Source organism: Liolophura sinensis, chromosome 2 (genome assembly GCF_032854445.1).
Source record: "Liolophura sinensis isolate JHLJ2023 chromosome 2, CUHK_Ljap_v2, whole genome shotgun sequence".
NCBI classification, from domain to species: Eukaryota; Metazoa; Mollusca; class Polyplacophora; order Chitonida; family Chitonidae; genus Liolophura; species Liolophura sinensis.
Window position 1 is genome coordinate 10,162,682 of NC_088296.1, and position 72,089 is coordinate 10,234,770.

At 40.1% G+C, this 72,089-nt stretch overlaps 1 protein-coding gene and 1 long non-coding RNA gene across 2 annotated transcripts; both read right to left on the bottom strand.

Annotated features, from left to right (window-relative positions):
* Positions 1-5,466: 5,466 nt before the first annotated feature.
* LOC135462650 (uncharacterized) lies at positions 5,467-18,586 on the bottom strand. The gene is made up of 6 exons (XR_010443459.1): positions 18,467-18,586; positions 16,431-16,565; positions 14,833-14,982; positions 7,798-7,926; positions 7,203-7,322; positions 5,467-5,673 (listed from the first exon to the last, which is right to left on the bottom strand). It is a non-coding gene; the product is annotated as an uncharacterized LOC135462650 (long non-coding RNA).
* Positions 18,587-28,232: 9,646 nt separating this feature from the next.
* LOC135462649 (uncharacterized) lies at positions 28,233-40,025 on the bottom strand. The gene is made up of 4 exons (XM_064739876.1): positions 39,564-40,025; positions 37,532-37,666; positions 35,934-36,083; positions 28,233-28,524 (listed from the first exon to the last, which is right to left on the bottom strand). The coding sequence occupies exons 1-4, from the start codon at positions 39,640-39,642 to the stop codon at positions 28,388-28,390; spliced, it is 501 nt and encodes a 166-aa protein (XP_064595946.1). The 5' UTR covers positions 39,643-40,025; the 3' UTR covers positions 28,233-28,387.
* Positions 40,026-72,089: the final 32,064 nt, after the last annotated feature.

Below are 72,089 nucleotides of genomic sequence, written 5' to 3' on the forward strand. Positions count from 1 at the left end.
TAGCGCTCTCCAAGAACTGACACAAGTTATTCGGTTTTAAGTGAAAGTGGGCGTCACAACATTGTTGGGGCTAAAAAGTCCTCAGTGTGGTGTCCTTGTTGACATGTTTGCCCGTGCTGCAGAACTTTTATGAATTTATTTACTCCGTGCTACAATGACATTACTGACATTTTTTAATACTCGTTCCATATGATGTTCCTTATGACCAATGACGTCTGATCAATTGTAAGTACCATCACTACATTTGAACTATTTACGTTTCGTTCTAGGGACTTCTAGCCTAAGTATTTAGAATAGAAACCTAGTTGGGGTGAACAGACTACAGACAAACCTTAACCTCAGACAAATCCTAATGTCAGACAAACCTTCACGGAAAAAACATAATCCAATACAAAAGTTTACTTGTGTTAAACCTCTGATACACCTTAAATCTGAAGCAAGCCTTACGCCGTAAACCTTAAACCTCAAGGAAACTTTAACCCAAAACAAACTTCACCATGACAAAGCTCAAGCTGAGACAAACCTTAACTTCAGACATACTTTAACCTTCCGACCAGCCTCCGACAAACCCCGACTTCAGACAAATCTTAAACTGCAGACCAGCCTAAAACAGCACGACTTCAGACAAATCTTAAACCGCAGATCAGCCTAAAAAAACCCGACTTCAGACAAATCTTAAACCGCAGACTAGCCTTCAACAAACCAATTCAGGTAAATTTTAAATCTCAGATTAGCCTCAAACAAATCATGACTTCCGAAAAACCCTAACCTTAGACCAGTCTAAAACAAACGATGACTTCAGACAAACATTAACCTCAGACAAGCTTCAAACATTCGATGACTTTAGACAAACGTTGAGCTTAGAAAAGCTTTAAACAAACCACAACTTGAAACAAACCTTCACTTCAGACCAGCCTCAAACAAACCTCGAATTTAGACAAAAAGTTCACCTCAGGCAAGCCTAAAACAAACCATGACTTCAGAAAAACGTTCACTAGAGGCAAGTTTTGCGCGTGGGGCAGCGCTTATGATACATGAAGCATAATAATGCAGACATATGTCATGACCCAGCTTTATTTGTATTTATTATATACTTAGTCTTTTATATGTAAATCCCACCAGAGGGTTCCATATACTTCTTGACAAAGGCATCTTTCTTGGAAACTTGATTTATGTATTTATTTACCTAATGTTTTACGAAATAACATTACTGTTATTAGGACATTAGGAATATTTCACTGATACGATGACGGTCAGTATTTTGGTGGAAACAAACTTGCCATAATCCAGGGGAAACCCACGACTATCCGCACGTTGCCGACAGACCTTCCCACGTAGAAAAATTGATTGTGATCAAACCTGAATACACCTGGTAACTTTATGACAGAAAAATTATTTATTTAATGTAAACTACAGTTTCACAGCTTAAGTGTACGGGCTGGGATATTCACGTTCACAGAGGTATCAAACAGGTTCTTCTTAAAGACAACTTGCCCTTAATCAATGAGGTAGCTTTGTTCGATTCCAGCCTCCGCCTGGTCGGCTGGTATGTTTGGTACCTCAATAACTAAACTTACAGGGCTGACTGGGTGTCTTTGGGTGTTGGGCTAACGTCACTGTAGTTGCTTACGTCACTGTAGAAGTGTATAAGTTGCTCAGCTAAGGGCAAAAACTGAACAAGAAAAAAAACACTCTATACAACTGATACCATTTGTTTCTCCTGTCTTAGCTCAAACATTTCCAATTTTGTTTTAACTCACCAGAAATACATGTTGCCGTCAGAATGACCAGTGAAATCAGAATGTGTCCCCATCGTCTTGGCAGCCTTAGAGATTCCATGATTGTCTGCTGTCACAATTATAAACAGGACTATACCTATACAGCCTGGTCCACACAGTTAAGCTTTTAGCTATATGCGCACCTATGTGTATGCAGTCATGCAGAAGTCGGTATACATAAGCCTTTGTGGTTATGCTTCCTTGTTATGTCAAAAGCAAGCCCACTGCTACTGTGAAGGTAAGTCACGTGGCGTCTGCACTCTATCTGTGTGACCCAGCTTTGCATACATACGCCTGTGTGGTAGAATGTGTGGTGTGATCTGATATGACAGCCATATACAACATTATAATAGGCATAGTTCTGCTTAAGCAGGGGCTGGTGACTCTGTGCTCACTGTGTTAAATTTAATCACCACATTGGAAATATTTATTTATAGGACTGGGGTTTATCGCCGTATAGTCAGTATGAATGTGTTGTTGATGTATATTAGGTACATCAATAATTTTATTAGGTAAAATTTAGTTCGGAAATAACCTTTGTATATTATTGTGATTAGGACAAATAACATATGGTGAAATATTGGCATTTACATAATGTAATATATTTACATGGTTGTCCCAGGATAGTAATTTATGGCCTACCACCATGGAACACTCATCACAAAGATTTCCAAACAGTATTTTGACTATAGCTTATTGTCAGAGTTCATTATAGTACCACACAGTGATAGCTTAGTAGCTGTGGGTCTGCCATGGTCCTATGCCACTCACAAGGCGTGTCACTAACACAGGTTAAGAGTCAATTCGTCGTATTCTAGTGTCTTTATCCTCGGAGTTACTGAAGTTGTAAGATAGGATGTAGAGTTTGTGGGTGACACATGCGCAATTCGGGCAGTCCAAGATTTCTCTTCTGTCTGAAAAGTGAAGGAGAACTGACTGGATAATACTGTCACACAGGCAGTTTAGGTTGTTGATTTACTTCACTATTTCTACCATGCTATTTTGCACCTAGTTGAATATATCAGAATTTCGTCTGTTTTTGACAGAACAGAAAAAGGTTCGCCCAGTGTTACATACCACCCCTCGAGAGGGAATCAAGGTAACGAAATGCTGTGATTTCGCTTCCAGCATGCGTAGCTAAAACAATGGTGGCGATGGTAGGTTGATTTTTTGACATGTTGGATAAGAAAGTGCAAGGTACGAGTGATGGTACAGGTACCAGGCGAAAGTAATGGATTATATATTTGTGAGGTTCAAGTTGTCAAATTTACTACATGAATAGTAAGGAAATACATACGCTCAAGTAACATGTGGAGACCTGTCACTCACTAATTTGCTCATTCAATTCCCTAAATCAACAAGGGAGATAACTTTTAGTGTCAGTGGTTGTAATTGTTACCCCTGTGCTATTCCGAAGAACCCCACTGAAAGTTGGCCGTCCGCCTTTTATACTGTATTTGAAGTCAATATTTTACCGGCTTGAATGTTAGCCTTTGCCTTGACTATTTTAGGAGTTACTATCTGCCTGGGTTACGTCGACAGGGCCAGTAGGCCTATATAGAGTGTGGCATGTCTGTGGAACACAAAAATATCTTAGGAATCGCCCAAACGAGCGGGGAATGGAACGCAACATCATTGGTCATTGGGCGTTAGACCGGCCAGTATTATGGTGGGAGGAAACCGGAAAGACCGGGGGAAACCTACACCATCCATAGGTTGTTGGCAAACTTACCAACGTAATCCTGCTTCGTAAGGAATCCAGTTTGGTTGCGTTCCACTAGCTGTATGCAACTGTTACAATACAGCAATCGTTTTCAGTCAGTTAAAATGCTGTGTCAGATTTGTGTATAAAGTTTCGCAAACGTTGCTCGTACGTGCTTGGGCCTCCTCGCTTATGGCCTCGGACGGGGCGACACTGTCACGTGTAGAGATGTCAGAGGCAGATCCAGGTCCCTGATCAACCGCTGACATTTCAGGTTGTGTCAGAGTTGTGTATAAAGTTTCAGAGATCTCTGGCGTACTGGCAGAGGTGTAGATTCCACTTGAAGGGTTGCTTGGCCGTGCCAGGGCCTCTTCACTGATGTTCTAGGGAGGGATAGTACTACGGGTAGAGACGTCAGCAGCAGATCCAGGTCCCTGATTAGCCGCTGACACTCCCGGTTCTGGAACAGCTCCATAGTCTGTGCCATAACTGCGTCTGGTCCTTTCCGGTACTGGCAAACCAATGACATTTTGATAGGAGTGGTCTGTGTTATGGCTTGTTGTGGGGTTCCTTGAGCTCATATTTCTCCTGTAATACAACGGATTTAGCACATATTCGGCATTCATCATATTTATTCATAAATAAACAATTTCTTACGTCCAGGCGTCGTATTAGAAATCTCTATGTCAATTGCTTGAATAATGAACATGACAGATCAGTAATTTTTTTAACAAAACTTTGCGCACATCCCTTTCCTCACCTGGAGACAACAACAGCTAGGGCGACCACAGCCAGAAGAACCACTCCGCCTAAACCTACTGCCAAGACCGATCGTCAACGTTGAGGAATCCGCGGCTGTAGATGCAGCTGCGGCTGTAGATGGAGGTGCGGCAGTAACAACTGAAACGTAGTGAACATCAACAACTCAGTTTATGAGATTCTTGATGACTGTTTAGCACAGTAGTATTTAATCCACAACCTATTATAATGTTACATATTTTATTAGGGAACTGAGAATAACTTCAATAGCCGATAAAAACATGCAACAGATTTATGCATGGAAGGAATCAGACACAGTGCGAACAGAAATACCGCACTTCGTCAGGCCGAACTACCTAGAGGCGGGGCTGATGTCATGTGGTTTCTGAGGTAAATTGACAGGAGACCGCATTTCACCGCCTACGTGTGACCATTTACCAGCTATCACACTGCCGTTGCTGCTCTTGTTTTTCTCTTAGTATTGGACGTCTAAATTACAATCCTTGTTCATGTACATGTAATCGACCCAATGTAGTGACCGGAATAATTACTCTGTAATTCGTTAGGGTATCAAACCACATTGCACTGTGGGTGTGAAAAGATCTACGGACAACCGCCTGAATCTGCCTTTTCTTCCGCTGGTCCTTTGTACTTGCTTACCCAGATTGCATCCCACCTCTTCACTCTCTCTCTGTCTGTACCCCACCGCACACGCACACGTGTAGTTGCCCTCCGTGTTTACACAAACGGAATTGTCACCACATATGGTTTGATTTTCGGTACACTCGTCAATATCTGTATGGCACACGTAAAACATAAGCTTACGTAACAACTACACCTTTATATGTAACCTGTGTCTTATATGGTGTTCATTTTTCGTTTGTTGCAAGCATACCTAACAGCTATGAAATCTGCACCTTTATCTCTCAACGAATACTACAGTAATCAGAAAAGAATATGTAAATTTCAGAGTAATTATAATTGGTTTCATCATCTGTATATAATATTTTCGAGCGCTAACGCTGCGGAACTATTTAGAGACAGTGGTGATACCGTGTCTCTTCATTGTTAATACAATACTATCAATGGAGTCACCACAGTCATCACTCTGTAGCTGAGTTGAGATCACGTCTTCGGCATGATGCGTTAGTCAGGCAGCATCATAACCATGATGATACACTGTATGAATGAATGGCTAATTAAGGTCTAACACTACCTTGTACTGTGGATATGGACAAATCTACGGATAACCGCCTGGATCTGCCCCCTTTAGTCCGTTGGTACCTGATACTTGCTTACCCAGATTGCATCCCACCTCTTCACTATCCCTCTGCCTGTATCCCTCCGCACACACGCACGTGTAGTTGCCCACCGTGTTTGTACAAACGGAGTTGTTACCACATATGGCTTGATTTTCGGTACACTCGTCAATATCTGTATGGCACACGTAAAACATAAGCTTACATAACAACTACACTTTTACATGTAACCTACGTCTTGAATTTTGTTCATTTTTCGTTCGTTGCAGAAATTTGCACATTTATCTCTCAACAAAATCAGTAAACAGAAAAGAATATGGAAATTTCAAAACAATTATAAATTAATTTATATGACACATTAGATGATTAAGTGGATGACTGGTTAGGGACAAACCATCCCTCCGAACACGCGCACCTGTAGTTGCCCACCGTGTTTTCACAAACAGAGTTGTTGCCACATGATAGATGATATCAGCTTATTCGCCAGGAAGTATTAACGAAACCATAAATACCAAGACACGTGAACATACAAAAGTGGAAGATTGGTTGTAAGCAATTAAGCTCTCATTAAATGTTGGGAAAGTAAAAATAATTATTGTAAAACAGTCCCGAAAAGGTTTACATCTGATACTTCCAACATGTTTATGGGGAAACCATTAAAGTAGTGAATGTCGTCATCTGCCTTGGTATTATTTTGAACCAAAGTATCTAGAAATATCGGACATTTGACATATTAAACACAGTGTTAATAAAAAACACTCTTTATACTTTATTATTGCATGACATTCTATTTTATAACTTGTTATGGGACAATTCATTTTCAACATAATCTCGGTTTCGATAGTAATCTCGTTGGTGCAGCTATTGTATAACAAATTACTCCCCACGCCTATTTTCCAGCATGCAACTTGCTTTTGAATAATTATGACGTAAGCCGACGCAATGAGTGTCGAAACTAAGCTTATGGAGTATAACATCATGAATTAAAAAAAGTAACGGAATTGTCCTTGTAATAATATGGACGTTCAACACGGCAACGTGTAGAGCTTGGATTTGTTAGGTGTCACTGTCTAAAGGCAATTTTTGTAGCAAATATGACTGATTTTACAGACACCTGAATATAGGCAACTCTCTAAAAGAAATAGACTACAGTTCAATCCACACTGGCTTCCTCTCCGATCTTACGTGGGAAGGTCTGGCAGCAGTCTGTGGATGGCCATAGTGTTGGCGGCCGTCGTGTGAGTGCGGCGAGTTTAAACATGAATCAAATCAACAAATGAATGTTAAATAAACACTGACAACCGCTATTCCTTCTCCAAATATGGGCTATTACTCTATCCAGCAGTTTAAAACATACTGATGTCGTATCCATGGAACTACAAATTTTTAACATTTGCATGTTAAATCAATTTACTAGTGTCGTCCATGCCCGTAAATCAATTCATCATCCAGAACAACTACATGTCAATTTTAGAAATATTTTTACACGGCAAATTGATATATACAGTTATCCGACTAGAACTTTAAACTACAATGTTCATAATCAATTTATTGCATGGGCTTTTTACAAATATTTAACAAACTTCCACAAATAAAACCGTGGCAGCTCAAGTGTAAACCTGATTCAAGCCAGTGTCCTTTGTGGGAGAGCCAGCTGGGTACCCCGAGAATCAAAGCTGATGACTGATGTAAAGTATTACTCACCTAGACACTGTCCTTTAGCAGACCTGTGTGCTCCAGCTGACGAAAGACACACATTTCTTATACCGACCTTTTCACATGTGGTGTTGACAGGACACAATTCCCTTCGAGTATCACATGTTTCTGTTTTACAACGAAAAATGTTCAGTAAATTTTTGCACGAACAGGACCCCGTTGCACAAAGTTGTGTTGACCGCCACAGAAAAGTATGATGATTTCACAAGTATTTCTGTTGTACAGTCTACACAATCAATTCCGCGGCAACTCTCGTGCATTATGATTGCATCTATACGCCCATAACGATATCTTTCGTTTTTCTAAAAGATTGTAAAGACAATTGCAGTATTGTTGTTGTGTATCTTATTCTTTGTAATCTGGGCGAGAGCTATCTATTATGTGAAGTAGTTACACAGACGTAAACTAGGATTTGCCGTTAATTTACGCAGAAAAAACATTAACGGTGGCAGGTTTTCATAGGCACAATCGGGTGTGGGTGTGTACAAGAGGGTACAAAAACGTACACTTTTCCTTTTTCTAGGAGAAGCAGCATTACTATATTATAGATACACTGTTAAATTTGTGTATGACCTTTACTCACGAAGACAAAACTGAAGCGAACTTCCTCGAGGGGATATCAGGATATCTGAGTCTTCAGTACAACCACAAACACCTTGTACACATGTCGCCCTGTATCCACAACGCCCTCTACATCCGTCAGCTATAAAATCTGTGAAAATTAACAGAAACATCAGATCAAATTTAACCAAAAGAGAAGTAAATACAAAGGAAACAAAATAAAATTTATTCCTGAGGGTTAAAACACATTTCATACATGTTATTAGTTAAGTGCGGTAATCATTGGATCAAAGTTTTACTGGGAACTTAGACGATTATACCAGCGTGTTGCGTGCGTTATACGAGCTGATGTTTTGTCGAGATAATCAATATTTTGACAAGCCCACATTCAACATATGACGGCTACCTTTTCACAGCAGTTTTGTCGCTGTGCCGATAACGTAGAATAACAGCTAGTTATTTTCAAGTTTGCAATTTAATGCTCTTTGAAAATTACCAGCCCGGATAGCACAGTTGGTAGAGCGTCCGCTTCGAGACCGGTAGATTCAGGATCAGTCCTTGATTGAGTCACACCTAAGACCTTAAAAGAGGAAGCTGTAACTTCCTCGCTTGGCGTTCAGCGTGAGGGGGATAGTGCAAGGACTGGTTGACCCGTATCAGTATAATGGCTCGGGCGGTGCGGCTTACTTGCCTTCGGTAAGTCGTCTCAGTGAAGCAGCACTAAATAAAAGAGCGGTGGAAATTCGTCCTGCAACAATTAGGCACATTACACGTACATGCACCCTAAGGATTCCTTCGTCGTCATATGACTGAAAAATTGTTGAGCACGACGTTAAGCCCCAAGCACTCACTCGCTCTTTGAAAATGTGACGAAAAATTTTTTGCACTTATTGTTGTTGTCAACTGCTTTATTTAAAAAAAGGCATAAAAATTTTATACGATTAGTGCCCAAAGTTATTACCTGATCATAAGTAACTGTCCTTGTATGTATTGTTAAGTTGAGTGTAAAAAAATACTCAAAAATGTGTGCATTAAACTGAGTAATGCGGCACTTAAAATCATTAAATAATGAGGCTGGTTTTATGCATTTTCCCTGGCAACACTCGATAGTCCGAATTACATTACAAAAGTTCAGTCTTTAAGAGCTACCAGAACTTCGCCATTTGGTCGAGTGCTAAAAAAGCTATAAGAGCGACAACAAAACAAGCATGTCAAATTTCATCACGAAATGGTTTGCTTTTCTGCATATGGTTGTAAAAATACGTCATTAGATAACCGTTCAGTTATTTTTTTTCAAGTGTCTAGAAGATTTGACCGTCAGCAAGGCGGGGATTTACAGCACAAGAAAAAAGGACTTTGAAAGGGTTCAACAAAAACAACCGTATGTGTTCTCGCCAGCTGTTTTTCTACAACGGCACCTGCACACAAGTTATAATTTTTATAATTAGAACCAGTAACTAAACCTTTAATGAGACGTGTATTCTCCACAAACGTCTTGCCCAAGCTATTGGCCATCACATCCATTCATGACTCCGAAGGTATACACAAAAAATGTTCAACGCGTGAGGGTGTATTTGTAGGAAGGTGTGTTTAGTATTATGACGGTTGTTTATGGTTTAAGGGGAATAACTCCCACCGCACAAGTCAGGCGGCTCTGTGCAGGATGTCCGACAGTGTGCCGCCGTTAAGCAGTTGTTCCTGTACAACCTGTCTTGTGTCTCATTTCGGGTGAGTTAAACCTTTTCTGCACGCAAATGATGTAAACAATGAATATATAAATGTTCTTGTAACGTATCTGTTCAGTGTGAAGAATTTTACAATTTAATTAAGTACGAGCATGCTTCAACGTACTCAATTGGAGTCCTTTAAGTGTTAGCCAGCTGACGTTTTAGTTTACGAAGTCTGTCGTCAATGTTTCTGTATCTGCGCTACTTTAGTGGTGGTCAACATCTTACTTCAAGCTGTGCCATCTTTTATTGGCTGCCTCATCTTTCTTGAAGATGTTGATGAGCTCATTGATGTCTGTAAGCCCTTTAATTACGGTCGTGTTTACCTTTCTGTGCCATTCTTCCAAGTGGTGGGTTGTCCTGGGTTGTCCGTTGTCACGATGATCCCATACTAGTCGGGGAAAGCTCCCCTCCATACAGGTCTGGGTCACGTAGTCCACCAACCTCAGCGGAAAAAGTGGTTGCTTCACTCATGATTTCATTCCGTATATCCTCAATGTGGTGAAGGATGAGTACTTGAACTACGGTGATTTAGTACAAAGTTGAAAGAGTTCTGAGTCGGTTTGGTATATTGTCTGGAGACTTCTGTACCGTCTCCAAATACATTGGTATAGTGAAAATAGCATCCGCTCACTTCTGCATCGGATAAGACTTGACGTATGGCGTTGTGCGCGACAAACTTGCAGTCAATTTGGAAGCGTGATACCTCGAGTTTGATGTCGGATGTTTTAGGTGGCAAATATCAGAGGTTCTTAATATATATCTTAGTTGCGCATTGATTGCAGCTGTCAACATATCCAACGTGGCCATACAATTCAATGCCATGAATATACAGCCCCAAGCCTCGGCTTAAGCGGAATTAGACACAATCATGAACCAGAGTGACAGTGACTGTAACAGAAACTGTGATGTATAAATAGGTCATAGTTGATTTAGGGCGAGTGTTGCCTTAATTCTGATTTGTGAGTATTGGTCAGTCAGAAATATGATGCCTGTGTGCATAGTGTAGTTAATTGTGGTCAGTTTTGTTACGTCTTAGCATAAAAGTGAGTTTCCTCTGTTCGATTTAGTTTGCTTGTTATAGGAAATTGCTTAGTAACTGAAAATATTGAAATGTTGTTGTGGTTTGTAATTTACAGTAAACGGAAAACGAAATATGTATTCCAAGGGAAATCAGTGTATAGTAGGGTGAAATGTGCACAACGCGTGATATTTGTATCTGACAAAACTGAACTACCTGCCTTATACTTTGGTTATGTAAGTGCAGGATGTTGATCAATGTGTTGCCGTTAAACTGTATGTCCTGCCCTGTGTCTCATTTGAGTTATCTCCCCCTTACATGTTCTTTGGGCGTTTTTAAAATGTATTTATGTTTGAACATTCATTTATCAAATGAAATATTCTTTGTTTGTACTTTTGATCGTTTTAGTATTTTTGCTTGACAATTAACAGACCCAGCATAACCACTGTCATGCACATAGGGAAGCTGTCCTCAAAGTAAAACTCTCTGGAGAAGAGAATGTCTCGTCACTTTCAAAGGGGGTACAGAAGGACCAGGAATTAAACCTGAAAGGACTGTTTTGCCTACTTAGAAACGGTCTATTTGTCAGGAGCCATGGGGCCGTTGTCGGCAAGTTAATGGACCTGATGAAGCTACGGGGAAAAGGCGTCCCACACGCCACAGACTGAGCAGAGTGGGGAAAAAACACCTCCAGAAATTGTGTATGAGGTTATTTTTCAGATGGGCTAAAATGTTCTTTGATCCCTTTTGTAGAGGTAAGAGAGGCTAAGTGGTACGCTATCCTAGCGGATGAAACAACAGACATTTCCAGAAAGGAACAGTTTCATATTTGAAGGTACGAGGTGCAGGAAGAGTCTCTAGGATTTTTCGAGGTGCCAGATATATCTAGCAACGCAATTACAAAGGCTCTAAAAGATTTCCTTGTAAGATGTAACCTTGACCTTCCGGGAACAAGCCTATGATGGGGAGAAATTCGGGGTGTAGCAACTCATATACAGAACAAGGCTACATCAGTTCACTGTTTAGCGCATTGCATCAATATATGCCTTCTCGGACTACGAACTTTGATATGGAATTCATGCCTGGAATATTCATTGTCTGCGCGGCATCATTAAAAACTGATGACCGCTTCTCTCTTGTGTGTTACCGGCTTTATTTCTTATTTGTATTATTTCTTACATACCTTTGTCTTTGGGAGTTAGTGTTAAACGTTGTCTTGGAAATGGATATTGCGATTATCGACTTGGAACGCCCTTTAGGAACTACGAATGGTATAGGAATGTCGGACTTAACGGTTATATTCAAGATGTGTCGCGGCAAAGTAAGCCTATGCGAGATGCCCTGGGCCTAGTATTTGAGACTTTAAAACTAACAAAATTTTCACCGAAGCGATCAGTAATCCTTTCACAAATGCTACACGATTTCTCAGACCACTTTGTCCAACAGGTTTGCCTGTCAGAACCGGATCCTAGAGTGACACCTCCAATTACCAAGCCACACTGGACACTATGGTGGAAGTCAGACTTCACATAATAGATATGGGAGACGTGCCAGCGGACAAGCCGCTCTAATGGATAAGTTCAGCACATTTAGTCGATTGAAGATGGCTTACCATATTTTCGTTAGAGCCGAACAGCTATCCACCAACCCACAAAGTAAAGACACTTCTGTCCAAAGCGCCTTCAAAACTGTTGCCTCGTTGGAGTCATTTTACAAGCAACAACGTATTGACGATGAGTTCCAGAAGTTTACAAGCAAGTTGTAGCTGAATCGGAGAGTATCACACACAGCCCAACAATTGCTAGAAAGAAGGTCTCACCAAGAAGAATCAACGATGGTTCGGCACATCTCCTTTTCCACTTTAGTGGCATCTACTCTGTGACTTGGAAAGTCTTCTGCGGGCAGCAAAGTCGTATGGATCAGACGTTGTCTTAGAACGCCTCAATATCCAGTTGAAAATGCTACCTGACCTCTTCTAGCCGGAGACCAGTGTCTTTAGAATAACCCACATAAGGATAATTTGCCGGGCCATGTCTTCTTCGACCACAAAGAAACTTTTTTCTGAAGTTTATAAGCTCGTGAGGCTGTACTACTCCGTTCCCGTCACTTTAACCTCAGAGCGCACCATTCAGTGCTTAGACAAGTGAAGTTACCTTCGGTCAACAATGAGTGAGTGAGTGGTTGGGGTTTAACGTCGTACTTAACAATTTTTCAGTCATATGACGACGAACGAATCCTTAGGGAGTATGTAATGTGCCTCCTTGTCGCAGGACGGATCTCCACCGCTCATTTATCTAGTGCTGCTTCACTGAGACGACTCACCGAGGGCAAGTAAGCCGCACCGCTCGAGCCATTATACTGATACGGATCAACCAGTCGTTGCACTATCCCCTTTATGCTGAACGCCTAGCGAGGAAGTTACAACTTCCTCTTTTTTAGAGTCTTACGTGTGACTCGACCCAGGATTGATCCTGAATCTACCGCTGTGCTTTCCGGGTCAGGCGGTCAGTAATAAGTCAGCAGAGGCACAATACTCTGATCTGCCATGCTACGAAGGACCGCACAGGCAAATTAGACCTGCAAGCAATAGCTAGAGAGTTTTAGCGAGCAAATGACTCTCGTAAAGTTCTTTGGTGTCTTCTTAACACGAGAAAGAGTATTTTGAAGCCAAATGCAGATGCAGTCACTATTTTACTAAAGACCTTTTTGTCGAACTCATTAAAATTGTCCTTTGTCTTTGTGGGATTCAATTTAACGGAAAATTTTTTTCGCACAATACTGTCTTAATTTTTGTTGAAAGATATTTAATTGAATACTTTGTACTTCGGACACCCGTAGTGACTGTAGTTTGAAAAGTAAATGTTGAATGAAAAGTTAAAAAACAAAGTATGGAAAGCGATTAGGGCATTAGTTCTCCATTATTTTGTGGATGGATACGCAGAGGTTTTATATTTCGTCTTTCAAATGTTCAAATGCGTGTAGGTGAACATAGGAGCCCAAAGCTGCCGGGCTTTCCCCAGGACAGTCCCCTGGTTGACTGAATTAGTGGCCTCCCCATTTTTTCGTTTGCTTTTTCAGCCACTGCAGCTGTATCCAAACTGTATGTGCCCTGTTTGGCCAAGAGTCTGTGTTCTGAAGCAAGAACGGCGACATGGATGTATGCTTCGAAACAGACATTTATATACCTGTCGTCAACCATTAAGGACGTTTGATGTCACGTATCGCGAGGCCAATTCCCATATTGGATTACTTATCCAGCACAGATCCTACAGTCAAAAAGTAAGTACCATGTAAATAATTTCATGCAAAGATCCGAAATATAAGAGCAATGGCACTAGCCTCTCAGGGAAGAATCCTTCATTCCGAAATAAGATGCCATCTGATTTGCCTGCGAGGTTCTAGAGTAAATTGAACGATGCTAACAGTCCGTCCTGCGGCAGTCTTGCGTACAGGTTTTGACAAAATCCAGGTGAAGGCGATTTGAATTTTGGCAAGGATACACAGTTCATTTTTCAGCTATTGCTTTCTGCAGAGTGGGACATTGTGGGACATTGAGACAGGTAATGTGTTGTTCATTACGTGTCGATAGACGATAAATCACGATGGTCCATTCATGTAATAGCTATTGCAGTGTAATCTCAGACATGACAACGTGTAATTTTCCGCTCTGCTTTAAACAGCATATTGAATGTACCCTATCAAACTGACTGCAACAGACGACGAGCAAAACGGATTGCATGTATGTGTGTGTGTGCGTGTTTGTATGCTTGGGGGTTAAGCTCGAACTAAACAATTATGACTGTTATACACTGTGTCTTCGTGAGGCAGGGCAACAGTTGCTGCCAGTGAAGTGTCCACGCCAAAGACACCAGAGATGATACCCCACCCAGTCACATTATACTGACACCGGTCCAACCACTCCTTTTTTTGTTGAGCGCCAAGTGAGGCAGCTTCAAGTAGTATTTCTTTGGTATGACCACACCCGTGTCTGATACCGGATCTAGCCATTAGGTCGCGACCAGACATAATACGGTGTACATTTTAGCACGGCTTGGCGTACTGAACTGGTTGTTGATATCACTGCAAGAGCGCAACATCTTGAATTGCTGAACCCCACGTGATCTGTTCATATCCAATGAAGGGAAGAGGTTATACATGCAATAATATGTATTATTATGGGGACGAAATTCAAACTTAGAGCAGTGTGGAATATTGTTGTGTTATCAACAAGTATCTCAATCATGAATGCTTTAATCATATATTGCATTCATTAATCGTTTAATCGCTTCCATATTGGGGTAGCACTCACCTGCACATTCTCCTGTAGATGGCGACCTCTCTTTAGGTGAACACTCTCACAACTGTTCAAATGATAGGAATGGTTTGCTCCTCCAGAACAGGATTACCTGCTTACACGTAGTTTTGCCGGGACACTTTTGATTTTTAAGCTTGCAGATCTCTGTTCAAAGACAATGGTATTAAGATAGCTTTCTCTTCCCAGTGGAATGCTTTTTTTCTCTAAGAACGAGGTAGGGTGTCTATTGCTCACGTGTCAGATCACGTCTCATGTTGGAATGTATCACATAACAAACCTTTTGATTTATTTATATAATTTATTTTTCACGTCATACTCAAGAATATTTCACTTATAAAACCACGGCCAGCAATTTTGTGTCAGCTAAACGGACAGAACCCTGGAGAAACATGCTATTGCAACTGCGACGAACGTAAGAGTTTAAAATAACAAACAGATTTTGAGATATACCTGGCCAGGGAGATAGCAGGTGAAAATGGCGATGTTCATTACGCATGGCAAGCGCAACTTGCAAAATTTCTTCCAATGGTCAGACTGTGATGGAGCAATACAGTCTACAGGGCGAGGACTTGACTTGCTCAATTCTGGAAATACTCGCTATCTGGGTTGTTAAATTGTGACGAACTTGTTTTCACATTACATTTATTATTACATCTATTTCTTTACAATATTAAGTCTTGCGAAAAATTGAAAACAAATTTTAAATACAGGTAGCATCTATTTATGTGATGACAGCGGTCAGCATTTTTGCCCGAGGAATCCAGGTAGATCCTGAGAAAAACGCACGACCGTGCCCAGGTTGTTGACAGACCTTCCGAAGATGAAGACAGCATGAGATGGAGTTGAAAACACAGGTAGAACCTAAATTAGCTTTGGATTAAAATGACATGACAATTTGCATGTATTTTAGAGTATTAACGACAAATTCTTGAACTTTGTGTTTTCAAAATGTAGCAAGCAGAACTGTAAGAATACTAAAGTTTTCTATGGGGTTGGCTTACTTAGACAGATTTGACAAGAACTAAAATTTCAAAGTACGTGAGTTTTCTTCCTTACGGACAGCTTTTTACGCAACAGTTCTTCCATTTAAATATTGCACACACATATAATTATTCCTAAAGCAAAATCTTAAAACCATTGAGTAAACAGACAGCATTAAATCCAATTTTAATTAAGTACACTATATCTTTTTTATGCTGATAACTTACTGGAACAAAACAGCACATTACTTCTAGGCACACGTCAAAACCAGCATACCCTTGATTACAACGACATAAATGGCATGAATGTACGTGTATTTTAGAGTATTAACGACAAATCCTTGAACTTTGTGTTTTTAAAATGTAGCAAGCAGATCTGTATGAATACTGATGTTTTCTATGAAATTGGCTTCGACATACATTTGACAAGAACTAAAAATCCAAGCTGACTTCTTTACTGACAGCTTTTTAACAGAAGTTTTTGCAAGTAATCAATGCACACACATATAATTATTCTTAAAACAAAACCTTAAAATCGTTGAGTAAATATACAGCATTAGATACAATTTTAATTATGTGTAAGAATTATAACTGTTTATGCTGATTACTTACTTGAACAAAATGGCACATTACTTCCAGGTACACGCCTTAAACCAGCATATCCTGGTTCACAATGACAAAAAACACCCTGCGCACATGATGTCCCATGTCCACATATTTTCCCGCCGCATTTCATAGCTTCCATACCTATAATAAGCACAAGGGAAACAACTAAATCAAATCAAAGCAACATATTACACAAGCAAAAAGAAGAATTATTAGTCAAATAAGTAAATAAATCAATAATACAATGACTATTTCTTTATTATCACTGAAGAAAGCCCAAAACACGTTCCAACATGTGGGCTTGTGGTTTGCCACTAATTATACGTTTACATGAAAAGTAAGCTGGGGTAAAATAAAAGATAGCTGGAGTAAACTGACAACAGGCCGTGTTTCACCGATTACGTGTCAACAATTGCCAACCATTACACTCGTCGCTGCTCTGGATTTACTCGCTGCAGTGTACTTTAGTGTGATCTTTTATAGTATCATATAACATATAGACAATGTATTTCTGTCCTGTGATTCGGAGTGAGCCTTTCTTCTTTGTCTATGTTTGTGATTTTCTGGGATACAGTCGAAAACTAAATTGAGAGATTTAAAGCCAAGTAATTTCAATGGCCTGTAAATCAAGAGGTATAAACACTTTGTAAACTATGTAATCTGCAACAAACTGTAACCCCAGATATGCTCATTCCGTTGTGTTTTAGCTAACAACCATCTGCCTAAGTAGCACAAGAGATCCCGCCCGTTGATGAATAGCCTTACAAAAATCATTGATTTATTTCATTGCAATTTTACGTCCTACTCGAGAATATTTCACTTAAACGAAATCATCGAGTCATCGTGTAAGCTTCGGGATGGCATAAATGTGGTTATGGAATTGCATGTCCTAGCCACTTGCTTGGAAGCCACATGGGCTTTACTCGCAACATGTCTCGATACGTCGGACTTCCCGCCATGTCGAATAAATATATCAATCGAGCAATAAGAGCAATACGCAAAGTGCTCTCCTTTCTCTGACGGATCTATGCCTGGGATTGCCGCATACTTGGCCAGGTACTTCTGAGAGTTACAAACTACTTTGTTGTGTCCTGCCGGTGAAGTCCCTTCCTCATGGGCTTTTCTTTTCGTCGCCATTGTTTAAGTCAACTGATTAACCTCGTTTCCGTCAACATATCGAAGAGGGTCTCGTGGGTACTCGAAATTATTTCTCAACCAGAGCTGGACAGTGAGTAGAAATTACGACTTTCGACAACCCCATTCTAGACTCTCTATACCAGGTCAGGCCACCTCAGGCCACCTCAGGCCACACAGTTACTTCTCAGAGAGGATCGAGAGGGTACTGACGGTGACCCAAGCCACATGTACCGATTAAAGCCTGTGCTGTGCGGTCATTCAAATGACAATTATTTATTATATTATGAGCTTCATCTGCCCTTATCAAGAGGAAAGGGGGCACCATTACCCTTCAATATACCCTTACAATAGCAGTGATATACACACAGCATTATAGCATTTGTTCTTGATCTAAGGAACAGTGTGACCTGTACCCATCCCATGAGACCCTCCTTCCTCCCAACAGACAGATAGCAGTCTCCCTTCCCAACATTGTTTAGCTGCCGCAACAAACGTGGTCCTGATCCCGCCTATCAAATGCGTGAAAATATGTTCTGGGCTGCAGAATGACTCCCACCTGTTTATATGCAGGCAGTTTACCTTAATTTTATTTCTAAATATATGGATTTAGAAATTGCGTAGAGTGTTAAATGCCTTGCGTAGTTTTAGATTTATTTTGGCGATTTCTACTGTTTGGCGTATTTGCGTATTGGGTAAAACTTTTGTGTATAAAATACGCCAAAATACGCAGGGTAGGCAGGTCTGGTGTACGGTAACAGGTAAAACATGTAGCTGCTAATGTCAATACACAAGTTTTCAGATCGCTCCGTTAAGGTCGACAAAGACGAAAATACACTGTACACAAACGAGGAAATTTTGTTCACCTGCCCTAGCTCTAACACGATTACACTACAGGTATAACTTACCTGGGACACATATCGATGTCAGAATGGCTAATGGAATCAGAAACTCTCCCCAGCGTCTTGTGGGCTTCTGGGATTCCATGAGTGCCTGCTGTCAGGATTCCTACAAAGTGGGCTCTTATCTGGTTCTTCACAATTACAAACCTAGACAGCCGGATCCACACCTATAAGCTTTTAGCTATGTGCGCGGGTATGTGACGGTCCTTATGCAGAGGTCGGTACACATGAAATTTAAATGGGTCGTCGGCTTTGTGATGGTACTTCCTTGTTTTTTTTTTCAAAAGTAAGCTCTCCGCTGCTGTAAAAGTCTGAAATCCCCTGGGAACTGTACTTTTGTTACTGCAAGAATTGACACAGGTTCATATTTGGTTTAAGTTAAAGGGCGCGTCACAATATTGTTGGGGCTAAAACGTCCTCAGTGTGGTGTCCTTGTTGACATGTTTGCCCCGTGCTGCAGAACCTTTGCAAATTTATTTACTGTGCTACAATGACATTACTGACTTTTTTATACTCGTTCCTGATAACGTTTCTTATGACCAATGACGTCTGACAAATTGTAAGTACCATCACTACATTTTACCCATTTATGTTTCCTTCTAGGGACTTCTAGCCTGAGTATTTAGCTCGTCATTTTCGAACTGTATCTAATACCGCTTAACCTGGGACTAGCGGCCATAGAGGTAGCCATGCTCATTACATCTGCATGATGCCTTTATAAACAGTTGCAATCAAAGGACGACTGAGATACCTTGTTTAATTGTTATTTGACATGGAACTCATTCATGGACTACGAATTTGAACTTTGATATGGAAATCATACCTGGAATATCCACTGTCTGCCCGGCATCATTGAAAACTGATGACCGCTTCTCTCTTGTGTGTTACCGGCTTTATTTCCTATATGTATAATTTCTTACATGCCTTTGTCTTTGGGAACTAATGTTAAACGTTGTTTTGGAAATGGGTCTTGCGATTATCGGCTTGAAACGCCCTTTACGGACTACGAATGGGATACGAATGTCGGACGCTTATATTTAGAATAGAACCCTAGTTGGGGTGAATAGACTTCAGACAAACCTTAACCTCAGACAAATCCTAATGTCTGACAAACCTTCACCTAAAAAAAACATAACCCAATACAAAAGTTTACTTGTGTTAAACCTCTGATACACCTTAAACCTGAAGCAAGACTTAAGCCGTAAACCTTAAACCTCAAGCAAACTTTAACCCCAAACAAACTTTACCATGACAAAGCTCAAGCTGGGACAAACCTTAACTTTAGACATACTTTAAACCTCCCACCAGCCTCAAACAAACCCCGACTTCAGACAAACCTTAAACTGCAGACCGGCCTCAAACAAACCAATTCAGGTAAACTTTAAATCTCAGATCAGCCTCAAACAAATCATGACTTCCGAAATACCTTAACCTTAAACGTCTCAAACAAACCATGACGTCAGACAAACCTTAACCTCAGACAAGCCTCAAACACACGATAACTTCAGAAAAACGTTCGCCTCCGACAAGCTTCAAACAAACTACGACTTGAAACAAACCTTCACTTCACACCAGCCTCAAATAAACCTCAACATTAGACAAAAGTTCACCTCAGGCAAGCCTCAAACAAACCATGACTTTAGAAAAATGTTCACTAGAGGCAAGTTTTGCGCGTGGGGCAGCGCTTATGATACATGAAGCATAATAATGCAGACATATGTCATGGCCCAGCTTTACACGCATTTATTATTTACTTAAGTCTTTTATATTTAAATTCCACCAGAGGGTTGCATGTAATTTTTGACACAGGTATGTTCCATAGAAACTTGATTTATGTATGTCTTTGATTAACGTTTTACGCCGTACTCAAGAATATTTTACTTATACGATGACGGTCAGTATTTTGGAGGAAACAAACTTGCCATAACCCAGGGGAAAACCACGACTACCCGCACGTTTTCGGGCAGACCTTCCTACGTACAAAAATTGATTGTGATCAAACCTGAATAGACCTGGTAACTTTATGACAGAAAAAATATTTATTTAATGTAAACCTCATGTTCACAGCTTAAGTGTACGAGCTGGAATATTCCCGTTCACAGAGGTATCAAACAGGTTCTTCTTAAAGACAACTTGCCCTTAATCAATGAGGTAGCTTTGTTCGATTCCAGCCTCCGCCTGGTCGGCTGGTATGTTTGGTACAGTAATAACTAAACTTACAGGGCTGACTGGTTGCCTTTGGATGTTGGGCTAACGTCACTGTAGTTGCTAACGTTACTGTAGAAGTGTATAAGTTGCTCAGCTAAGGGCAAAAACTGAAGAAGAAAAAAAAGTCAGAAAAATACACTCTATAGAACTGATATCATTTGTTTCTCCTGTCTTAGCTCAAATATTTCCAATTTTGATTTAACTCACCAGAAATACATGTTGCCGTCAGAATGACCAGTGGAATCAGAATCTGTCCCCAGCGTCTTGGAAGCCTTAGAGATTCCATGATTGTCTGCTCTCACATTTACAAACAGGACTATACCAATACAGCCTGGTCCACACAGTTAAGCTTTTAGCTATATGCGCACATATGTGTATGCATTTATGCAGAAGTCGGTAAACATAAGCCTTTGTGGCTGTGCTTCCTTCTTGTGTCAGAAGTAAGCCCACTACTCCTGTAAAGGTATGAAGTCATGTGTACCCTACCTGTGCGACCTAACTTTGTACACATACGCCTGTGTGGTAGGATGTGTGGTGTGATCTGGTAAGAGAGCTATATACGACAATATAATACGCACAGTTCTGCTTAACCCGGGACTAGTGACTGTGTGTTCACTGTGTTGAATTTAATTACTACGTTGAAAATATTTATTTATTTATAGGGCTGGTGTTTATCGTCGTACTTAAGAATATTTCACTTTATATACGCTGGCGGCCAGCATTATGGTGGGAGAAAAACGGAAATTGCCCTGGGGAAACCCACGACCATCCGCAGGTTTCTGTCAGACCTTTTCACTTGCAGCCGGGGAGGAAGTCAGCATGAGACGGACAAGGGCTGTTAGTGACCGAATTGATGAGAGGCTTCTGAGTCATTTATTTTGAAAAAATGGTGATGAATGTCAGATAAAACTATGGTAGGTTTTAAGTAAAACTCTCAGCTGTTCGACAACATCTATCATTTGAGCCATCGGAAATTAGGAGATGTGTCGTTACGATATGAAATTGCCACATAAACAATGACAGTGTCTTTGGTGTCTTTCTAACTCTCGGACTAAATGATGTGTGAACCGTTTTGGTGGCCTAATGGTGAGAGCGTCTGCGTCTGCGTCGATCTGGGGTCAAACCCGGATAGGACCAAAGACTTTAAAAATGTACTTGTTGCTCTCGCCCAAGGCGCTCAGCGTTGAAAAGGTAGAGCAAGAAAACAGGACTTGTTGGCCCGACCTCAGTATGATTTGACTGGGTGTCATATCTAGTGTCTGCGGCATGATACTTCATTGGCGGTATGGACTCGTCCTGCATCGAGTAGACACAGTATATGTACACACACCTAATGACTCCTAATGGTCATGTGGCTGAAAAGTACGACGTAAAGCCCAAGCTTACAGACGTACATATAGGCTGCACACAAACCATGACCCTAATATATATATATATATATATATATATATATATATATATATATATACATATCAGACTTTACATAGTGAATTTTCACAAAAGTGTAAACAGAACAAAAAGTTCCTACTCATAATGACTCACAGAACACACTCACTGGATTATAAAATATCTGTAGAAGTTAATAAAATCTCTGAAAGAAATCCGAATAGAGTCATACCTGTTTCATGACTTACACCTCAGTAATATTGGATGGTACTACATCGCTTGGCGTTCGGTTTACACGAGTAGACCACTGGTCGGTCAGGTGTCAGTAAAATGTAATTTCGTGGGATGTAGTGTTTGATGCCTCCGGCATGGCATTGCAGTGAGGACTGCTACAGGGAGACACCGTCGTGATATGGATGCTCTGTAGCGGGACACGTGCGATAACCTTACTAAAGGGAAGTGACTGAAAGTCAGTGTTCTAACGTCAATACGTTTATTATATTATGCTCTCCGGTCAAAAGTGGGAAGGTCCATCAGCAACTTGGGGATGGTCTTGGGTTTTCCCGGGGCTCTTCCCGATTTCCTACCACCATAATGCTGGTCGCCATCGTATAAGTGAAATATTCTTGACTACGGCGTAAGACAACAATCAAATAAATAAATAAATCAATATATTTTGGAGATAGACAAATTTATTCGCATCTGCATTGCTGTCAACAAGTGATGACCCGCATGTATATATAGTAGCCCATCGAATAGTATGACTCTCATTGATGTCACATCGAATATTGTAAATCATATTGATGTCTTTAATATTATTTAGAGACAGTCAGTATGAATGTGTTATTGATGTATATTAGGTAAATCAGTAATTTTATTAGGTAAAATTTAGTTCGGAAATAACCTTTGTATATTACTGTGATTAGGACAAATGGCATATGGTGAAGTATTGGGATTTATATAATGTAATATATTTAGATGATATGGTCAACTATGTTGTCCCAGAATAGCAATTTATGGCCTACCATCATGGAACACTCATCACAAAAAATTCCAAACAGTATTTTGACTATAGCTTATTGTCAGAGTTTATTATAGGACCACACAGTGACTGACACAGTACTGTAGCTTAGTGGCTGTGGGTCTGCCAGGGTCCATGCCACTCACAGGACGTGTAACTAACACAGGTTAAGAGTCAATTCGTTGTGTTCTAGTGTCTTTATCCTCCGAGTTACTAAGGCCGTAAGAGAGGATGTATTCGCAACTCGGGCTTTTGAGTCTATGATTTCTCTTCTGTCTAAAGAGTGAAGGAGAACTGACTGGATAATACTGTCACACAGGCAGTCTAGGTTGAGGATTCACTACACAATTTCTACCATGCTATTTTGCACCTAGTTAAATATATCAGAATTTCGTCTGTTTTTGACAGAACAGAAAACGTTTCGCCCAGTGTCATTTACCACCCCTCGAGAGGGAATCAATGTAACAAAATACTGTGACTTCACTTCCAGCAAGCGTAGCTAAAACAATGCTGGCGATGCTAGGTTGATTTTTTGATATGTTGGAGAAAAAAGCCCAAGGTACATGATGGTATGGCATGGTACAGGTACCAGGCGAAAGTAAGAGGATATATATTCTGAGGTGCAGGTTGTCAAATTTACTACATAAATAGTAAGAAAATAAATACGCTCAAGTAACCCGTGGAGACCTGTCCCTCACTAATTTGTTTCATTCAATTTACCTAAATCCATAAGGGAGATAACCTTAGTGTCAGTTGTTATTCCGAAGAACCCCACTGAAAGTTGGCCGTCCGCCTTTTATACGGTATTTGAAGTCAATATTTTACCAGCTTAAATGTTAGCCTTTGCCTTGACTTTTTAGGAGTTACTATCTTCCTGGGTTACGTCGACAGTGCCATTAGGCCTATATAGAGTGTGTCATGTCCGTGGAACACAAAAATATCTTAGGAATCGCCCAAACGAGCGGGGAATGGAACGCAACATCATTGGTCATTGGGCGTTGGACCGGCCAGTATTATGGTGGGAGGAAACCGGAAAGACCGGGGAAACCTACACCATCCATAGGTTGTTGGCAAACTTACCGACCTAATCCTGCTTCGTAAGGAATCCAGTTTGGTTGCGTTCCACTAGCTGTATGCAACTGTTACAATACAGCAATCGTTTTCAGTCAATTAAAATGTTGTGTCAGATTCGTGTATAAAGTTTCGCTAACGTTGCTTGTACGTGCTTGGGTCTCCTCGCTTATGGCCTTGTACGGGTCGACACTGTCACGTGTAGAGATGTCAGAGGCAGATCCAGGTCCCTGATCAACCGCTGACATTTCAGGTTGTGTCAGAGTTGTGTATAAAGTTTCAGAGATCTCTGGCGTACTGGCAGAGGTGTAGATTCCACTTGAAGGGTTGCTTGGCCGTGCCGTGGCCTCTTCACCGATGTTTTCGTAGGGAGGGACAGTACTACGGGTAGAGACGTCAGCAGCAGATCCAGGTCCCTGATTAGCCGCTGACACTCCCGGTTCTGGAACAGCTCCATAGTCTGTGCCATAACTGCGCCTGGTCTTGTCCGGTACTGCCAAACCAATGACATTTTGATAGGAGTGGTCTGTGTTATGGCTTGTTGTGGGGTTCGTTGAGCTCATATTTCTCCTGTAATACAACGGATGTAGCACATATTCGGCATTCATCATATTTATTCATAAATAAACAATTTCTTACGTCCAGGCGTCGTATTAGAAATCTCTATGCCAATTGCTTGAATAATGAACATCCCAGATCAGTAATTTTTTTTACAAAACTTTGCGCACATCCCTTTCCTCACCTGAAGACAACAAGGGCTAGGGCGACCACAGCCAGAAGAATCACTCCGTCTATACCTACTGCCAGACTGATCGTCAACGTTGAGGAATCCGCGGCTGTAGATGCAGCTGCGGCAGTAACAACTGAAGCGTAGTAAACATCAACAACTCAGTTTATGAGCTTCTTGATGATTGTTTAGCACAGTAGTATTTAATCCACACCCTTTTATAATGTTACATATTTTATAAGGGAACTGAGAATTACTTCAATAGCCCATAAAAACATGCAACAGATTTATGCATGGAAGGAATCAGACACAGTGCGAACAGAAATACCGCACTTCGTCAGGCCGAACTACCTAGAGGTAGGGCTGATGTCATGTGGTTTCTGAGGTAAATTGACAAGAGACCGCATTTTACCGCCTACGTGTGACCATTTACCAGCTATCACACTGCCGTTGCTGCTCTTGTTTTTCTCTTAGTATTGGACGTCTAAATTACAATCCTTGTTCATGTACATGTAAAAACATGCTATAAACATGGCGACACGTTGGATCATTAAATGGATAACGGATTAGCGTCTAACACCACATTGTACTGTGAATATCGAAAGATCTACGGACAACCGCCAGAATCTGCCCTTTCGTCCGTTGATACCTGATATTTGCTTACCCAGGCTGCATCCCACCTCTTCATCCTTTCTTTGCCTGTATCCTTCCGCACACGCGCATGTGTAGTTGCCCATCGTGTGTACAAACTGAGTTGTTACCACATATGGTTGGATTTTCGATACACTCATCAATATAAGCTTACATAAGCTTACATAACAACTACACTTTTACATGTAACCTACGTCTTACATTTTGTTCATTTATCGTTTGTTGCAAGCATACCTATCAACTATGAAATCTGCATCTTTATCTCTCCACAAAATCAGTAAACAGAAAAGAATGTGTAGATTTCAAAATAATCATCAATTAATTTATTTGACACATTAGATGATTAAATGGATGACGGGTTAGGGACAAACGCCATTACTGTATCATGGGTGTGGACAGATCTACGGAATAAGCGCATTTATTTACCCTTTGTACTGCATCTGATTACATTTGCTTACCCAGATTGCACCCCACCTCTTTACCCTCTCTCTGCCTGTATCCCTCTGCACACGCGCACCTGTGGTTGCCTTCCGTGTTTACACAAACGGCGTTGTTACCACATCGCTGTGGCTTTTTTTCACATTCGTCGATATCTGGTTAGGACGTTTCAAGCATAAGCGAGATATAGTTAACTACAAGAACTTGGCACATCTATGACATGCAGCCAATATACTCTTCACATGGGGTCAACAAAGCACTGGTTTCAAAACTACCTTTCTAATCGAAGCCAGTATGTCCTTTATAATTACTGCTTTTCTGTAACATCCCAACGTGTCATGGATTGTAGGCCTATTCTAGGTCTTATACGCTTTCTACATTATATCAAAGATTTGCTTGATTCACGTTTCACGCCGTTATTTCAATGTTAAAAATTTCTTCTTCTGCCCGATTGGACTTTGTACTCCTTGTAGATGATATCAGCTTAATCGCCAGGAAGTATTAACGAAACCATAAATATTATGACACGTGAAGTTAAAAAAAAGTTCAAGATTGGTTATATGCAAATAAGCTCTCATTTAATGTTGGGAAAACAAAAGTAACTATTGTAAAACCGTCTCGAAAGGGTTTCCATCCGGTATTTTCAACATGATTATGGGGAAACCATTTTAAAGTAGTGAATGTCGTCATCTGCCTTGGTATTTTTTTGAACGATAAACTTCACTGGGGTCATACAAATCACATATGTAGCAGAGTATCTAGCCATATCGGACATTCACCATATTAAACACAGTGATAATAAAAAGCACTCTTAATACTCTATTATTCCATGACATTCTATTCTATGATATTTTAAGGTTTCGATGATAAGAACCCAATGACCTCTTGGCGGTGTGGATTCACAAATGGATGTTATGAACATTTTAGCCATATAGCCCACTTGCAGAGACAGTGATGTAGGCTGTGTTACTTTGTGGAGTGGGGGTTGTTCTAATCTTGCGTTGGTGCAGCTATTGTACAACAAATTACGCTCCACGCCTATTTTCCACCATGTCACTTGCTTTTGAATAATTATGACGTAAGCCGAAGCAATGAGTGTTAAAACTAAGCTTATGGAGTATAACATCATGAATCAAAAGTAACTGAATTTTCCTTGTAATAATATGGATCAAAATATGGGCGATTACTCTATCCAGAAGTTTAAAACATACTGATCTCTTATTCATGGAACTACAAATTTTTAAGAATTTCAGGTGAAATCAAGTTGCTAGTGTCGTCCATGCCCATAAATCAATTCATCATCCGGAACAAGTACATGTCAATTTTAGAAATATTTTAACACGGCAAATTGATATATACAGTCACCCGACTAGAACTTTAAACTGCAATCTTCATAACCAATTTTTGGGGCCTATGTGGCTTAGTCGGTTAGCGCGCTAGCGCAGCGTAATGACCCATAAGCCTTTCACCAATGCGGTCGCTGTCAGTTCAAGTCCAGCTCATGCTGGCTTCCTCTCCATCCGTAAGTGGGAAGGTCTTTTAGCAACCTGCGGATGGTCATGGGTTTCCCACGGGCTCTGCCCGGTTTCCGCCCACCATAATGCTGGCCACCGTCGTATAAGTGAAATATTCTTGAGTAAGGCGTAAAACACCAATCAAATAAATAAATAAACCATAACCAATTTATTGCATGGCCTTTTTACAAATATTTAACAAACATCCAGAAATAAAACCGCGGCAGCTAAAAGTTTAAACCTGATTCGAGCCAGTGGCCTTAGTGGGAGAGCCAGCGAGGTACCCTGAGAATCAAAGCTTATGACTGATGTAAAATATTACTCACCTAGACACTGGCCTTTAGCAGACCTTTGCGCTCCAGCTGAGCAAAGACACATATGTCTTACACCGACCTTTTCACATGTGGTGTTGACAGGACACAATTCCCTTCGAGTATCACATGTTTCTGTTTTACAACAGAAAATGTCCAGTACATTTTTGCACGAACAGGACCCCGTTGCACAAAGTTGTGTTGACAACCACAGAAAAGTATGATGATTTCACAAGTACTTCTGCTGTACAGTCTACTAAATTCCGCGACATCTCTCGTACATTATGATTGCATCTATACGCCCATAACGATACGTCTTTCGTTCTTTTTCAAAGAATGTAAAGACATTTGCAGTATCGTTGTTGTGTATCTTATACTTTGTAATCTGGGCGAGCGCTATCCATTATGTAAAGTAGTTACACAGACGTAAACTAGGGTTTACTGTTAATTTACGCAGAAAAACATTAACGGTGGCAGGTTTTCATAGGCACAATCGGGTGTGGGTGTGTACAAGAGGGTACAAAAACGTACACATTTCCTTTTTCTAGGAGAAGCAGCATTACTATATTATAGATACACTGTTAAATTTGTGTATGACCTTTACTCACGAAGACAAAACTGAAGCGAACTTCCTCGAGGGGATGTCAGGATATCTGAGTCTTCAGTACAACCACAAACACCTTGTACACATGTCGCCCTGTATCCACAACGTCGTCTACATCCGTCAGCTATAAAATCTGTGAGAATTGACAGAAACATCAGATCAAATTTAACCAAAAGAGAAGTAAATACAAAGGAAACAAAATAAAATTTATTGCTGAGGGTTAAAACACATTTTATACATGTTATAAGTTAAGTGCGGTAATCATTGGATAAAAGTTTTACTGGAAACTTAGACGATTATACCAGCGTGTTGCGTGCGTTATACGAGCTGATGTTTTGTCGAGATAATCAATATTTTGACAAGCCCACATTCAACATATGACGGCTGCCTTTTCACAGCAGTTTTGTCGCTGTGCCAATAACGTAGAATAACAGCTAGTTATTTTCAGGTTTGCAATTTAATGCTCTTTGAAAATTACCAGCCTGGGTAGCACAGTTGGTAGAGCATCCGCTTCGAATCCGGTAGATTCAGGATCAATCCTTGATTGAGTCACACCTAAGACTTTAAAAGAGGAAGTTGTAACTTCCTCGCTTGGCGTTCAGCGTGAAGGGGATAGTGCAAGGACTGGTTGACCTGTAACAGTATAATGGCTGGGGCGGCGCGGCTTACTTGCCTTCGGTAAGTCGTCTCAGTGAAGCAGCACTAAATAAAAGAGCGGTGGAAATTCGTCCTGCAACAATTAGGCACATTACACGTACATGCACCCTAAGGATTCCTTCCTCGTCATATGACTGAAAAATTGTTGAGCACGACGTTAAGCCCCAAGCACTCACTCGTTCTTTGAAAATGTGACGAAAAATTGTTTGCACTTATTGTTGTTGTCAACTGCTTTATTTAAAAAAAGGCATAAAAATTTTATACGATTAGTGCTCAAAGTTATTACCTGATCATAAGTAACTGTCCTTGTATGTATTGTTAAGTTGAGTGTAAAAAAATACTCAAAAATGTGTGCATTAAACTGAGTAATGCGGCACTTAAAATCATTAAATAATGAGGCTGGTTTTATGCAATTTTTCCCGGCAACACTCAATATTCCGAATTACATTACAAAAGTTCAGTCTTTAAGAGCTACCAGAACTTCGCCATTTGGTCGAGTGCTAAAAAAGCTATAAGAGCGACAACAAGCATGTCAAATTTCTTCACGAAATGGTTTGCTTTTCTGCATATGGTTGTAAAAATACGTCATTAGATAACCGTTCAGTTATTTTTTTTCAAGTTTCTAGAAGATTTGACCGTCAGCAAGGCGGGGATTTACAGCACAAGAAGAAAGGATTTTGAAAGGATTCAACAAAAACAACCGTATGTGTTCTCGCCAGCTGTTTTTCTACAACGACATCTGCACACAGGTTATAATTTTTATAATTAGGACCAGTAACTTGACCTTTAATGAGGCGTGTATTCTCCACAAACGTCTTGCCCAAGCTATTGGCCATCACATCCATTCATGATGTCGAAGTTATACACAAAAAATGTTCAACGCGTGAGGGTGTATTTGTATAGTACTATGACGGTTGTTTATGGTTTAAGGGGAATAACTCCCACCGCACAAGCCAGGCGGCTCTGTGCAGGATGTCCGACAGTGTGCCGCCGTTAAGCAGTTGTTCCTGTACAACCTGTCTCGTGTGTCATTTCGGGTGAGTTAAACCTGTTGTGCACTCAAATGATGTAAACAATGAATACATAAATGTTCTTGAAACGTATCTGTTCAGTGTGAAGAATTTTACAATTTAATTAAGTACGAGCATGCTTCAACGTACTCAATTGGAGTCCTTTAAGTGTTAGCCAGCTGACGTTTTAGTTTACGAAGTCTGTCGTCAATGTTTCTGTATCTGCGCTACTTTAGTGGTGGTCAACATCTTACTTCAAGCTGTGCCATCTTTTATTGGCTGCCTCATCTTTCTTGAAGATGTTGATGAGCTCATTGATGTCTGTAAGTCCTTTAATTACGGTCGTGTTTACCTTCCTGTGCCATCCTTCCAAGTGGTGGGTTGTCCTTGGTTGTCCGTTGTCACGATGATCCCATACTAGTCGGGGAAAGCTCCCCTCCATACAGGTCTGTGTCACGTAGTCCGCCAACCTCAGCCGAAAAAGTGGTTGCTTCATTCATGATTTCATTCCGTATATCCTCAATTTGGTGAAGGATGAGTACTTGAACTACGGTGATTTCGTACAAAGTTGAAAGAGTTCTGAGTCGGTTTGGTATATTGTCTGGAGATCTAACTTCTGTACCGTCTCCAAATACATTGGTATAGTGAAAATAGCATCCGCTCACTTCTGCATCGGATAAGACTTGACGTATGGCGTTGTGCGCGACAAACTTGCAGTCATTTTGGAAGCGTGATACCTCGAGTTTGATGTCGGATGTTTTAGGTGGCAAATATCAGAGGTTCCTAATATATATCTTAGTTGCGCATTGATTGCAGCTGTCAACATATCCAACGTGGCCATACAATTCAATGCCATGAATATACAGCCCCAAGCCTCGGGTTAAGCAGTATTAGACACAATCATGAAGCAGAGTGACACAGACTGTAACAGAAACTGTAATGTATAAATAGGTCATAGTTGATTTAGGGCCTTAATTCTGATTTGTGAGTATTGGTCAGTCAGAAATATGATGCCTGTGTGCACAGTGTAGTTAATTGTGGTCAGTTTTGTTAAGTCTTAGCATAAAAGTGAGTTTCGTCTGTTCGATTTAGTTTGCTTGTCATAGGAAATTGCCTAGTAGCTGAATGTATTGAAATTTTGTTGTGGTTTGTAATTTACAGTAAACGGAAAACAAAATATATATTCCAAGGGAAATCAGTTTATAGTAGAGTGAAATGTGCACAACGCGTGATATTTGTATCTGACAAAACTGAACTACCTGCCTTATACTTTGGTTATGTAAGTGCAGGATGTTGATCAATGTGTTGCCGTTAAACTGTATGTCCTGCCCTGCGTCTCATTTGAGTTATCTCCCCCTTACATGTTCTTTGGGCGTTTTTAAAATGTATTTATGTTTGAACATTCATTTATCAAATGAAATATTCTTTGTTTGTACTTTTGATCGTTTTAGTATTTTTGCTTGACAATTAGCAGACCCAGCATAACCACTGTCATGCACATAGGGAAGCTGTCCTCAAAGTAAAACTCTCTGGAGAAGAGAATGTCTCGTCCCTTTTACAGGGGGTACAGAAGGACCAGGAATTAAACCTGAAAGGACTGTTTTGCCTGCTTAGAAAGGGTCTATTTGTCAAGGGCCATGGTGCCGTTGTCCGCAATTTAATGGACCTGATGAAGCTACGGGGAACAGAGTGGGGAAAAAACACCTCCAGAAATTGTGTATGAGGTTATTTTTCAGATGGGCTAAAATGTTCTTTGATCCCTTTTGTAGAGGTAAGAGAGGCTAAGTGGTACGCTATCCTAGCGGATGAAACAACAGACATTTCCAGAAAGGAACAGTTTCATATTTGAAGGTACGAGGTGCAGGAAGAGTCTCTAGGATTTTTCGAGGTGCCAGATATATCTAGCAACGCAATTACAAAGGCACTAAAAGATTTCCTTGTAAGGTGTAACCTAGACCTTCCGGGGACAAGCCTATGATGGGGAGAAATTCGGGGTGTAGCAACTCATATACAGAACAAGGCTACATCAGTTCACTGTTTAGGGCATTGCATCAACATATGCCTTCTCGGACTACGAATTTGAACTTTGATATGGAATTCATGCCTGGAATATTCATTGTCTGCGCGGCATCATTAAAAACTGATGACCGCTTCTCTCTTGTGTGTTACCGGCTTTATTTCTTATTTGTATTATTTCTTACATACCTTTGTCTTTGGGAGTTAGTGTTAAACGTTGTCTTGGAAATGGATCTTGCGATTATCGACTTGGAACGCCCTTTACGGACTACGAATGGTATAGGAATGTTGGACTTAACGGTTATATTCAAGATGTGTCGCGGCAACGTAAGCCTATGCCAGATGCCCTGGACCTAGTATTTGAGACTTTAAAACTAACAAAATTTTCACCGAAGCGATCAGTAATCCTTTCACAAATGCTACACGATTTCTCAGACCACTTTGTCCAACAGGTTTGCCTGTCAGAACCGGATCCTAGAGTGACACCTCCAATTACCAAGCCATATTGGACACTATGGCGGAAGTCAGACTTCACATAATAGATATGGGAGACGTGCCAGCGGACAAGCCGCTCTAATGGATAAGTTCAGCACATTTAGTCGATTGAAGATGGCTTACCATATTTTCGTTAGAGCCGAACAGCTATCCATCAACCCACAAAGTAAAGACACTTCTGTCCAAAGCGCCTTCAAAACTGTTGCCTCGTTGGAGTCATTTTACAAGCAACAACGTAATGACAACGAGTTCCAGAAGTTTACAAGCAAGTTGTAGCTGAATCGGAGAGTATCACACACAGCCCAACAATTGCTAGGAAGAAGGTCTCACCAAGAAGAATCAAGGATGGTTCGGCGCATCTCCTTTTCCACTTCAGTGGAATCTACTCTGTGACTTGGAAAGTCTTCTGCGGGCAGCAAAGTCGTATGGATCAGACGTTGTCTTAGAACGCCTCAATATCCAGTTGAAAATGCTACCTGACCTCTTCTAGCCGGAGACCAGTGTCTTTAGAGTAACCCACATAAGGATAATTTGCCGGGCCATGTCTTCTTCGACCACAAAGAAACTTTTTTCTGAAGTTCATAAGCTCGTGAGGCTGTACTACTCCGTTCCCGTCACTTTAACCTCAGAGCGCACCATTCAGTGCTTAGACAAGTGAAGAGTTACCTTCGGTCAACAATGAGTGAGTGAGTGGTTGGGGTTTAACGTCGTACTTAACAATTTTTCAGTCATATGACGACGAACGAATCCTTAGGGAGTATGTAATGTGCCTCCTTGTCGCAGGACGGATCTCCACCGCTCATTTATCTAGTGCTGCTTCACTGAGACGACTCACCGAGGGCAAGTAAGCCGCACCGCCCGAGCCATTATACTGATACGGGTCAACCAGTCGTTGCGCTATCCCCTTCATGCTGAACGCCTAGCGAGGAAGTTACAACTTTCTCTTTTTTAGAGTCTTATGTGTGACTCGACCCAGGATTGATCCTAAATCTACCGCTGTGCTTTCCGGGTCGGGCGGTCAGTAATAAGTCAGCAGAGGCACAATACTCTGATGTGCCATGCTACGAAGGACCGCACAGGCAAATTAGACCTGCAAGCTATAGCTAGAGAGTTTTAGTGAGCAAATGACTCTCGTAAAGTTCTTTGGTGTCTTCTTAACACGAGAAAGAGTATTTTGAAGCCAAATGCGCAGGCAGTCACCATTTTACTAAAGACCTTATTGTCGAACTCATTAGAATTGTCTTTTGTCTTTGTGGGATTCAATTTAACGGAAAATTTTTTTCGCACAATACTGTCTTAATTTTTGTTGAAAGATATTTAATTGAATACTTTGTACTTCGGACACCCTTAGTGACTGTAGTATGAAAAGTAAATGTTGAATGAAAAGTTAAAAAACAAAGTATGGAAAGCGATTAGGGCATTAGTTCTCCATTATTTTGTGGATGGATACGCAGAGGTTTTATATTTCGGTCTTTCAAATGTTCAAATGCGTGTAGGTGAACACAGGAGCCCAAAGCTGCCGGGCTTTCCCCAGGACAGTCCCCTGGTTGACTGAATTAGTGGCCTCCCCATGTTTGGTTTGCTTTTTCAGCCACTGCAGCTGTATCCAAACTGTATGTGCCCTGTTTGGCCAAGGGTCTGTTCTGAAGCAAGAACGGCGACATGGATGTATGCGTCGAAACAGACATTTATATACCTGTCGTCAACCATTAAGGACGTTTGATGTCACGTATCGCGAGGCCAATTCCCATATTGGATTACTTATCCAGCACAGATCCTAGAGCCAAAAGTAAGTACCATGTAAATAATTTCATGCAAAGATCCGAAATATAAGAGCAATGGCACTAGCCTCTCAGGGAAGAATCCTTCATTCCGAAATAAGATGCCATCTGATTTGCCTGCGAGGTTCTAGAGTAAATTGAACGATGCTAACAGTCCGTCCTGCGGCAGTCCCAAAATGTTTATTTATTTATTTGATTGGTTTTTTTACGCCATACTCAAGAATATTTCCCTTATTCGACGGCGGTTAACATTATGGTGGGAGGAAACAGGGCAGACCCCAGGCCTTCCCACGCACGGCCGGAGAGGCAGTCAGCATGACCATGGACTTGAACTCACAGCGATTGCATTGGTGAGGGGCTTCTGGATCATTACGCCACCCTGGCGTGCTAAAACTCTCGACCACGGAGATTCCTTCCCCCCTCCAAAATGTCAATGATCTATCCTACGACAGGTCAAACGTCAAAATTAGGTACCATGCCCACATGTATGTAGTTTTAACGAAAAATTGTTACTTGGAAATAGAATTGTCTCCCCTGCGAGGGGATAAAGGCCCAGCTTTTATTTCAAGGCTTTTTGTGGCATAAATTATATTGTCTAATATGTTGACCTGGATACAGAATTAGTGTCCATTTTAAGCTTTGTACCTCTAATTTTCTTGTTATATAGAAAAAGGCAACCCATTTTTTAAAATTCCAGTCAAGTAATAAGCGATCTTTTTGTCTTGCGTACAGGTTTTGACAAAATCCAGGTGAAGGCGATTTGAATTTTGGCAAGGATACACAGTTCATTTTTCAGTTATTGCTTTCTGCAGAGTGGGACATTGTGGGACATTGGGACAGGTAATGTGTTGTTCATTACGTGTCGATAGACGGTCCATTTATGTAATAGCTTTTGCAGTGTAATCTCAAACATGACAACGTGTAATTTTCCGCTCTTCTTTAAACGGCATATCGAATGTACCCTATCAAACTGACTGCAATAGACGACGAGCAAAACGGATTGCATGTATGTGTGTGTGTGCGTGTTTGTATGCTTGGGGGTTAAGCTCAAACTAAACAATTATGACTGTTATACACTGTGTCTTCGTGAGGCAGGGCAACTGTTGCTTCCAGTGAAGTGTCACGCCAAAGACACCAGAGATGATACCCCACCCAGTCACATTATACTGACACCGGTCCAACCACTCCTTTTTTTGTTGAGCGCCAAGTGAGGCAGCTTCAAGTAGTATTTCTAGAGTCTTTGGTATGACCACACCCGTGTGTGATACCGGATCTAGCCATTAGGTCGCGACCAGACATAATACGGTGTACATTTTAGCACGGCTTGGCGTGCTGAACTGGTTGTTGATATCACTGCAAGAGCGCAACATCTTGAATTGCTGAACCCCCCGTGATCTGTTCATATCCAATGAAGGGAAGAGGTTATACATGCAATAATATGTATTATTATGGGGACGGAATTCAAACTTAGAGCAGTGTGGAAATATTGTTGTGTTATCAACAAGTATCTTAATTATGAATGCTTTAATCATATATTGCATTCATTAATCGTTTAATCGCTTCCATATTGAGGTAACACTCACCTGCACATTCTCCTGTAGATGGCGATCTCTCTTTAGGTGAACACTCGCACAACTGTTTAAATGATAGGAATGGTTTGCTCCTCCAGAACAGGATTACCGGCTTACACGTAGTTTTGCCAGGACACTTTTGATTTTTAAGCTTGCAGATCTCTGTTCAAAGACAATGGTATTAAAATAGCTTTCTCTTCCCAGCGGAATGTTTTTTTTCTCTAAGAACGAGGTACGGTGTCTATTGCTCACTTGTCAGATCACGTCTCATATCAGAATGTATCACATAACAAACCTTTTGATTTATTTATATAATTTATTTTTCACGTGATACTCAAGAATATTTCACTTATAAAACCACGGCCAGCAATTTTGTGTCAGCTAAACGGACAGAACCCTGCAGAAACATGCTATTGCAACTGCGACGAACGTAAGAGTTTAAAATGACAAACAGGTTTTGAGATATACCTGGCCAGAGAGATAGCAGGTGAAAATGGCGATGTTCATTACGCATGGCAAGCGCAACTTGCAAAATTTCTTCCAATTGTCAGACTGTGATGTAGCAATACTGTCTACAGGGCGAGAACTTGACTTGCTCAGTGCTGGAAATACTCGCTATCTGGGTTGTTAAATTGTGACGAACGTGTTTTCACATTACATTTATTATTACATCTATTTTTTACAATATTAAGTCTTGCAAAAAATTGGAAACAACTTTTAAATACAGGTAGCATCTATTTATGTGACGACAGCGGTCATCATTTTTGCCCGAGGAATCCGGTTAGATCCTGAGAAAAACCCACGACAGTGCGCAGGTTGTTGACAGACCTTCCGAAGATAAAGACAGCATGAGATGGACTTGAAAACACAGGTAGAACCTAAATTAGCTTTGGATTTAAATGACATGACAATTTACATGTATTTCAGAGTATTAAAGACAAATTCTTGAACTTTGTGTTTTCAAAATGTAGCAAGCAGAACTGTAAGAATACTAAAGTTTTCTATGGGGTTGGCTTACTTAGACAGATTTGACAAGAACTAAAATTTCAAAGTACGTGAGTTTTCTTCCTTACGGACAGCTTTTTACACAAAAGTTTTTGCAGGTAAATAATGCACACACATATAATTATTCTTAAGACTAAACCTTAAAATTAGTGAGTAAACAGACAGCATTAAATCCAATTTTAATTAAGTACATCTATATCTTTTTTGTGCTGATAACTTACTGGAACAAAACAGCACATTACTTCTAGGCACACGTCAAAACCAGCATACCCTTGATTACAACGACATAAATGGCATGAATGTACGTGTATTTCAGAGCATTAACGACAAATCCTTGAACTTTGTGTTTTTAAAATGTTGCAAGCAGATCTGTAAGAATACTGAAGTTTTCTATGAAATTGGCTTCGACATACATTTGACAAAAACTAAAAATCCAAGCTGACTTCTTTACTGACAGCTTTTTAACAGAAGTTTTTGCAAGTAATCAATGCACACACATATAATTATTCTTAAAACGAAAGCTTAAAATCGTTGATTAAATATACAGCATTAGATGCAGTTTTAATTATGTGTAAGAATTATATCTGTTTATGCTGATAACTTACTTGAACAAAATAGCACATTACTTCCAGGTACACGCCTTAAACCAGCATATTCTGGTTTACAATGACAAAAAACACCCTGCGTACATGATGTCCCATGTCCACATATTTTCCCGCCGCATTTCATAGCTTCCATACCTATAATAAGCACAAGGGGAACAACTAAATCAAATCAATGCAACATATTACACAAGCGAAAAGAAGAGTTATTTAGTCAAATAAGTAAATAAATCAATAATACAATGACTATTTCGTTATTATCACTGAAGAAAGCCCAAAAACATGTTCCAACATGTGGGCTTGTGATTTGCCACTAATTATACATTTACATGAAAAATAAGCTGGGGTAAAATAAAAAATAGCTGGAGTAAATTGACAAGAGGCCGTGTTCCACCGATTACGTGTCAACAATTGCCAACCATCACACTCGTCGCTGCTCTGGATTTACTTGCTGCAGTGTACTTTAGTGTGATCTTTTATAGTATCATATAACATATAGACAGTGTATTTCTGTCCTGTGATTCGGAGTCAGCCTTTCTTCTTTGTCTATGTTTGTGATTTTCTGGGATACAGTCGAAAACTAAATTGAGAGATTTAAAACCAAGTAATTTCAATGGCCTGTAAATCAAGAGATATAAACACTTTGTAAACTATGTAATCCTCAACAAACTGTAACCCCAGATATGCTCATTCCGTTGTGTTTTAGCTAACAACCATCTGCCTAAGTAGAACAAGAGATCCCGCCCGTTGATGAATAGCCTTACAAAAATCATTGATTTATTTCATTGCAATTTTACGTCCTACTCGAGAATATTTCACTTAAACGAAATCATCGTGTCATCGTGTAAGCTTCGGGATGGCATAAATGTGGTTATGGAATTGCATGTCCTAGCCATTTGCTTGGAAGCCACATGGGCTTTACTCGCAACATGTCTCGATACGTCGAACTTCCCGCCATGTCGAATAAATATATCAATCCAGCAATAAGAGCAATTCGCAAAGTGCTCTCTTTTCTCTGACGGACCTATGCCTGGGATTGCCGCATACTTGGCCAGGTACTTCTGAGAGTTACCAACTACTTTGTTGTGTCCTGCCGGTTAAGTTCCTTCCTCATGGGCTTTTCTTTTCGTCGCCATTGTTTAAGTCAACTGATTAACCTCGTTTCCGTCAACATATCGAAGAGGGTCTCGTGGGTACTCGAAATTATTTCTCGACCAGAGCTGGACAGTGAGTAGAAATTACGATTTTCGACAACCCCATTCTAGACTCTCTATACCAAGTCAGGCCACCTCAGGCCACACAGTTACTTCTCAGAGAGGATCGAGAGGGTACTGACGGTGACCCAAGCCACATGTACCGATTAAAGCCTGTGCTGTGCGGTCATTCAAATGACAATTATTTATTATATTATGAGCTTCATCTGCCCTTATCAAGAGGAAAGGGGGCACCATTACCCTTCAATATACCCTTACAATAGCAGTGATATACACACAGCATCATAGCATTTCTTCTTGATCTAAAGAACAGTGTGACCTGTACCCATCCCATGAGACCTTCCTCCCTCCCAACAGACAGACAGCAGTCTCCCTTCCCAACATTGTTTAGCTGCCGCAACAGACGTGGTCCTGATCCCGTCTATCAAATGCGTGAAAATATGTTCTGGGCTGCAGAATGACTCCCACCTGTTTATATGCAGGCAGTTTACCTTAATTTTATTTCTAGATATATGGATTTAGAAATTGCGTAGAGTGTTAAATGCCATGCGTAGTTTTAGATTTACTTTGGCGTAGGATTTCTACTGTTTGGCGTATTTGCGTATTGGGTAAAACTTTTGTGTATAAAATACGCCAAAATACGCAGGGTAGGCAGGTCTGGTGTACGGTAACAGGTAAAACGTGTAGCTGCTAATGTCAATACACAAGTTTTCAGATCGCTCCGTTAAGGTCGACAAAGACGAAAATACACTGTACGTAAACGAGGAAATTTTTTTCACCTGCCCTAGCTCTAACACGATTACACTACAGGTATAACTTACCTGGGACACATATCGATGTCAGAATGGCTAATGGAATGAGAATCTCTCCCCAGCGTCTTGTGGGCTTCTGAGATTCCATGAGTGTCTGCTGTCAGGATCCCTACAAAGTGGGCTCTTATCTGGTTCTTCACAATTACAAACCTAGACAGCCGGATCCACACCTATAAGCTTTTAGCTATATGCGCAGGTATGTGACGGTCCTTATGCAGAGGTCGGTACACATGAAATTTAAACGGGTCGTCGGCTTTGTGATGGTACTTCCTTGTTTTTTTCAAAAGTAAGCTCTCCGCAGCTGTAAAAGTCTGAAATCCCCTGGGAACTGTACTTTTGTTACTGCAAGAATTGACACAGGTTCATATTTGGTTTAAGTTAAAGGGCGCGTCACAATATTGTTGGGGCTAAAAAGTCCTCAGTGTGGTGTCCTTGTTGACATGTTTGCCCCGTGCTGCAGAACCTTTGTAAATTTATTTACTCTGTGCTACAATGACATTACTGACTTTTTTATACTCGTTCCTGATAACGTTTCTTATGACCAATGACGTCTGACAAATTGTAAGTACCATCATTACATTTTACCCATTTATGTTTCCTTCTAGGGACTTCTAGCCTGAGTATTTAGCTCGTCATTTTCGAACTGTATCTAATACCGCTTAACCTGGGACTAGCGGCCATAAAGGTAGCCATGCCCATTACATCTGCATGATGTCTTTATGAACAGTTGCAATCAAAGGACGACTGAGATACCTTGTTTAATTGTTATTTGACTTGGAACTCATTCATGGACTACGAATTTGAACTTTGATATGGAATTCATACCTGGAATATCCACTGTCTGCCCGGCATCATTGAAAACTGATGACCGCTTCTCTCTTGTGTGTTACCGGCTTTATTTCCTATATGTATTTCTTACATGCCTTTGTCTTTGGGAACTAATGTTAAACGTTGTTTTGGAAATGGGTCTTGCGATTATCGGCTTGAAACGCCCTTTACGGACTACGAATGGTATACGAATGTCGGACGCTTATATTTAGAATAGAACCCTAGTTGGGGTGAATAGACTTCAGACAAACCTTAACCTCAGACAAATCCTAATGTCTGACAAACCTTCACCTAAAAAAACATAACCCAATACAAAAGTTTACTTGTGTTAAACCTCTGATACACCTTAAACCTGAAGCAAGCCTTAAGCCGTAAACCTTAAACCTGAAGCAAACTTTAACCCCAAACAAACTTCACCATGACAAAGCTCAAGCTGGGACAAACCTTAACTTTAGACATACTTTAAACCTCCGACCAGCCTCAAACAAACCCCGACTTCAGATAAATCTTAAACTGCAGACCGGCGTCAAACAAACCAATTCAGGTAAACTTTAAATCTCAGATCAGCCTCAAACAGATCATGACTTCCGAAATACCTTAACCTTAGACGTCTCAAACAAACCATGACTTCAGACAAACCTTAACCTCAGACAAGCCTCAAACACACGATAACTTCAGAAAAACGTTAGCCTCCGACAAGCTTCAAACATACCACGACTTGAAACAAACCTTCACTTCACACCAGCCTCAAATAAACCTCAACATTAGACAAAAGTTCACCTCAGGCAAGCCTCAAACAAACCATGACTTTAGAAAAATGTTCACTAGAGGCAAGTTTTGCGCGTGGGGCAGCGCTTATGATACATGAAGCATAATAATGCAGACATATGTCATGGCCCAGCTTTACTTGCATTTATTTTTTAAATACACTCTATACAACTGATATCATTTTTTTCTCCTGTCTTAGCTCAAATATTTCCAAATTTGATTTAACTCACCAAAAATACATGTGGCCGTCAGAATGACCAGTGGAATCAGAATAAGTCCCCAACGTCTTGGAAGCCTTAGAGATTCCATGATTGTCTGCTGTCACAATTATAAACAGGACTATACCAATACAGCCTGGTCCACACAGTTAAGCTTTTAGCTATATGTGCACATATGTGTATGCAGTTATGCAGAAGTCGGTAAACATAAGCCTTTGTGGCTGTGCTTCCTTCTTGTGTCAAAAGTAAGCCCACTGCTCCTGTAAAGGTATGAAGTCATGTGTACCCTACCTGTGCGACCTAACTTTGTACACATACGCCTGTGTGGTAGGATGTGTGGTGTGATCTGGAAAGAGAGCCATATACGACATTATAATACGCACAGTTCTGCTTAACCCGGGACTAGTGACTGTGTGTTCACTGTGTTGAATTAAATTACTACGTGGAAATATTTATTTATTTATAGGGCTGGGGTTTATCGCCTTACTTAAGAATATTTCACTTTATATACGCCGGCGGCCAGCATTATGGTGGGAGAAAACCGGAAATCGCCCTGGGGAAACCCACGACCATCCGAAGGTTTCTGCCAGACCTTTTAACTTGCAACCGGGGAGGAAGCCAGCATGAGATGGACAAGGGCTGTTAGTGAGAGGCTTCTGAGTCATTTATTTTGAAAAATTGGTGATGAATGTCAGATAAAACTATGGTAGGTTTTAAGTAAAACACTCAGTTGTTCGACAACATCTATCAATTGACCCATTGGAAATTAGGAGATGTGTCGTTACGATATGAAATTACCACATAAACAATGACAGTGTCTTTGGTGTCTTTCTAACTCTCGGACTAAATAATGTGTGGACCTTTTCGGTTGCCTAATGGTTACAGCGTCTGCGTCGAAGTCGATCTGGAATTAAACCCGGATAGGACCAATGACTTTAAAAATGTACTTGTTGCTCAGTATGATATATATATATATATATATATATATATATATATATATATATATATATATATATATATATATATATATATATATATATATATATATATATATATATATATATATATATATATATATATATAACATTGTTTACATACATGTACGCATTAAGAGCATCATTGTCAGGAATGGTGTGTGTCAATGAGTGTCATTGTTTCCTGTTATTAGATTAGATTAAATCCCAAACCTGTGAGATGGTGGTAACAATGTCACACAAGACAGTTTGCGAGGTCGATGCATACATATCAAACTTTACGTAATGAATTTTCACAGAAGTGTATACAGAACAAAAAAGTTCTTATTCATAATGATTCACAGAAACACACTCACTGGATTATAAAATATCTGTAAAAGTTAAAAAATCTCTGAAAGAAATCCGAATAGAGTCATACCTGTTTCATGACTTACACCTCAGTAATATTGAATGGTACTACCTCGCGTGGCGTTCGGTTTACAGGAGTAGACCACTGGTCGGTCAGGTGTTAGTAAAATGTAATTCCGTGGGATGTAGTGTTTGAATACTCCGGCATGGCATTGCAGTGAGGACTGCTACAGGGAGATACCGTCGTGATATGGATGCTCTGTTGCGAGACACGTGTGATAACCTCCCTACAGGGAAGTAACTGAAAGCCACGTGTTCTAACACGACGTGTTCTAACGTCAATACCGGCCTGGATAGCACAATTGGTAGAGCGTCCGCTTCGGACCGGTAGACCCAGGTTCAATGCTTGATCAGGTCACACCTAAGACTTTAAAAGAGAAAGTTGTAACTTCCTCGCTTGGCGTTCAGCATGAAGGGGATAGCGCAACGACTGGTTGACCCGTATCAGTATAATGGCTCGGGCCGGGCGGCTTACTTGCCTTCGGTAAGTTGTCTCAGTGAAGCAGCACTAAATAAAAGAGCGGTGGAAATCCGTCCTGCAACAAGGAGGCACATTACACGTACATGCACCCTAATGATTCGTTCGTCGTCATATGACTGAAAAATTGTTGAGTACGACTTTTAACCCCAAGCATTCACTCACTCACTCACTCACTCTAACGTCAATACGTTTATTATATTATCCTCCCCTGTGGAAAGTGGGAAGGTCCGGCAGCAACCTGCGGAGGGTCTTGGGTTTTCCCGGGGCTCTTCCCCATTTCCTACTACCATAATGCTGGTCGCCATCGTATAAGTGAAATATTCTTGACAACAATTAAATAAATCAATGTATTTTGGAGATGGACAAATTTATTCCGAACTGCATTGCTGTCAACAAATGATGACCCACATGTTATATAGTAGCACACAAAATGCTGTGACTTCAATTCCAGCAAGCGTAGCTAAAACAATGCTGGCGATGCTGGGTTGATTTTTTGATATGTTGGAGAAAAAAGCCCAAGGTACATGATGGTATGGCATGGTACAGGTACCAGGCGAAAGTAAGAGGATATATATTCTGAGGTGCAGGTTGTCAAATTTACTACATAAATAGTAAGAAAATAAATACGCTCAAGTAACCCGTGGAGACCTGTCCCTCACTAATTTGTTTCATTCAATTTACCTAAATCCACAAGGGAGATAACCTTAGTGTCAGTTGTTATTCCGAAGAACCCCACTAAAAGTTGGCCGTCCGCCTTTTATACGTCAATATTTTACCAGCTTAAATGTTAGCCTTTGCCTTGACTATTTTAGGAGTTACTATCTTCCTAAGTTACGTCGACAGTAACAGTAGGCCTATATAGAGTGTGGCATGTCTGTGGAACACAAAAATATCTTAGGAATCGCCCAAACGAGCGGGGAATGGAACGCAACATCATTGGTCATTGGGCGTTGGACCGGCCAGTATTATGGTGGGAGGAAACCGGATAGACCGGGGGAAACCTACACCATCCATAGGTTGTTGGCAAACTTACCGACGTAATCCTACTTCGTAAGGAATCCAGTTTAGTTGCGTTCCACTAGCTGCATGCAACTGTTACAATACAGCAATCGTTTTCAGTCAATTAGGATGTTGTGTCAGATTTGTGTATAAAGTTTCGCAAACGTTGCTCGTACGTGCTTGGGTCTCCTCGCTTATGGCCTCGTACGGGTCGACACTGTCACGTGTAGAGATGTCAGAGGCAGATCGAGGTGCCTGATCAACCGCTGACATTTCAGGTTGTGTCAGAGTTGTGTATATAGTTTCAGAGATCTCTGGCGTACTGGCAGAGGTGTAGATTCCACTTGAAGGGTTGCTTGGCCGTGCCGTGGCCTCTTCACTGATGTTCTCGTAGGGAGGGACAGTACTACGGGTAGAGACGTCAGCAGCAGATCCAGGTCCCTGATTAGCCGCTGACACTCCCGGTTCTGAAACAGCTCCATAGTCTGTGCCATAACTGCGTCTGGTCCTGTCCGGTACTGCCAAACCAATGACATTTTGATAGGAGTGGTCTGTGTTATGGCTTGTTGTGGGGTTCGTTGAGCTCATATTTCTCCTGTAATACAACGGATTGAGCACATATTCGGCATTCATCATATTTATTGATAAATAAACAATTTCTTACGTCCAGGCGTCGTATTAGAAATCTCTATGCCAATTGCTTGAATAATGAACATCCCAGATCAGTAATTTTTTTTACAAAACTTTGCGCACATCCCTTTCCTCACCTGAAGACAACAACAGCTAGGACGACCACAGCTAGAAGAACCACTCCGCCTATACCTACTGTCAGACCGATCGTCAACGTTGAGGAATCCCTTGCTGTTGATTCAGCTGCGGCAGTAACGACTGAAACGTAGTAAACAAGAACAACTCAGCATACGAGCTTCTTGATGATTGTTTAGCGCAGTAGTATTTGATCCACATCCTATTATAATGTTATATATTTTATTTGGAAACTTAGCATTACTTTAATAGCCCATAGAACAGGCAATGTTTAGATTTATGGATGGGAGGAATCAGAGGCAGGACAAACAGAATTCACCGCACCTCCTCAGGTCAACCTCGACTGGTTGCCATGAGAGAAATTTATTCGAATAAGTGGATAGAGAATTCTCCGGGGAAACCAAAAGCAAAGTGAATAAAAAATCTTGAATCGACTGTCCTACTTGATGCATGAAACATATTCAGGGAAATTAGGGCAACATGCAACTGTTCGTTTCCTTGGGGTTAAACTCCAGACTGGGGCAAAAACTTCCTGGTGCCCTGATTTGCAGTCGAAAGCTACATTTCTTTGTTGTTCAGCATTTACTTACTTCTACCGCACAACTACCCAACTCTTCACCCTCTTTAAGCTTGAATCCCTCCTCACACACGCACGTGTAGTCGCCCTCCGTATTTACACAAACAGAATTGTTGCCGCATGTGTTTGGATTTTCGGTACACTCATCAATATCTATGGCACGTGTAAAATATCGGAATATGTATATGTGCGTGGAGAAATGATAGAATAAAAAAACTTTCTTGAGTAAAATACAAACTGTGCAATATTTTGTTCTTCATTCCTGGTCTCTTGCAAGCATAGCCATTAAAGTATAAAATATACATGACAAGCAACAGAAGAGAGATTGTGAATTTAAATACATATAGACAAATTTACTAATAGCATATACCGTTTTGTTCTATTGGTAAGGACGACGAACTATTTAGAGGCGGCGCTGATGGCATGTAAATTGACAAAAACCTATCATATTGCCGTTGCTGCTCTGGTTTTTCTCTCAATACTGGACGTCTAAATTACATTCCTTGTTCATGTACATGTAATCGACTCAATGTAGTCACCACAGTCAGTACTCTGTAACTGAGCTGAGATCAAGTCTTTGGCATGATGCGTTAGTGAGGCAACACCATAACCACGATGACACACTGTATGAATGAATGTCTGATTAGGGTCTACAAATCTACGTACAGCCGCCTGAATCTGCCTATTCTTTCGCTGGTACTTTATACTTGCATACCCAGACTGAATCCCACCTCTTCATCCTCTCTTTGTCTGTACCCCAACCCACACACGCACGTGTAGTTGCCCACCGTGTTTGTACAAACAGTTGTTACCACATATGGTTTGATTTTGGGTACACTCGTCAATATCTGTATGGCACACGTAAAACATAAGCTTACGTAACAACTACACTTTTATATGTAACCTGTGTCTTATATGGTGTTCATTTTTCGTTTGTTGCAAGCATACCTAACAGCTATGAAATCTGCACCTCTATCTGTCAACAAAATCGGTGAACAGAAAAGAGTATGTACATTTCAAAATAATTATAATTGATTTCATCATTTGTATATAATATTTACGAGAACTAAGGCTGCGGAACTATTCAGAGACAGTTGTGATACCGTGTGACTTCATTGCTAATGGAACCCTATCAATGGAGTCACCACAGTCATCACTCTGTAGCTGAGTTGAGATCAAGTTTTCGGCATGATGCGTTAGTGAGGTAACACCATAACCATGATGACACACTGTATGAATGAATGGCTAATTAAGGTCCAACACCACCTTGTACTGTGGATGTGGACAAATATACGGATAACCGCCTGGATCTGCCCCCTTTCGTCCGTTGGTACCTGATACTTGCTTACCCAGATTGCATCCCACCTCTTCACTATCCCTCTGCCTGTATCCCTCCGCACACACGCACGTGTAGTTGCCCACCGTGTTTGTACAAACGCAGTTGTTACCACATATGGTTGGATTTTCGGTACACTCGTCAATATCTGTAGAGCACACGTAAAACATAAGCTCACATAACAACTACACTTCTACATGTAACCTACGTCTTGCATTTTGTTCATTTTTCGTTTGTTGCAGGCATACCTACCAACTATGAAATTTGCACATTTATCTCTCAACAAAATCAGTAAACAGAAAAGAATGTGGAAATTTCAAAACAATTATAAATTAATTTAAATGACCCATTAGATGATTAAGTGGATGACTGGTTAGGGACAAACGCCATCATTGTATCATGGGTGTGGACAGATCTAAGGAAAACCGCCTGTAGCTACCCTTTGTTCTTCTTATGTTTACAGTTGCTTACCCAGATTGCACCCCACCTCTTCGCCCTCTCCATGCCTGTATCCTTCCGCACACGCGCACCTGTAGTTGCCCACCGTGTTTTCACAAACAGAGTTGTTGCCACATAGGTCTGTCTTTCTTTCACATTCGTCGATGTCTGGTTAGGACGTTTCAAGCATAAGGGATATATGATTAATTACAAGAACATGGCACATCTATGACATGCAGCCAATATACTCTTCAAATGGGGTCAACAGAGTACTGGTTTCAAAGCTACCTTTCTAATCGAAGCCAAGATGTCCTTTATAATTACAGCTTTTCTGTAACATCCCCTATTAAATGTGGTGTGTCATGGCCTTCTAGGCTTTATTCTCTTTCTACATTATATCAAAGATTTATTTGATTCATGTTTCACGCCGTTATTTCAATGTTAAAAATGTCTTCTTCTGCCCGATTGGACTTTGTACTCTTTGTAGATGATATCAGCTTATTCGCCAGGAAGTATTAACGAAACCATAAATACTAAGACACGTGAACTTGCACAAAAGTGCAAGATTGGTTGTAAGCAATTAAGCTCTCATTTAATGTTGGGAAAGCAAAAATAATTATTGTAGAACAGTCCCGAAAAGGTTTCCATCTGATATTTCCAACATGTTTATGGGGAAACCATTAAAGTAGTGAATGTCGTCATCTGCCTTGGTATTATTCTGAACCACAGTATCTAGAAATATCGGACATTCAACATATTAAACACAGTGTTAATAAAAAACACTCTTTATACTTTATTAGGACTTTATTTTTGCATGACATTCTATTTTATGATAATTTGTTATGGGACAATTCATTTTCAACATAATCTCGGTTTCCATAGTAATCTCGCGGCCGTGTGGATTCACAGATGGATGTTATGAACATTTTAACCATATAGCCCACTTGCAGGGACAGTAATGTAGGCTGTGTTACTGTGTGGGGGTTGTTCTAATCGCTCGCTGGTGCAGCTATTGTATAACAAATTACACTCCACGCCTATTTTCCAGCATGCAACTTGCTTTTCAATAATTATGACGTAAGCCGACGCAATGAGTGTCGAAACTAAGTTTATGGAGTATAACATCATGAATTAGAAAAAGTAACGGAATTGTCTAAAGGCAATTTTTGTAGCAAATATGACTGATTTTACAGACACCTGAATATGGGCAACTCTCTAAAAGAAATAGACTACAGTTCAATCCATACTGGCTTCCTCTCCGATCTTACGTGGGAAGGTCTTCCAGCAACATCTGGATGGCCATAAAGTTGGCGGCCGTCGTGTGAGTGCGGCTATGTTAAACATGAATCAAATAAACAAATGAATATTAAATAAACACTGACAACCGCTATTCCTTCTCCAAATATGGGCTATTACTCTATCCAGCAGTTTAAAATATACTGATCTCGTATTCATGGAACTACAAATTTTTAACATTTGCAGGTTAAATCAATTTGCTAGTGTTGTTCATGCCCGTAAATCAATTCATCATCCAGAACAACTACATGTCAATTTTAGAAATATTTTTACACGGCAAATTGATATATACAGTTATCCGACTAGAACTTTAAACTACAATGTTCATAACCAATTCATTGCATGGGCTTTTTACAAATATTTAACAAACTTCCACAAATAAAACCGCGGCAGCTGAAGTGTAAACCTGATTCAAGCCAGTGTCCTTAGTGGGAGAGCCAGCTGGGTACCCTGAGAATCAAAGCTGATGACTGATGTAAAGTATTACTCACCTAGACACTGTCCTTTAGCAGACCTGTGTGCTCCAGCTGAGCAAAGGCACACATTTCTTACAAGCCCCTCCCATTTGACCTTTTTACAGGTGGCGCTGACAGGACACACCGGCCGTCCAGTACCACATTTTTCTATTTTACAACAAAACGTGTTCAGTAAATTTTTGCACGAACAGGACCCAGTTACACAGAGTTGTATTGGCCACCACAGAAAAGTGTTATGCTTTCGCAAGTATTTCTGTTGTAAAGTCTTCTAAATTCCGCAACAACTCTCGTGCATTATGATTGCATCTATATGCCCATACGCCTAGTTGGTTGGCGCATTAAAGTTCAGCTCATGCTGGCTTCCTCTTTGGCCCTAAGTGGGAAGGTCTGCTGGCAACATGCGGATGGTCGTGGGTTTTCACCAAGGTCTGCCCGGTTACCTCCCACCATAATGCTGGCCGTCGTCGTATAAGTGAAATATTCTTGAGTATGGCGTAAAACACTAATCAAATAAATAAATAAACAACATTACGATGTCTTTCTTTTTTCAGAAGATTGTAAAGACATTCGCAGTATCGTTGTTGTGTATCTTATATTCTTTGTTATCCGGGCGAGAGCTATCCATCATGTAAAGTAGTTACACAGACGTAAACTAGGATATACTGTTAACTTACGCAGAAAAACATTACCGGTGGCAAGTTGTTACAGGCACAATAGGTGTAAGAGTGTGTACAAGAGAGTACAAAAACGTACACATTTGCTTTTTCTAGGAGAAGCAGCAATACTGTATTATAGATACACTGTTAAATTTGTGCATGACCTTCACTCACGTAAACAAAACTGAATCGAACTTCTTCGAGAGAATATCAGAATATCTGATGGCTCGATACAACGACAGCCGCCTTCTTGTAAACATGTCGCCCTGTATCCACAACCCCCTCTACATCCGTCAGCTGCAAAATCTGTGGGAATTGACAGCAACAGAAGATACACCATAATATCAAATTTACCCAATACAGAAGTAAATACTAAGGAAACAAAACAAAATTTATTCCATTGGGTTAAAAGCGCTTAATAAATCCACTGACACATTTTATAGATGTTATAAGTTAAGTGCGGTAATTATTTATTGGATAGCAGTTTTACTGCGAATATCATGCCTCTTCCCACAAAGAGTGGGAACTGCAGTAAGTTAACCTGCACTCTTCAAAAACTGAACCAACGACCGAATTATGTCAAAAAAGTCCACCCTTCAAGACCTCGAAGAGCTTCTTCATTTAGTCCAGTGTTAAAAAAGATGCAAGAGTGACAACAAGCAACACTCCTGTCATCTGGAAAAACCTAGTAAGTCAAATTTTGGTGAAAAATGAGTTAGGCCCACAACTGGACTTGCTATGTTTTTCTCTTTCATTTCATCCAGGTAAAGTGTGTGAAAGTCCCTCCTGTTGGGAATTTTTGATCTTGAAGAACCTAGTAAGTCAATATCATGTGGAAAAATACCACATAGTCATCTGGGAAAACCTAGTAATTCGTCTTGCTAGGTTTTTCCAGATCAATGTACGACTACATGTCACTTACTAGGTTCTACAAGATCAAAAGCTCTCAACAGGAATCGCTTTCACACTCTTTACCTGGATCAATTGAAAGGGAAAAACATAGCAAGTCAAATTATTTCTCATATGAGTTAAAACCAATCACATTACCTAATTCTGGTCATGTGATCACAACAAATTGGACAACTTTTTTAAAGACAATTCAGTCAGGATGTTCTCACGTTTTCTGAATATTTATTGCTAGTACTGTTAGTAAAATGGCATCACGTGGGAAACTAATGCTAGAGTTGGCACTGAAGAAGGCTAGGCACCAAGAAGGTGACAAGACAGTGTCGTTTGAGGCAGACAAATTGGTGCAGAAGGAAAAATCCGGCACAGGCACCAATGTAAACATGCCTGATAGTGCTACTACCATGACTACAGTCGAGTCTGCGAGTAGCTTGGGCGCCAGGTGCTATTTTGAACCCTTTCCTGCTAAGACAGTTGAAATGACAGATGATTCTACGACCGATATGTCTGCTATATTCACCCAAGAGCTTGACATAACCAATGATGAGGGCCCTGATTATGAAAACATTGAAAGCCTCGCGATGCCTGCTGGTGACCAATGCCCTGGAAATGAGGATGAAGGTCATAATATTACAGTAGCTGAGACTGTCACCGTGAGTACCACGAGCCGCTCTGATGATCTCGATGACGTGGAAATGAATGCAGTCCCTCAACAATCGCAGCCAGAGGTTTCAAGGCCGAAGTAAGTAAAGGCTACACTCAAAACTTTTACCATCAAGTTGTCAGCATTTTACCATAAACATGACAAATACACGGGAAATACAGTTGCGCAGCGCAACGACCACTGTAGTCTCGCACCAAGGAGGTTGAAAGTTCATATGCACCTCTCAATGGCTTTGTTTCCAACTTAACGTGCGAAGGTCCCGTGGGTACTGCCCGGTTTCTTTCCACGATAATGCTGGCACGCCATCCTATGAGTGGAATATTCTTAAGAACGGCGTAAAGCTGCTATTAATCAATCAATCTTCCATAAATAGACCATTTTTATATACAGTGGTTGTGAATTAGTGAAAAAAATACTGGCTTTAAAAGTATATAATTGTAACTTTCACAGTGGAAAATATTTTAAATGGTGAAATAACCAGCAACTGGGTAGCAAATAAGGTAACATAAAATTATTTTCATATCCCAGTAATTCGTGTAGCCAATGAATTTTTAAATATAAAGCTCAGTAATTCATTCAGGTAAGTCAAAATGTCTTCTTTTCACATATATTTCATGTGGAATAGAATGCTTAATTGATAATTTGCCTTTTCTTTGTAGGAAAAGACGCCGAATCGAAGACCAGAAATCCTACCACAAGGCCAAGTACCCACTACTTGATGGATGTCAGGACACATGTAGGAAGAATTGTCAGGCTAAATTCACAAATGAACAGAGGGTTCTCATTAATGAATCCTTCTGGGATTTGTCTTTTTCCGAAAGAAGGTTGTGGCTTGATAGCCACATTCTTGTTACCCCAGTGAAAAGCAGAAAAAATGTCAAAGAGCAATATAAACGTTCTCATTCACTTATCTACTCATTGCCACTATCAACTACAAAGGAATCAGTTTGTAAAATCATGTTCCTAAGAACACTAGGACTGAAAACAGACGGCATGATTTCTGAGTTTGTAACAGGCAAAAGAGTCAGGTGACATTGGGAGTCTGATGAAAGACAATCGTGGAAAGTCAGCTCCGAAAAAAAAAGCTGATAAAGATTTAATTCGGGAGCATATTATCTCTTATCATCCCCAGATTAGCCACTATAAGCTCCAGAATGCCCCAAACAAGCGGTATCTTGAACCACATTTAACAATCACCGCCATGTGGGAAGACTATAAGTCGAAGCATGGGGACATTAGTTACATTGTGTATCAGCGGGTGTTTTAACCAGAAAACATTGCCTTTGGCAAACCATCACAGGACGATTGTGACGTTTGTGCAAAGTACAAAGTGTACTGCAAGGATTGATGAAGCTCATGATGTCAATGTTTGTGAACAATGCAAAGTTGGCCGAGATCATAACGAGAAAGTAAAAGCAGCTCGCACCCATTATCGAGAAGACCACGATGGTGCTGTTGATAAGGAAAACACCAGTATATTTACTGTAGATATGCAAAAGGTTATCCTCCTTCCCAAAATGACCATCAAAGAACATTTCTTTGTTAGCAGATTAGTTGTCTTCAATGAGACATTTGCATCAGTAAAAGAAGACGGTGACTGTTATTTTGTGGCATGAGGCTATCAGGGGTAGATTAGGAGTTGACGTTGCCTCCACATATATAAAGTGTTTGTGCCTTTGTGACGACCAGCTATAGACAGATTTTGTGATATTCTGGGCAGACAACTGCACGGGACAAAACAAAAACTGGGTCCTTTACACGGTGTTGTGTTGGTGTGTCAATCAACCCTGGGGCCCACAAAGTATCACAATGAAGTATTTTGAAAGGGGACACACTTTTATGCGTGCAGACAGCGTCCATGGCTGCATCGGAAGGAAAATGAAGAAATGTCCTGAGTCCTGTAATTTTCAGGACTTCGTAGATTTGTGTGACAAATCGGGAACTAAGATCAAGCCAATCACAATGCAATACAATGACTTTTATGAATTTGAGGACGGTCACCGTAATAGAAAGTCCAAGAACGTAACGCTACCTCATCTCAGCTCCATATCAGTGGCAGAATTTCGTAAAGGTTCACGCGCAATGTGGTTTAAGGAGGGTTTTGAAGGAAACTACATGTACCAGGAAGTTGACGTTCTTAAACCCAAGTTCAGACTGGACTTTACACCACCAACACAGAATGAACCAAGAGGAATTCCTAGCGTGAAACGCCAGAATATTCTGAAACTGGCCGATTCATTCCCCGGTGCTAAGAGGAAATTCTGGCAAGAAATTCCAGTAAATGACAACAATGATGACCTTGTTGAACACTTTGGGTGATTCCTAAATATGTAATCAAGCTGCACTTGCTGCTATTCCTCGAAAATGTCTCAGACTGGTAGATTTATTTACCACGGCTAAGATAAAATTCTGGCTGGAAATCACAGCAAATCATGATCTCGTTGATTAGTTAAAACAGTTGTTTTATGTATTCAAACTACACTTGGTGTTATTTCTCTGATAATTGTTCATGTGTTAGGCAATAAAGTGAAGTTATCACGCTGCTGTTGACATACTAGGCTTGTGTTGATAAAATGTTTTAGTTGAAGGATTGGTTAGATCAGGTAAAACATAGTAAGTCATTTTGTAACCAAATTAAACCAGTAACAATAATATACCTATGTGAGCTGAAAAGGCATCTAATTGTCTTGATCTAAAATGCCGAAATAAAATTTATTTTATATTTTGCAGCTTAATCCTGAAACAAAACACGTTTCCTTTGTTTCCTCCAATTTGCATTCAACTGACTTACTAGGTTTTTCCAGATTACAGGAGAACAATGGTTTGCTGTTCTGCATATGGTTGTAAAAACCATGTCATCGAATAACCGTGGAATTATTTTTTCAAGTTTCTAAAAGATTTGTATCCTCGGTAAGGAGGGGGTTTACAGCACAAGAAGAAACGATTTTGTACCCAACAAAAACAGCCGTAGGTGCTCTCGTCATTATACATCTGAAAACTACAAGAGGAATACAGCTGAATGTCCACAACGGTATCTGAACACAGGTTATAATCTTAATAATTAGGACCAGTAGCTAAATCTGGACACTAATCCTTTAATGACGCGTATCTTCTCCACAATTCTCTTGACCCAGCTATCGGCTAAGACATCCATTCGTGACTTCGAAAGTGTACAGAAAGTTTTCAACGCGTGAGGCTGTATTTGTAGGAAGGTGTGTATAGTATTATGACAGTTGTTTATGATTTAAGGGGAATAACTCCCACCGCACAAGTGAGGAGGCTCTGCGCAGGATGTACGTCAGTGTGCTGCCGTTAAGCAGTTGTTACTGTACAACCTGTCTCGTGTCTCATTTCGGGTGAGTTAAAGCAGTTGTATACGCAGATGATGTAAGACAATGAATAAGACGCCTAACTCGCCGACAAATAGGCGAAATGCGAATAGCGGTCAGAATCAGTTAGGATTAAGCTACAGGAGTCAAGCCCTTTACGACCCAGGGGTCATTCACACGAAAAGCATATATATATATATATATACACACACACACACACACACACACACACACACACACACACACATATATATATATATATATATATATATATATATATATATATATATATATATATATATATAAAGGAAAAGGTTAAACAGATGTGATTTTGGCATTGAATATTTTGTTTGATGCGCAGAAAGTAAGTACGCACCGTACATGAACAAAATATATTAGTTCTTCAAGCTGTGCCATCTTTATTTTATTGGTAGCCTCCTTTTTCTTGAAGATGTTGATGAGCTCAAAGCTGTCTGGATGTATGGCGATGTGCGCGACTAATTCGTAGTCAACTTAGAAGCTTGATGCCTCGAGCATGATGTCAGCTCATTTAGATGGGAAAGATGGGAGGTTCTTCCGCCGCCGTCTATATAAGGCATCTTTCACTTGGGTACACGTGGGCATTTCTCTCGCGAATCCCACATTTTTGCCTCATCTGGTCGAAGACTAGCAAGTTCGACATTGCATATGGATGGCATCAGGAATATTTGGTCAGAGGCTCCTTTGCAGAGGTTCTGCATAATGCGATTAACTGCGTACATTTCCTTCAAATCCAGTCTTCTTTTTCTCGATTAACCTCGGTATTTGTAGCTGCTCATCACTAAGAGACGCCCGCCTTTACGTAATCTAGATGAATCTACGAGTCGAAATAGACATTCGTATGCCAACTGCAACCCACAAGGATTCTCCAGGACAATAATAGTAAGGCAAATTCCCAAAACGACGTATACACAAACCGCCAAAGAGCCGTAAAAGTATATAAGAAATGAAAATAGGACAGAATCATCCAAGGAGAAGAAATCAACAGTTTTAGGTGATCTTGAAAAGAGACAATGATGTTGAGAAGGCGCAACGTATGTTTTGGGCGACTGGATGAGATCAGTATTCAAATCGTGGACCTTGCTGAAATGTAAGTTGTCGATCACAAAATATACATCTCATTTGCGCTTTGATTGCAGCAGTCTACATATCCAACGTGGCGATACACTTCTATAATGTCTGGGTGCATGGTGTAGTTAATTGTGGTCAGTTCTTCAGTCTTAGCATAAAAGTGAGTTTCCTCTGTTCGGATTAGTTTGCTTGTTATAGGAAATTGCTTAGTAACTGAAAATATTGAAATGTTGTTGTGGTTTGTAATTTACAGTAATAAGAAAACAAAGTATACGTACCAAAGGAAATCAGTGAATAGTAGTGTGAACTGTGCACAACGCGTGACATTTGTATCTGAGACAACCATGCACTGAACTACCTGCCTTATACTTATGTAAGCTGGTCATGTGAGTGCAAGATGTTCGTCAGTGTGCCGCAATCAAACTCAACAACCTATCTTGTATCTGATTTGAGTTATCTCCCCTTAAATATTCCTTGGGGTTTATTGTTCATTTATTAATCTTTGAGCATTCATTTGACAAATGAAATATCCCTTTTTCGTACTTTTGATCGTTTTAGTAGTTTTGTTTGACATTTAACAAACCCAGTTGTTTGTATGTGCATTTAAAATGCAAATACAAAACGTGTAAATTATAATGTGGTTTCTAAATCAACAGCGTTGTTTGTCATGTAAATAGCTTAAGTAGATTGAACATTATTTGACAAACTGTCACACCAGAGAAAGTTCATCACGTAAGTTGTAACAATAATCAGAAACCTTATTCATTTCTCATATTACATTCTTTAAGCACAATATAAACAACGCTTACATATACAGGATGCAAATGCGACAGAAATGCATATGTTTTTTCCCTTCGTTCATGTCTTCAAAGGACGTTGGAGCCACGCTCTCTTTTGGGCTGCGGAAGCGATAAGCCTATTTAGTCAAGGGCGAAACACATTCAGAAGAGAACACGGCGTTGATATACAGACAAAACGGGATGTGTACAGCCAGAATAGTTCGAAAAACATTTGCAGCGCCATCATAGACTTGCCCCCGGTAGATCAATGCCACACCGTATAAGACAACCTTTCAGGGCGTTTGTAATTGTGTTTCTATATATCTGACAGCTCGAAAAATCCTAAATACTCTTCTTGCACCTCGTACTTTCCATCTACCAAACACAGCCATATATTAAATTGTTTCTTTCCGGAAATTCGAGAAGGAAAGGAAAATGCACCATCCCTCAGGCCACTTTGTCGAACAGATTTGACTGACAGAACCGCGTACCAGAGTGACATCATCTCCAATTACCAAGCCTTATTGCACACCATGATGTCAGTCAGAAAATGATGAATATGGGAGACGTGCCAAATGGAGAAGTTCAGCACATTTTGTGGATTGAAGATGGCTTACCATGTTTTCTTTCGAGTCGAACAGCTATCATCGAAAGCGCCTTGAAAGCTGCCGACTTGTTGGAGTCATTTTACAAGCAACAACGTAATGAAGAAGAGTTCCGGAAGTTTTACAACCAAGTTGTGGCTGAATCTGAGAGTTTCACAGACAGCCCAACACTTTCTAGGAAGAAGGTCCCACTAAGAAGAATCGACGATGGTTTGGCGCCTCGTATAAATTTCTTTGTTGTATTTTAAGTGAGGAAACAATATTTCTCGGCCAAATGCTCAGTGATTTAGTGACCATTTTGCTAAGAGCCTTACTGTTCAATTGATTAGAGTAATTATGTAATGTATGTAACTTTTCCGAAAAGTTGTTGCCTGGAAATAGATTTGTCTCCCCTGCGAGGGAATAAAGGCCCAGCATTTATTTCAAGGCATTTTGTTGCAGGGTACACAACATATAATTATTGATATTATCTAATATTTTTACTTGGATACAGAACTTGTGTCCATTTTAAGCTTTGTAACTCTGACTTTCTTGTTATGTAGTAAAAATCCATCCCGTTTTTTGTCCAGTGAAGTAATCTACGAACTTTTTGTCTTGCAAACAGCTTTTGACAAAATCCAGGTGCAAACGATCTGCAAACGATACACAGTAGATTTTTCATTTATTGTTTTCTGCAGAGTGGGACAATGTAATATGTCGGCTGGAGACAGGTAATGTGTTGTACATTAAGTGTCGACAGCCGGTAAATCACGACAGTCCACTTTGTGGCATAACAACATGTCATTTTGCCCTCTGGTACGAGCTTGTAAGATACCAAGCTGACTGAAGCAGACGACGCGAAAAACGGATTGCATGCATGTATGTACGTACGTATGTATGTATGTGTGTATTTGTGAATGAAGGTATGTATTTTGTAAATGTGTGTATATACGCTTTTTCAGTGATATGCCGGCAAGGAGTCATCAGGTGTCCACATATACATGTATATACTGTGTCTTTTTGAGGCAGGGCACCAGACATGATACCCCACCCAGTCACATTATACTCACACCAGTTCAATCACTCTTTTGTTGTTTTTGCTGAGCGCCAAACGAGGCAGCTTCAAGTGCCATATCTAAAATCTTTAGTATTGCCAGGCGCGTGTTTGCTACTGGATCTCCTTAGAGTGCAACATCTTGAATTGGTGAACCGCCCGTGATGTGTTCATATCCAATGCAGGGAAGAGCAAGTTACAAGGGATTATATATGCAATAATATGTATTATTATGGGGACAAAATTTTAACTTAGAGCTCTGTGGAAATAGTGTTGCATTATCAACAAGTATGTTAATTATGAATGCCTTAACCATATAATGCTTTGAGAAATCGCTTCCATATTGAGGTAATACTCACCCACACATTCTCCTGTAGATGGCGATCTGTCTTTAGAGTAACACTCGCACAGGGGTTTGAATACCTGCGAAGCCCTCGTGTACAGGAGTACCAATTTACACGTAGTTTTGTCAGGACAGGTCTGAGATTGAGACCAACAACTCTCTGTGTAAAGACAAGGGTATTAAGATAGCTTTCTCCTTCCAATGGAATGTTTTTATTACCCTTAGAACGGGGTACAGTGTGTATTGTTCTCGTATCAGCTCACGTCTCATGTCAGAATGTATAACATGGCAAGCCCAGTTATTTCCTTGCTTTTGATTTATTTATTTATGTAATTGGTGTTTCACATCTTGCTCAAGAATATTTCACTTATACAACAGCGGCCAACATTTTTGTGTGAGGAAAACGAACAGAGCCTAGAACAGTGCTATTGCAACTACGACAAAGGTAAGAGTTTGAGATAACAACCAGATTTTGAGATAAACTTGGCCAGACAGATAACAGGCCAAGTGACCGTGTTCATTATACATGGCAGGCGCCACTTGCAAAATATCTTCCCATGGTCACACTGTGAAGGAACAAAATAGTCTACAGGCGAGAACTTGACTTGCTCAAGGCTGGAAATACTTGTTATGGTAACAACTGCTATCTGTGTTGTTAAATTGTGACGATTGTTTCTCCACATTATATTAATCTATTATTGACAATACTAAGTAATAGATTGGAAACAAATTTTAAATACAGGTAGCATTTATTTATTTGACGAGTGGGGGGACCTCATTGTTGGCAGACCTCATGTACGACCGAACAGGAAGATAGCATGAGCTGCACTTGAAAACACAGGTAGAACTAAATTACCTTTGGATTAAAATTGCATGACAATTTACATGTATTTCAGAGTATTAAAGACAAATTCTTGAACTTTGCACTTTTAAAATGTTGCAAGCAGAACTGTAAGAATACTTAAATTTTCTATTTGATTGGCTTACTTAGACATAGATTTAACATGAACTAAAAATCCAAGATACGTAAGCTTTCTCCCTTACGGCCGCTTTTCACACAAAAGTTCTTCCATGTAAATAATGCACACACATATAATTATTGTTAAAGCCAAATCTTAAAATTAGTGAGTAAACAGACAGCATTAAATCCAATTTTAATTAAGTATACTTATACCTGTTTATGCTGATAACTTACTCGAACAAAATAGCACATTACTTTCAGGCACACTCCGTAAACCAGCATAACCTTGATTACAACGACAACCACCCTGCACACATGATGTCCCATGTCCACATGTTGTCTTGCCACAGTTCATAGCTTCCATACCTATGATATGTACAAGGAAAGCAACTAAGTCAAATCAAAGCGACATATCACTCAAGCGAAAAGAAGAATTATTTAGTTAAATAAGTAAATAAAGCAATAATACAATTACTATTTCTTTATTATCACTGAACAAAGCCGAAAAACACTTTCCAACACGTGGGCGAGTGGTTTGCTACTAATTATGCATTTAGATGAACAGTTAGAATAAAAGATAGCTGGGGTAAATAGACAAGAGGCCGTGTTTCACCGATTACATGTGACTATTTGCCAATCATCAAACTCGTCGCTGCTCTGGATTTTCTCTCTCTGGATTTCGGTGTATTTCTGTTCAGTGATTCGGAGTCAACCTTTCTTCTTTTTCTGTGTTTCTGACTTTCTGGGATACAGTCGAAAACTAAATTTAGGGATTTCAAGCTAAGTATTTTCATTGGCCTGAAAGTCGGCAGGTATAACCACTTCGTAAAGTTTGTAATCTGCACCAAACTGTAGCCTCACATATGATCATTCTGTGGTGTTTTAGCTAACAACTTTCTAATTAAGTAGAACAAGAGATCCCGCCCGTTGATGAATGGCTTTACAAAATTTATTGATTTATTAGTGTTTTACACCCAACTCAACAATATTTCACTTATGGGACAGTAACCAGCATTAAGGTGAGAGGCATTATGATCACGTGTATCTGATGAAATACAGCCTTTTATCAATTCACCTGAGTTAGGGCTTTGTTCTGACTGTTCACGTAAATGCTTCAACAGCAGCAGTTTACACGCCTACTACACGCCATGGGTTAAGAAAAATTAGGTAAAAATATGCAGTTAAGTTAGCTGCAGTTGATTAGACGTCATAGGTGTACAATTACTCAAAATGCTGCGTTGTCATCATATTATTATAACCCTTGGCTGTGAAGAAGGGTCGATACGGATATCCTTTTGTTGTCATCATCATGTCGTCAATGGAAACAAAGCCGTCTTCGGCTTCACTACATATAAATGTTATAATTCAAGGGAATGTCTCGTTGCTCACATCATCGAGTTGCTAGAATAGTAACACCCATGCAAACTTCGGGGAGACCATATATCAGCAATGTTATGGTACAAATTGTTCCCCATATTGGCTGACCTATACATGTTCTCGTATGAATGCAACTATATGCTGAATCTCTTAGAGCGCAATCCGTTACCAAGCCCGATATTTCTCATTCGCTAATCGCCATATTGATAACTTGCTAGCCTTAACCGATCCACACATAGCAAATGTAAAATAATTAAGACGTACAGCATAGATAAAATACCAGAGTACCGACGACAGGATGATAGGTAGTAAATGCTCACGGGAAAGCGGTGAAATACGGCCTGTTGTCAATTAACGTCATTCATTGTTTTATCCTTACTGTCTTTTAAATGCATAAATAGTAGTAACGTAAACCACCCACCATGGCTTAAACAGAACTAAGTAAAGAAAATTACATTTTATTCATTACTGTTTATTAGACGTCAATGGTCCAGAATTACTCAAAGGGCTGTTGTGATCACATTTAACACTCACTCACATTAAAACCAAGGGACCAGGCCTCGGGGATGCTTAATTCACCACTAGAATCCTCATGTAATTTAGAATGAAGTGTTACTGGTGGACTAAGCATCCCCGAAGTCTGACCCCTTTGCTTTGTTTTAATATTATTGTACATTAAATCGGTCACGTGTGATCACACTGTCGTCGTTGCTCTGGGCTTTCTATCTGTGATGTACATCTTAATTATTTTGTACAGGTATGCATATATATTCCTTCAATATATTCACCCGGTTTACTCGCACCATAATGCTGGCCGCGGTCGTAAATACCAATCGGTTAAATACTTCAATACAGTGGTTTTATGAATAGCTGGGATCAACGCGCATCTGATATTCACATATTTGTATTCGACTTGGGATTTATTCAATTTGATTTGGCCTTCATCATTGAAAACTGTTGGCTGCTTCTCTCTGGTGGTTATAACAGCCATGCATTTATTAAAAATTTAGCTGACTGTAACAGACATGTAGTAATAACCGAATCATGAATTGTCAATTTCCACAATACCGCGATCTAACAACGATGGCCAATTCCGACTTCCTTAGTAGGTTCATATAACAGAATGACCTTCTCAAGAAAATATCATTGCTTCGTGTTCATGGAGAAAGTTAGCTACAGAAAAGAAAATCACGGGAAAACAACTTTAGACCAAAGCCGTTCAAACATTTCTTTCCGCCTACATGTGTAACCCTAAACACTTTGACTAACACATAAACTTTCTTTCAACATATTTGGTCTTACAGTACTGGATAAGATAAGATCAAATATATGTCTGTTAACAATTTCTCTCACTCCGCTATTTCAGGTAAATCGACGTTGACATACAAGCCTTATTGCATATCGTCCTTAGGTAACGTTAACCTTTGTACAGCGTCTTCTGAAGCTCGGCGTTAAACTTCAGTTAATTAGATAAATATTGATATCTTTTCTCTCGAATACAGTATCTTTACTGACATCTTTACAATCCTTTACAGTGTCTCTGGTGTCTTTGCAGACATGTTTTCCCTCTGATACAGTGTCTTTATTAATATCTTTACCCTATGATACAATGTCTTTATTGATATATTTACCATCTGATACAGTTTCTTTGTTTGTATCTTTACCCTGTGATACAATGTCTTTGTTGACATCTCTACCCTATGATACACTGTCTTTTTTAATATTTTACCCATACTAAAACGATACACTGTTGACATCTGTGCCCTATGATACAATTTCTTTATTGATATATTTACACTCTGATATAGTTTCTTTGTTTGTATTTTTACCCTGTTATACAATGTCTTTGTTGACATCCCTACCCTATGATACACTGTCTTTTTAAATATTTTACCCATACTAAAACGATACACTGTTGACATCTGTGCACTGTGATACAATGTCTTTATTGATATATTTACACTCTGATACAGTTTCTTTGTTTGTGTCTTTACCCTGTGATACAATGTCTTTGTTGACATCTCTACCCTATGATACACTGTCTTTTTTAATATTTTACCCATGCTAAAACGATACACTGTTGACATCTGTGCCCTATGATACAATGTCTTTATTGATATATTTACACTCTGATACAGTCTCTTTGTTTGTATTTTTACCCTGTGATACAATGTCTTTGTTGACATCCCTACCCTATGATACACTGTCTTTTAAATATTTTACCCATACTAAAACGATACACTGTTGACATATGTGCACTGTGATACAATGTCTTTATTGATATATTTACACTCTGATACAGTTTCTTTGTTTGTGTCTTTACCCTGTGATACAATGTCTTTGTTGACATCTCTACCCTATGATACCTGTCTTTTTTAATATTTTACCCATACTAAAACGATACACTGTTGACATCTGTGCCCTATGATACAATGTCTTTATTGATATTTTTACCCTCTGATACTGTGCCTTTATTAACATTTTTACACCCCACTATGAGACAATGTCTCAGTTGATATCTTTACCCTCTGATACAGTGTGTTTCTTGATGTTTTACCCTTTAATATACAATGTATCTATGGACATCTTTACAGTCATACATAAGTAGTTAGAATAAAACACTAAATGAGTTAATTTCACTGGTTACCAGTGACCATTTGTCCACTATCATAATGTCATCACTACTGTCGTCACTGTTCTGGTTTTACTCTCTGTTGTAGTTTTTCTTTATTGTACACATATCTCGCCTTCTGGCACCGGTTCGATCCGTTGATTTCACTTTACGTCTCCGATTACTGAAGTCGTGTGTCAAGGATACTCCATCAAACGTTTTCATGTTAGGGATGATAACACTCTGGTTGGCGATTTGTTTCATAGTTATATAATTGTATTTAAGTTCACATTATACATTTGTATTCAACTGGAAATTATACATTTGTATTCAAATGGAAATTGTGCACTCTGCGAGTCCATGAGCCTCGCTACATGTTACCAGCTCTATTTACATAAGATATGCTGACCTATTTACTCTCCACTACAGGTTATTTTTGAAATAGGTCTTTAAAATAACCGATTTGGTGCGCTTCTTAACTCATAGTCGGTGAAAGGCATACGGATGTCGGATTTGACGTCAAGACATGCTGACATATTTACTCTCCACTACAGTGTCCTTACTGGCTCTATTTATCAGCTGCTAGTATATAACAGGCTATGGCATAGAGAGCAAAACCAGAGGAAAAAGGACAGTGTGATAACTGGGAAATTATCACACATAACCGGTGAAATACGGCCTCTGTGAATGTACATTATTTAATGTATCATTATAACTGTTCATGTAAATGCTTACACAGCAGCGAATTACACCCCACATAACACCGCGGCTTATGCAGAACTATTTTTATTCCGATTTTCAATATTGCCCTTAGTTAGTGACGCGTAATGAACACATTCTGCAGATGGATATGGTGGACGTCCATATTCTGACACAGAAATTAACTTAGAACACTAATTTATAATGTTAAACTGCATCAGCTCGGTGTCCGCGCCAAGAACTTATTGCCTCGGATGACGTCATAATAATTTTAAAAAAAAACAGTGACATGCTGGACATGCTGGACATAATACTGATGAATGAATTCTGAATTTTTTTACCCTCTTGTAGAATATGATCTCACCACAGCTTGGTTTTAAAGCTGAAAGTTAGGAAATTTGGTAATAAAAGCAATGCAGTGTATTTCTGGATCAGCATAAATGCAATGTGTTCTTGGTGTTGAAAACAGGCTTACGGAGTTTAACATAAAGAATTAGAAAAAGTATTCCAACTGCAATTAATATTACATAGTACAACATATCAATGTGTAGAGCTTGTGCTGTTATGTGTCACAAACGAAATGCAATTTTGGTAGCGAGTGTGACTGATTTTACAGACAGCTGAAAATAAGACAGCTGAATATATGTTGATTTACATAAACAGAGTAAACCCCAGTTGCGGTAAACTGACAAGAGGTCAGATTTTACTTGTCTCGTGTGATATTTGACCGTTATCACACTCTCATCGCTGCTTTGTTTTACTCTGTAAAACTGTCAGTCTTGTATTATAGTCAGTGAATGCAGCCTTAATCTGAGATAACGTTTAAGCTAATCCTCACACAAGTCTTGGCCTCAAGCAAAATGTAAATCCCAGAACAGCCGCCAACAAATCATCACTTCGGGGAAACGCTGACATCAGACAAGCCTTGTACCTGGCGTAGCGCTTATATAACATAAGTCTGAAGTGTTGACAGGAGAGTCAAATGACGGAGCTTCGCGAATATTTGTTAAAACGTCTTTAATCAATGAGGTCCCGTATTCGATCCGAGCCTCCGCTTGCTGGACTGATTTATTTGAGTCTTTGTCTCTATGTGTAGGGTAACAAGAAAAATGTGTAGCTGCTAACGTCAATACACAGGTTTTCGATCGCTCCGTTAATGTCGACAAAGACGAAAATACACTGTATACAACTGAGGAAATCTGTTTCACCTGCCCTGGCTCTAACACGTTGCACTACATGTATAACTTACCTGGGACACATATCGATGTCAGAATGACCAGCGGAATCAGAATCTCTCCCCAGCGTCTTGTGGGCTTCTGAGATTCCATGAGTGTCTGCTGTCAGAATTCCTGTAAGTTGGACTCTGGTTCTTCACAATTACAAACATAGACAGCCGGATCCACACCTATAAGCTTTTTAGCTGTATGGGCACGTATGTGAGTGCACTTATGCAGAAGTCGGTATACATGAAATTTAAATGGGTCGTCGGCTTTGTGATACAACTTCCTAGTTTTTTCAAAAGTAAGCCTTCTGCTGCTGTTAATGTCTGACATCACGTGGGACCTGTACCTTACGAACCGTCATCTCGCAGCACTACAAATGCATTGTAGTGGTGGGTGCAATGTATAAACTAGCTTTAAGTCAGGAGGTTTGCCAGGCACCTGCCCGAAGGCGGTGGTTTAATCTGAACATTTTCAGTTTCCTCCACCCATGAATCTCGCTGCGGTATTAAGATATAAATGTCATTAAGATTAAATGTCTTCAGTACGGCGTCCAGGTAGCATTGTACTCGACTAAGATACTGATTTACGGATACGTCATCTGAGAATTGTTGATGGCTGCTTCCTTTTTTGGAACCGCCGTAGTTGTGTATACTATTTCAGTCCTGTGGTGGTTTGTTTTGAACGTTATATTGAAAATGGTCCTGTGATTATGGTACGTCACATTTATGCTTGACGGCTGGAATGCCAATGCGAGTTTCCATGCCAACATTTCAGCAATAACCAATACAAAGAAAAAAAAAGAGTTTCCATGTTCTTTGGTAGAATAATCAAATTATAACCTGTTATTTTTTTGGTTATTTAGTTTGAATACATCCATGCGTGTCATATAACGAAAGTGATTCTCCATGTAGAGTAAGGCCGTTCAATAGATTAAACTAGATTAGTTAATCACAGATTGGTCTTAGAAAAAGATGAATGTCATGTATTGGCCACCGTAGTTTAGTGGATGCATGTTAAATATTCCGCAGAAAATTCTATAGGATTGCATGCTGTGGTTGTTTACAGTTAATACTCGCAATAAAGTGTCTACGAATTTTAATTAGTACTAATTAATTTTATGATGGCTCGTTGGGAGATATAGTATCACATCAAGTGTTCATGGGATTTCTTATTATTATCAATTTTGTGATGACGTGGTATTTCCCCTTGCAAGAACACTTCTGTATATTCGCATCGGGACATATGTATATGCAATCACGAAGCCAATTAGTGACGCGTATTGCAGTCAATCAGTTGGATTCTTCCATATTCACTGCCATACCATTTAATTATCAACCAGGGAAGGAAACGACTGTTAACAACGGGATACACGTGATGCGGGATACACGTGATGCGAACTTGAACTCACAGAACGTCGTACTGAGTAGTATTTCACTGAAGTTTTAAGAGAAATACATCTTAAATAGACACAGAGCATTTCATACATCGGCTTTTCCGCATGTGATGTATTTGGGAACATTGTGACAATTTCACTTCGTAAATTAGTGAAATGGACAAAACTGTTTATAAATTGTACTGCTCTGTTGTATAAAACATAGATGCTCGTGGACACACTAAAGTCGTAGATGGCTTCTTGCACGTTGAAGCCATCAACATGGATCGGCGTTATGAAAACTCTACTCGTCAACACATCTGGAAGGGGAAAGGCTTCTCGCCCAGAATTTCAGTCTTTCATCATTAAAACCCACACCTGCCCAAAACTTAGACAATTAAAACCCTAAAACACCCTAAAATACACAGAATTACATTCTCCCTCCCGAAAAACGGAAGTTGTAATGGGGATCTGTGTCCATATTATGTTTGCATCACTAGCACCACTATCAACTTTTGTATTGAAATCTTGAACAACGCCGAGGTCACAGGGATACGGTAATGAGACAGGAAATGGGGTCAGGAAACCCCAACCTTGGCTAATGTCACTTTTTGCCTATATGTCGCCCTATAAAATCTAGGGTATTCCCTATTGAAAGAATTACCTTTTGTTTCCGACACGTTACTCTACAGCATATACAATTTGATATGTTGATTTTCGATGTCATTGTAAGGAAAATGCAATTTCTTTTTCTTATTCCTTATGTTAAACTCCATAAGCCTGGTTTCAACACGAAGAAGTTATTCAGAAATCACTGGCATGCTGGATATTGAGCGGAGTTCAGTATTTTTTACACTACCATGGTTGAATTTTTTACACGTTTTGGTATAATATGACTTTAATAAATGGATTTTATTTTATCTCTTCTGCTACATGATCTCTTGGCAGAATGCTTTTTGAGTTGAATGTTGGAAAATGGGCCTATTCTAAACATGTGTGTGAGCTACTGTAAAACAAATTACTCTCCACGGTCATTGTCCAGCATGCAACATGCTTTTGAATAATCATGATGTCTACCGAGGTAATTAGTTATAGGTGTCGAAACAAAGTGATCTATCTGTATTTTCTTTCTTTTTTTTTTAGGTGATCGGTGTTTTATGCAGTGCTCAAGAATATATAAATTATACCATTTGCCAGCTATCACACTGTCGTCACTGCTCTGGCTGTGCTATCAATGCTGTGTAGTCTTTTGTATCCACTGATTCCAACTGGTTGCCGGCATCATTTTCAACATCAGATTCCAAACCGTCGTCGGGCTGATCAAAAATTACGGGGAACAAAATTAACATTTTATCGAAAATTATCGACATCACGAGTTATTTACCGATATCGAAAAATATATATGGATATTGATAATTCACTTATCGATATCGATGTCAAACTTTTTTGACTTTGTTATCAAGTTCAATCTAATGCCTCATGCTAGAGGTAACTACAGCAGGTGCATTCAGTAGAGCGCGGACGACTTGCAGTCAGCGACATAGCGGTTGACGTACATGCTTTGTGAAAAATCTGTCAAAACCCCTGGCGATCACAATGAACCAGTTCATAATATGGGCAGACGTTATAATCTTTAACTTTAGAATCAGTTTGTATTCTTCGTGCAGCCCACGTAAGTTCCCAATTCACGTCGTCCCAAACAACACACTGAACAGGTGTGCGTATGGGAAAAGAGGTCACAGCGAGTAAAGAACCAACGTCATTCTAAACATTCAAATCAGCAGTGAGCACAAAGCCGATAACCCATTTAAGTTTCTTGTGCATAAAATGCTGGATATACACATACATATTGCTTACAGTATATATCAGGATCTTGCCGTATGTATGCTACTAAGAAAAAAGAGACAAAAGAGTCCTTTTTTGGGAATGCTGACAGCAGACTACCATGGAATCTCATACGCTCCTAAAACGGTGGGGACAGATTCTGATTCCATTGGTCATTCTGACGGACACATGTATCCTGGGTAAGTTACATAAAAGTGTTAGCGCATTGCCTATCGAGCTTTTCTGTGGTTTAATACGTATTTGTGTGAGCAGGGTTTGACCCCTCGCAAGCTTAACCCGCGGGGTTAAGGTCGGGATATTCATCATATTAAATCACGTTACCTATATAACACCACGTTACCAATATAAAGTTATATTTGACTGACGACACTATATAAACTAGCATGATACACGGTTTTCATACTGACTGAGAACATTCATTCGCCTGGAATACTCATCTTTCTTTCATCACTGAAAACTGTTTACTGCATGAATCCATCTTAATTTCTCAATTTACACAATGTCTCCATTGTTTGCCGCCAGCCGTTCGCCTTACGTATCCACCGGTTTATCAGTGGACCCTAGGTGTTCAAGTGACGTACTGATTTCCCAGATTCCATTAAAAACCTGGCTTCTTCACTTAATGTGATTTAAAATCAGATCTTTTAGTTCCGAAGCCCAGTTCTCTGCGATCAGAGGTACTGGGAAGTTCTCATTTTATCTTCTGCTAGTACAAGCTCTAGAAAACTGCTCCCCTTACAACTTTCTATGGAAGCCTATAACAAGCCTATAAGTATGCGTCACATGTGTATTCTAGTGGATATTAATATTTAGAAAACTTCTTCCAAATTCAATCACTAAAACGGTGATTTTATTGAACGAATGACCCCTCCTGAACAATGAAACAACTGTACAAGTCAGTTACCGCCTTTTTTTCAGTAACTGAAGGTTAGATGATCACCCTGAGGTCAAGGCCATCTTTTCTCACAGAGCTCACAAAATCACAAAGTGATAAAAGATGGCCAAGACTGTCTGATCATCTAGTTTGGACACTGAAACAAAGGCTGTAACTGTGTCATGCATTCTTAGTTGTCTTATGGGTTGTCTTGAACTTTGTTCTGGAACACTCATTCGCAAACCAAATCTTGCACTATGATACAATATCAGATGTTGATGATAAAATATGTATGTCAGTTGTGTTCTGATTGCAACTGTTCACATATCCAACATTCGATCTAATTCAACACGATGAATAAAACGTCGCCAGTTAAATAGTCATGAAACAGAGCGCCAGAGCTTCTGAACGCTCTGTCCATATTTGGTTACAACAGAACTACATTCAATTACTGTCAACACAAACCAGCAAGGAACTAAGATTACTAATGTTTGGCTCGATTCGACATATTTACAGCACCACAGCAGACAGTACATGTGCCTCTGAAGATTGCCTTTAATAAAAGATGAATTCCATTCTGTAAATTACTTCTAGCTTTCGCTGGGTTCTCTCCCTTTGTAGTTCTACTTTCAGAAAACTTTGTTCTTCAGGTCTGGAGAGTGACAAATGCAGCGGGATTTGCGGATAGGGGACGTCATGTGTGGAGGGAAAATATTGTCGTTGTAAAACTGGATTCGGTATTCTGTTGGCCGCGAAAGGAAACTTCCCAGCGTTTTGCTTACGTAAGTAAACCTTGTTCAACGCGGTGGTGATTGGTCATGAAATTACCAAGAACAAAGACTGTAGTAGCAAAACTATAGATGTGTACAGAAATTGCCGGTATTCAGTTCACTCTGGGTCGTCGGTAATAATATAGAACGCTTCAGGGGTATCTGGCGATGGAAGGAAATTATCCCCGGAAGTGACTACTTTCCTCCACGCTGGAAAGTGATTATCCTCGGGAGTGTCTAGTTTCCTCCACGCTGGAAGGTAATTATCTCCGGGAGTGTCTAGTTTCCTCCACGGTGAAAGGTAATTATTCTCGGGAGTGTCTAGTTTCCTCCACGGTGAAGGGTAATTATTCTCCGGAGTGCATAGTTTCCTCCACGCTGGAAGGTGATTATCCTCGGGAGTGACTACTTTCCTCCACGGCGAAAGGTAATTATCTCCGGGAGTGTCTAGTTTCCTCCACGGTGAAAGGTAATTATCCTCGGGAGTGTCTAGTTTCCTCCACGGTGAAAGATAATTATTCTAGGGAGTGTCTAGTTTCCTCCACGGTGAAAGGTAATTATCCTTGGGAGTGTCTAGTTTTCTCCACGGTGAAAGTAATTATCCCCGGAGGTGACTACTTTCCTCCACGGTGAAAGGTAATTATTCTCGGGAGTGTCTAGTTTCCTCCACGCTGAAAGGTAATTATCCTCGGGAGTGTCTAGTTTCCTCCACGGTGAAAGGTAATTATTCTCGGGAGTGTCTAGTTTCCTCCACGCTGAAAGTTTATTATCCCCAGAAGTGTCTAGTTTCCTTCACGCTGGAAGGTAATGATCCCCGCGAGTGTCTAGTTTCCTCCACGCTGAAAGGTAATTATCCTCGGGAGTGTCTAGTTTCCTCCACGGTGAAAGGTAATTATTCTCGGGAGCGTCTAGTTTCCTCCACGGTGAAAGGTAATTACCCTCGGGAGTGTCTAGTTTCCTCCACGGTGAAAGGTAATTATTCTCCGGAGTGTCTAGTTTCCTCCACGGTGAAAGATAATTATTCTAGGGAGTGTCTAGTTTCCTCCACGGTAAAAGGTGATTATCCTTGGGAGTGTCTAGTTTCCTCCACGGTGAAAGGTAATTATTCTAGGGAGTGTCTAGTTTCCTCCGCGCTGGAAGTTTATTATCCCCGGAAGTGTCTAGTTTCCTTCACGCTGGAAGGTAATGATCCCCGCGAGTGTCTAGTTTCCTCCACGGTGAAAGGTAATTATCCTCGGGAGTGTCTAGTTTCCTCCACGGTGAAAGGTAATTATTCTCGGGAGTGTCTAGTTTCCTCCACGCTGGAAGTTTATTATCCCCGGAAGTGTCTAGTTTCCTTCACGCTGGAAGGTAATGATCCCCGCGAGTGTCTAGTTTCCTCCACGGTGAAAGGTAATTATCCTCGGGAGTGTCTAGTTTCCTCCACGGTGAAAGGTAATTATTCTCGGGAGTGTCTAGTTTTTCTCCACGGTGAAAGGTAATTATCCTCGGGAGTGTCTAGTTTCCTCCACGGTGAAAGGTAATTATTCTCGAGAGTGTCTAGTTTCCTCCACGGTGAAAGATAATTATTCTAGGGAGTGTCTAGTTTCCTCCACGGTAAAAGGTAATTATCCTTGGGAGTGTCTAGTTTTCTCCACGGTGAAAGGTAATTATTCTCGGGGGTGTCTAGTTTCCTCCACGCTGGAAGGTAATTATCCCCGGGAGTGTCTAGTTTTCCTCCACGCTGGAAGGTAATTGTCCCCGGGAGTGTCTAGTTTCCTCCACGCTGGAAGGTAATTATCCCCAGGAGTGTCTAGTTTCCTCCGCGCTAGAAG

Excerpts from the sequence above, each read along its gene's own strand:
- LOC135462649 (XM_064739876.1), bottom strand. The coding sequence starts at position 39,642 with ATGGAATCTCAGAAGCCCACAAGACGCTGGGGAGAGATTCTCATTCCA. Across the intron at positions 37,667-39,563 it reads GACATCGATATGTGTCCCAG|GTATGGAAGCTATGAAATGC; the intron begins GTAAGTTATACC and ends TGCTTATTATAG. Across the intron at positions 36,084-37,531 it reads TAATGTGCTATTTTGTTCAA|AGATCTGCAAGCTTAAAAAT; the intron begins GTAAGTTATCAG and ends GTCTTTGAACAG.